Source organism: Argiope bruennichi, chromosome X1 (assembly GCF_947563725.1).
Source record: "Argiope bruennichi chromosome X1, qqArgBrue1.1, whole genome shotgun sequence".
Lineage (NCBI taxonomy): Eukaryota > Metazoa > Arthropoda > Arachnida > Araneae > Araneidae > Argiope > Argiope bruennichi.
The window spans coordinates 116,928,793-117,000,881 of record NC_079162.1 but is presented as its reverse complement, the minus strand read 5'-3'; the positions used below and the strand labels follow the sequence as shown (position 1 = coordinate 117,000,881).

Sequence of the window (72,089 nt, the reverse complement as noted above, 5' to 3'; positions counted from 1 at the left end):
TTGAGTTATCAAGTTCATATGTTTATAGAAGTACAGACCGACAGACAGTAAAGACCGTTTAAATTAATTTTAAAGAGAGATTTCAATTCTTTGAGAATTATCTGGAAAGTATCCGTCCCATAGATATTTTCAAAAATATCTCTTGTTTCTGGTAATGCCTTTTAACTTCCCATCCCCGTCAAAAATGAATTTTTATTGACGATTTTCAACTTTCTATAGGACAGTGAAAAACTTTATAAAATCGTCGGGAATCATTGCACAACATTCTTAAATCTTTTCTGTACTCTGTTAATCTTATAGTATCAAATTTATTGTATCTAGTTAATTATACACACAGATATTTAGGTAACAGACTGCCAGTCTTTTGGTGAATTTGTCACAAATAGTTTATACCTGCAAGCCTACAACTCTTGTAATGAAACCTTATGTTTCATTTCTTTCTTATAGTTTTTGAAATCCTTTAGTCATTCTTTTCACATGCACACAAGAGGACCTTCTGTAAGTAGATTTCATTCAGGACTTCGGTGTAAAATCCTAATATCTTATAAGCCATTCCATATCTGTGCTACTGTGTTCACAGAGCGAGACTGATGGTAGAAATTATTCAATATATATATATATATATATATATATATATATATATATATATATATTTCCCAGCCTGAGATGTGAAAATTTATCAAAGTGCTGTGATTGAATGTTTCCATTTTTACAAAACTTTTTCGTTATATTCTCCTTATATGAGAAATTAACAAATGACTTCATCAAACTGATTTCTAAGATGTAAAGATTTGGATGTCTTCTGCACTAATCATATGACTTTTTAGTCCAATATGTGACGTGTTTTTCCTCTTTCTCTTTTAATTAGTTTAATTTCATTTAATTAAAATGTTCATTGGTTTAAATTTATATTTTAAAACTTTCAATTATTTTATTCTATTTAATATTTATCTTAATTTGAGTAGAGAATGAGAATAATTTCATCACTAGAAATGCATATAAAGAATAATCCTCTAAAACATTTCTTGTATTTAGGTTTTATTGAAGGCACAGAATTAATGAACCTCTTTTCTTTTCTTTAGAAGGATGAGTTTTTAACTCCTGGGAAGGTGTGACTTTTCGAGTGTACCATTGATATGGTCTGGCAAATGTAAATGTGGTACTGGCAATGGTAATGTAGAGGTGGATTGATTCTAAAGGTAATCCATCTCTTCGTTACCATTTCATAGTGTTTCATACACCTACAATCATTGGGAGGAAGTATCTTCATCTACATCTGCCGTCTTTTTAATTAGTTACTAATTTTGAAACTTTCCATTTCCATCATCTTGTCTGCTTAGTTATTATCCTTCAGTAACTTGTATTTCTTCCCTTCATTTTACTTTTCAAAAAATCTATTATTCTAAAAATTCAAGATAATGGATTGTAAATAGTTGAAGTTTATTAATATTTGTCATTTAATCTTCTGCATTAAATAATGATATTGAACTTCTTTTTGCATCTGAAACCCCTTATAATTTAGAGTTAAAAATGTAATTAATTAAAATAATTCAGTTGCTGTTCATTAAGATGTCATTTTGTAACTATTCTAAAATCACTTTTATAAAAAATTTCTATAAGGTTCATTTAGATATCCACTTAACCAATTTGCATAGTAATTTATAAAATTATTTTTGTTTTAATTTTAATTATATGATAATGCTGATTCAATTATATAATCGAATTTATATAAAAACCTAATGCTTTCCTACAGTTTTCAATACTCAATTAAGAACTATTTGAAATACACGCAGTTTCTTTTAGAGAGTTTTACTAAAATATTAAGAATCGTTTTGTTGTGCTTGTTATATCTACGTGGGTCATCCGGAAAATAAGTTTCTCATGGCCCATAAAAAGGAACAAAATACTATAACCTGGAAAGATTTGTTGCTAAAGATAGAGCAATGTATCAGTTATTTCTGAACATAAGAACCAACGAAATTGTAACATTTGCCATACCGTGGGATAGATTTTTGTACTCCAGTGTCATAGAAATCTGCTTCCTGGGAGTGATTCCAAAGTTGTCTGCAAGCCTTCGTTTATGGGAAAGTGATGCCCTTATAAATATTTATCCAGGTGCAAGTCGCTGAGAGCAAAATCATCACTATACAATAGGTGGTCAAACATCTCCAAGCTAAACATTTGAAATAAATATTTCTTGTTCGGGTGTAAGGCATTTTGGCATTCACCTGGCGAACAATTTTCAAAGCAACAGATGTTTCATGTCGATTTCCTGCTTTACAGTTCTTAATACTATGGAAAATGCCTGCTGAGTTCCGTAAACGTAAAACGACAATTCTTCAGAATGCACTGCCGTACCTGCTCCAGCAAGTCATCATGGATGAGACCTGCCTACCTTCTACCTTGCCTACCTTCAGAAATTTCCCGATACGACGAACCATCTGCTTGCTCATCACCTCTGGAACATACACTAAACTGTCGATGGATTTCGATCGGCGCTACTATCTGTGCATTCAAAAACTTTACGACGGGCCTCACCTCGTAGTTGGCGGGAAAAGAAATAAGAGCCCACATAAAGTGCGCACTACAACGATGTTAATGTATGCGATCGTGAAATTACAACTGCCGAATATGTTAGTCACACCCACAATCTATCAGGTTTATGCTTTCGCGTTTTGTTCCTTTTGCATTGCCATCTTTTAGAGCTTTTGGAAACTTTTTTTCCGTATAACCCTCGTATATTTGTAATGAATATGTTATGATTCCTTGCTATCATTATATATGATTTTGTATTAAAAATGAAAAGCTGAACTGCTATGTTTAAAATGTAATTGTATAGGTTGTTATCAAAATAATGGAAGCACATGCGAATAAAAGTGGCATTTTTGAATGCGCTTAGTAAACATTAATATATATTAATAGCTACCAGTTTTTTATATAAATAGCAATGTGTATATTCTGGTAGTATGTGTTAGCAACTGAATTTCTGTAATTCGTGGATTTTTTTTCAAAAGCGTAAAATGTCGGACCCTCATATTTTCAGAGGCCAAATTGTAGAGGCCCATCTAGCTGGAACAAGTGTGACCAAAACATCTAAACGTTTAGGCCTTTCTAGAAGTAAGGTGTCTCAGGTCGTGACAGCATACACACAGCACGGCGAAGCAAAATAATGGCTCGACCGAGAAGCTCAGTGAAAGAGACCGACGGGTATTGTAATGTCTAAAAAGCAAACAACTGCACCAAAAGTGACCGCAGAGCTCAATACCCATCTGGATTCTCCAGTGTCATTGATTACAGTTAGAAGGCACCTTCATAAACCAAACATTTTTGGCAGAGCAGCAATTTCCAATCCACTTGTCACAGATGTTAATTCTAAACGTCGTCTATTGTGGTGTCACACTCACAAAACCTGGTCGATCGATAAGTGGAAGAAAGTAATATGGTCTGACGAATCGTGTTTCACACTTTTGCCTACAACAGGACGGATGCACATTTGGATGACACTTGCACAAGCGTATGATCGTGATTATCTCCTTCTAACTGTCAAGCATGGAGGTGGATCTGTCATGATATAGGCAACCATGTCATGGTTTTCTGCTGGACCAATCGTAACCCTGAAAGGAAGGATAACTGGGGAGAAGTATATAGAAATTTTAGCTGACCAGGTCCATCCTCTGATGCAAACTTAGTTTCCTGCGAGAGATTGTCTTTTTCCAGGATGATAATGCACCTATCTATGCAGATTGACTTGTCCAATCAGGGTTTGATGAACACGAGGATAAAGTTGAACATCTACCTTGGCCCGCATATTCACCTGGCCTCAATATAATTGAACCGTTATGGTCTATTTTAGAGCGTTCAACACTGAATCGATATCCTCCACCGGCATCTCTCCCAGAACTTTCACAATATCTCCACTATTTAACACTTGTATGAAACAATTCCTGGGCGAATCCAAGCTGAATTAAATTACATACCAAAGGTGATCTTGCACCATACTAATAACATATTCTTTATAAATCTAAGATTTTTTCCATTATTTTGATAACCGCCTAGATATAGCCTTATAATTTACACAATCAATGACTGAAATTTTGCATAATTTTCTAAACACACTATTTTTATAATTATTTTTTAATTAAAATTTTTTTTGCTGCTTAGCTTGAAATCAATGTATTTTTCATTCATACTGTTTGAAAATGTTTCAAGCAGAGAATTTAATTGGATGCATTTAAGATGTTTATTATGTGTGATGTATTTAACTGTGTGTTATAATGTTGTAAATATTTTTCTCTCTTTTTGCCAAAACATAAAATTGTCACTGGTATCGCCTTGATGACACTGTGGGTGTAATATGAATTTTTCACTTCTAGTCACTATTACAGAGTTTTACTATAATTTTAAGAATTTCTTTGTTGTATGTACGAGGGTCATCCGGAAGATAAGTTTGCCACAGCCTATAAAAAGGAACAGGATACAATAACTTAGAAAGGTTTAATGCTAAAGACAGAGCAATTTATCAGTTATTTCTTTACATAAAAACCAACGGAATTGTAACAATTGTCATTATGTGGGATAGATTTTTGTAGTCCAGTATCATAGAAATCTGCTGCCTGGGAGTGGATCCAACGTGTCACAGTTGTTTGCAAGTCTTCATGTATGGAAAATTGATGCCCGGTCACATATTTCTTCAGGTGCATTTGGTCAGGACTTAACAGGTGGAAGTCGCTCGAAGCAAGATCAAAACTATAGTATGGGTGGTCAAACATCTCCAAGCGAAACATTTGAAACATATATTTCTTGTTCGGGTATAAGGCATTTTGGCAGTCACCTGGCGTTCAATTTCCAAAAAAAAAAAAAAAAAAAAAAAAAAAAAAATTGTCACGATTTCCTGCTTTACAGTTCGTAATACCTATGGGGAATGGCTACTGAGTTTCGTCAACGTGCACTGCCGTACCTCCTCCAGCAAGTCATCATGGATGAGACCTGCCGGCCGCAGCGCTTTTTGTCATGGACATTTTGCCTACCTTCAGAGATTACTTGACACGACGAACCATCTGCTTGCTCATCACCTCTGGTCCATACACTAAACTGTCGATGGATTTCGATCGGCGCTACTTTCTGTGCATTCAAAAACTTTACGACGGGCCTCACCTCGTAGTTGGCGGGAATAGAAATAAGAGCCGACATAAATTGCGCACTACAACGATGTTAATGTATGCGATCGTGAAATTACAACTGCCGAATATGTTAGTCACACCCACAATCTATCAGGTTTATGCTTTCGCGTTTTGTTCCTTTTGCATTGCCATCTTTTAGAGCTTTTGGAAACTTTTTTTCCGTATAACCCTCGTATATTTGTAATTAATATGTTATGGTTGCTTGATATCTATATATATAATTTGGTACTAAAAATGAAAAGCAGAACTTCTATGTTTAAAATGTAATTGTATATCCTTGTAATTTATATAATCAATGACTGAAGGTGTGCATAATTTTCTGAGCAATTTTATTTTATAATTTTTTTTTATTTAAGAAAGTTTTTGCTGCTTAGCTTCAAGTCAATGTATGAAAAAATGCTGTTTGAAAAATGTTTCAATCAGAGAATTCAATTGGATGAATTTCAAATGTTTATTATGTGTGGAGATGTATTTAACTGCGTGTTATAATGTTGTAAATATTTTTCTCTCTTTAATTATTCTAAATTCATTAATTCAAAATTTACTAGCTTCTACAAATTGTTCTCTCTGTGTTAGCATTTCTTCTACATCACTTATTTATCAAGACTACATGCCAACATGTATATCATTTCTAATGTAATAAATAAATTATCATTGTTTACATTGAAATGTTTTGCTAATCATAATAACTTTCAATTGTTCTCAAAGAGAAATGTCAATGCCGCACGCAAATTTGTGAACTTACATCTTCTATTCACTTGTAAACAACTTGATGGAATAATTTACAAATTGATAATATTTATTCATATCCATACTATTGGTAAAGTGAGATTGCACAAACCAAAAATTGATTGCATAAACCAAGACGGTTTTTGATAAGCTTGTAGAAGAGAGCAAATTTAAAAAATAAAATAAAGATAGACGAATGAAGCCCAAAGAGTTATTATGCTACGATCAGTGGCGGTTTTCCACACATGTGTAGGAAAGTTTTTTTTTTTTTTTAATTTTTAATTATAGGCTTATTCTCACGAATTTTTTCCCTTGTTCTAAAAAGAATAGGAAGGAAGAAAATGAACAATCGGGCGAAACTTAGGGGGAAATAAGCATGAATACAAAAGCAAAATAAAACAACAAAAAATAATCCAGAGTAATAAACCGTTTCAAAAGCAGTGATATTTTGAAAAATTCTAAAATATAAGATATTGGAAGAAACCAATATATCAAAAGCACTTGTTCTAAACAAATTGCAATATGATTAACAATATCATACGATTCGAATATTATCATTAGCCGAGTGATATATAATGTATCTAAACTAATGATCCAAATGCTTTTTTTTTCCCTCTTGGATGAAACAGGCACCTTATTTTGATTTGCAAGGATGTTGTACTTCAACGCATCCCAATTTCAATCCGCTTTCATTCTAATTTCAACGACAGAACAGAATATTTTTCTTAAGATTTATTTATTTCAAATTCGTTTGCAGTGAAGTCCAGTTCTCTAACTGACTCGGAAGTCAATAATTCTCAGTTATGATAAAATAAAGGGGGTGGTGACTTCATTTACTAGAAATGTCAATGTCACCGTTTTCTCCCCCTACGGAGAAAAGGGTGTCATATTGACCCTCCCCCCCCCCCTCTTTTCCTTGTGCCGAGCGGAGTACATTGCTTTGTAGATACTTCTATGTATTTTTGTTTCCTATCTGTCCACAATTCCATCACATCATTATTCTAATAAGATATTGGCACTTCTTTTTTTGCTGAATGTTGGGAAGATAGTCAACTTCTTGGCATCTTTTAAAATGTAAAGACAAATAAATAAGGATTTTAAAAATTAAAACTGAAATTTTTCTCAGCTATCATAAATATTTATAAATTCGTTTTTTAAAATCATTTTTAAAGGAATTCATTCAAAAGTTATTTGTGTGTGTGTGTATTCTTAATATTATTTCCAACATAAAAAGCATTAAAAAATACATTTAGAGTAGAAGTTTTCAAATACATATTAAGAAAAAATCATGAGATTTTTATAATTTTGATATAAAAGTTATGTGGATGGTGTGTATTATTCAATAGAAAAAGAGTTACTATTAACTAAATGGTGGAGTTTTTCTCATTTATAGGAATACTAACATTTATTAAAATCAAATTATGAACACTCAAAAGCTTCTCATTTAATCTTTTTTCTCTTCTGCATTTTATTTTAATGCATTAGTTTCTTTTGCTCTCGCCATCTAAAATATTTTTTTTTTTTCTTTTCTGAAAATAGTATTCAAATTCAGAAAAAAAAGAGAAAAGAGGCATTCAAGCTCAGTGAATTACCTTTAAACAATGAGAATTCTTAATTATAGAAATTCTGAAGTAATAGTCTCTTTAAATATAGATATACGTTATAAACCAAATCATGTTATCATGTAGTAAAAAATACGCGTTTTTTTTTTGTTGTTGTTTTTTGTTTTTTTAAATTTCAAAGAATGCTTCGTAAAATTTGCTTCTTTAAGAAGGATGGTGAAATAATTATAAAAAACTATATGTATTTTTTTATTTTCTGTGTCAAAATTTTACCTTTTTTTAGTATGCATAAAACAAGAAAAAAATATATAGTACTAACTTTCAAGGCTTTCATCTTCCCAAGTAAACTGCGCGCATTTCGCCAATAAAATCTTTGTATCTGTGTCAGAGGTTTGCCGACGGAAGGGGGCAAGCTCACTTTCTCTAATCTGGCTTCAAAATAATTCATAATAACTAATTTTTACATTTAATTAAAGGAAATTATGTATTATGTAGTTTTTTTAAATTCAGATACTGAGCCTTTCTTTCATTGTTAAAATTTACAAAGATATTTCTAAAAAAACTTCTCAGTTTCTTTTACTGACCATCAAAAGATTGTCAATATTTGAGTCTATTTATTTTCTGAGATTCTTGAAATTTAGGTGTACTGAGATCTAATTTTGGAAAAAATATAGTTCGATATTCGTAATATTCGATATTTTAACCAAAGATAAATTTTTTAGCATAATCTCCTACCAAAAATAATTTTTAGAAGAATTGCAACAACTAGCAGGAATTCAAATGTATTTCGAATCTGAGGTGAATAAGTGCGAGTGTACAAAAAAAAATTAGAATAGTTCGAACACGAACAATATAGAATTCGGAAAAGGTACAAAGATGTTGTTTCTTAAGCAGGTTGGAGAAAATATTTTGTAACTAATGTAATTTATTTTGTAATTTAAAAACTTAATATTTTATGTAAAGTATGAAAAATAAACTATTAGGTTTCCCATGTACTTATTTTTCAATACAGAGGATGATTATAATTAAAGTTACGATTTCAAAAATCGATAATTTTAAAATTAGTGGTCAGAATGACTTGATATTTAGCAGAACAATCGTGAGGCAATAGAGTTTTGTTTGGCGGGGGGGGTCCAAAATGTGCCGATAGATGGCGCTGTCAAGGGAAAGACCAAAAAATGAATTCTTTAAATACAGAAATATTGTTAACCAAAAAGAAACAATTTAGTTCAAGGGTTCACTAAAAATTTATTAGCGATAAGAAAAGAATACATGTATATAGCGAAAACAGTGATAATGACAAAAAAAAAAAAAAAAAAAGAGCTTTATGGAACTAACACCTTACTGATGGGTGTTTAAAGCATAAGTTGTTCGTTATGCTCTCCGCCTTGTTCCGCTACTAATTGGAAGCGCAAAACGGCATGCTCCACAACAGATCGGATGGTATCTGTACTGATACAATTGATGTGGTGTGCGATACTTACCTTCCAGTCTGCAAATCATGCATTTGCGGTATTGGCTCTTCTTGAGAAGGATTTTCTCAGTTGCGATATTGACATTATCGCAATTTCTGAATTTTATTTATTTATTTAAAAAAATATGACTGACGTACCTCCGACATATAGAGGAATTTATTTGAGTTGAGAGTCTAGTGCAGCTATCGCGATAAAGAAGACTATAAATTATATCCCCATTTTTTAGAGAAAGCCACGGTAGCGATAATGTTTGAAAGAAATCAGGGAAATGTGTTATTTGTTTCGGTACACTGTCCTCAATCCCAAACATGCATAGATACGATAGAATGTTTCTTAATAAAATTTCGAAATTTTAAAGTACTAACAAATGGAGGCTTTAATGCCAAGAGCCCTACATATGCTCTAAAATTTATGATCCTACCATAGCGAGATCAGATGGCCAAGAAATTGGATGTCTCTTGACATCGAAGAACTCTTAAAAGTTCCAGCCATTAAACCTTCTATTAAGGGCATTTTGTCAAAGCTCTTGTCTTTACTTCTCTTCTAATCTAAAACCTTAACGTAATTTAATGTATTTGATGCATTCTCAATGTTATACAATTTAATATGTAATGTAAAAATGTATTTTTTTTTTTTCTAAACCATTATGCACTTTTTCTAGAAGGTCCTTTGTATACTTCGAAGTATACTTTGTTCTTTGGTATACGAGGTGTACTTTGTTTTTTGTGTACATATGACGGGAATATCAGATATTTTCAATATTCCGAGTATGCAAATGATTTTCAGCTTATTGAATTATCTTTTTAATTTGTTTTCAAGAATTAAATGCAATATTACCAAATATAGCCAATTTGGCGTTAAACGTGCCAACGTCAGAAACTTGAATTAGTTTCTACCTCTGCGAAATGAACTCTTCCTACAGTAACTTGTTTCTATAACGCGCGCCGTAAACATAGACGATTGTCTGGAAGTGTTCTTGTCGTGGACACTCAGTACCAAGAAAGTGAACTAACAAAATGGAAGAATTTGGAGAAGGAATTCCAGCTGATAATAAGATAACACTTAATAAGTTGTTGTTTTTTTTCACTCCTTCTTTCTGTGCATTACAATTAATTGAAATACTGAATAGTTATTCGGAAGCGGCAGTACGAAATGCGTACTGTGCCATACATGTTCGATTCGAAAAACGTCCGAACTTCAATTTTTATTGTTTCGGATGATGAAGAATTTAAATTTTAACTCATGAGGTTTTGCTTAACTCTTTATGTTGTTGTTAAAAAAGAATACGCAGATTGGTCTGTTCAGTGGAAAACAAGAATACAACAGAATGAATTTGATACGTGATAGAGATATATCGAAGATAGCAGAAGCTGCTGTAAAAGCATTTGTTGTGAAGCCTGTTTAGTACGTTATACATTCGATCATCATTCTCTTTAATATGTTGTTTTGGAGCAATCCCTTGAACGACTTATTAGATTGATTTTAATGTACTGTACTGAAATGCATTGCGGTATGTAATTATATTAGTCGATCGCGTTAAAATCTAGTATGATGAGATTTTAACATGAAGCCATTAATTATTGTGATTTCTTTCATGGTGTACTTTTTAATTGACCCTAACTATTTGAAAATAATCATTTTTTGGACCAATCTCGCCAAATTTTAGTTCTTACCAAGGGAAAAAACTGCTAGTTCTGGTATTAAAGATTGTTAATGAAATGAATAAATAATGTTTTCCTAAACTTTTATTCTTCTGGTTTTATTTGTTATTTTATTTTTTCTAAAACTTTTTATACTTTTATTCTTTCGACTAGAATTTTATAACGATTTTTCCGTTTTGTTTCTTTTTATAACTTTTATAGAATTTTCCCCCAATAAAATCTCTCTTTACATATAAAGTTTCACCTCATTGAGAGAACAATGTCATCTATGCAAGAACATAAACCATTGAAGTTATGAACATGAAATTTGGAAAGCTACTTCTTGAATATTAGGAGTCCACAAAGAACGGATATTTCAAAATTTTAAAGTTTAATTAAAAAATAAAAACAAAATTTTAACACTTTGCGCCGTAACATCAAAGCATCATCACACAAAAATTTTTACTCCATTTTTAAAGTTTAAAAAAATAGCTTTCCTATTATATCAATTTTCTTTGAATGAATGTATTTTTTCCCTTTCAGTTTTAGTAATTTTTGAATAATTAGTTTTGGACATAATTTAAAACAATGATTTTTATAATGATGAAATTCAAAACTATACCATTGCTTCTTTGTTTCATCGAGTCACGTTATTTTACCGCTTTGAAATCGTGATAAAAAAAAAAGAATGTTTCCTTTGCTTTTGTTTAAACTTTAATTAAAATTTTCAAGCAGTTCATTGAATAACTTAAATCAATTTTATATTCAAAACTTTTGTTTTCCAATCTATCTACTAATTCTATAATGATTATTGCTTTTTTCCCCCTTCCTTTTTGTAACTCTTATAGAAGTTTTGTTCCTAATGAAATATCTCTGTACATATAAAGGCTTGTCCTGATTTACAGAGCAATGCGCAACATAAACCATTGAAGTTAGTAACATAAAATTTATTGAATTATTTTTTGGGTTTTTAGTGGTTGACTAAAACGGATTTCTCAAAATTTTAATTCTAAGTTTGATTAAAAAATAAAAACAGAATTTTAACGTGTTTTCACCATAATATCAAGGCATATTATCGCACAAAAATTATTTTAATGGCGTTTAAAAGATTTAAATAAATATTGATAAAAATTTTCTTTGAATGAATGCATTTTTTAAGTAATTTTTGAAAAATTAGTTTTGGATACGATTTATAACAATGATTTTTAGTTTGATGAAATTCAAACAATGCCATTGCTTCTTCAAATCGCCACGTCGCATTATTTTACCACTGTTAAAGTCATGGTAAACGAAAAAATAAAAAAAAAATAAAGCTTTATTTAAACTTACAAAAAATTTTTTAAGCCTGTTTCATTCAATAAGATTTATTTGAGTTTTGTTAAATTTTGAAACAATGCGATATATTGTCTCGTGCTGGCTTCAAAAAATATTTTTAAAAAATACTTTAACTAACATTTTTTTATTTTCATTTTGCTTTTAATTATGGAACTGGCTATTTTTTTAATTTCACGAATTTGTTTCCATTATTTATGGAAACCAGAAGTTAAAGCATTTTCATTTCTTTAAAAAATGTATAATCACATTTTTCTGCAATTTTTTAAAGCTAAAGAGTAAAAAGCTATGATGATTTTTTTTTTATATATATATATATAGTCTGTCCATTTCTGAACTCTGCTATTCTTTTCTATTAAAAAAATGATTTAAGGAATTTATTTAGAATATGACGTTGTACTATCGTCAATTTCATGGCAGCTTTGACAGTCCTATGATGGTAGGCATTTCTGAATACTTAGTTCTTAGTTTTATAAAACTACAACTAAAATTTCTGAATTTAGGAAGTTAGTACAGGAGGAAATTTACACTTTCCACCCCAGCTATGTCGAACCTTATTTGTCGTTACATATATAAAAATCAAATACAAACTGCTTGGTCATGCTATGCTTCTACATAAATGCTGACATTTTCAGAAATTATGTATCCATCTAAATAAACTGGTAGTTTGCTAAATTTAAGAAATATTGAAAAAAAAATCAGATTTTTATTGTTAATCATAAAAGTTCTTAATTTTTGGCATTGATAGTTTTTCCATTTTATAATCATTTTTTTTATCAAAAACCAACAATATAACATTTGTTTTACAATAGAACATGTGCAAATACAGAAATAAATTTTCAAATTTAAAATTAATTAAATTAATTAAAATTATTTTTTTAAAAATTCAGTATAAAACTATATGCAGAAAGGTGCCTTTTTTTTTTTTTCTAAAGTGCTTAAAAGTACTTCATTTCTGTAGTAGTTCCTCACTACGCACCCTAGTTTACTGTACTGCTTTTTTACAATCTGATCTCATTTCTATATATTCTCTTCAAAAGTCTGTGAAATTCCCATATGAATCGAAATTAATTACCATGGTGAGAAAATTTAGCCCAATGGCTTGTATTTCTCACAGTTGTACGGATATTTATGTATATTCACCATTAAAAACATGTACCCTTTTTTCTTAGAAACAACAAAATTTGACTTCCTCTGACACCTTCCTATTCTTGTCCACATTCCATTTTAAATCTTTCTGACAAAAATTTTTATAATTGATCTAAATGAGAAAAGCATTTCTGTTTCAAATGATCGCTTAACGTCAACTTATGAATTTTCCGAACATTTTGAATTCACAAAAGGGTAGCTCCGATTTCGAACCACTTTTCATTAAGCTACAATCGAAAATAAGACTTCTGCTACAAATACTAGAATCACGCGATAGCAGATGCTTTCAATTAAAAATTAATTTCCTAATTTTTAGCTTAAGTTAGTCCATTCATTCTAAAATATTCTATTATTTCCGTATCCAATTCCACCTTTTTTTATTTAATTAATTCAACAGAAGCTCTGTAAAAATGCTAAAATCAGCAGTTCACTTTTCCGAGTAAAGGGATAAAAAATTGTCAAAGCAAGCACATTCTTTTAAAAGATTCCTATGATTCCCTTACCTAACTCGACTCGTGTAAAGAAATCCCTATCGAAATCTCAAAGTATATAATCATGGGGATAAATCTTTCATTCGCTTTTCCTCGTTTTCGCTCTTGTGTCGTTCTCTGTTGACGTGCTCGTCGCTTCTGCTAGTACATAAATCAGGCCTCCCGGGATGGAATAAAACGAAGTTAAAAATTCAAAGTCTCTTCTCTGTCTTCGGCCACGATTCTGCTTAAAAAATTATGTTTACATATATTTACTGCGGAACCTCACTTAATGAACATAATTCGTTTTCGAATCTTTCTCGTAAAGCTAAACGCTCGCTAAGCAAAACAATGTTTTTCATAAGAATCCATGTAAAATAAGACAGTGTGCTTTATTCAGAAAAAAAAAAGAAACTAAAACAAATGTATGATAATGTAATTTATAATTTCAAGTGCATGCTTTTTATTGCTGTAAAATTGCCTAAAGATTTTTTTTTTTTTTTTTTTGGCTTATGCTTTAAAATTTGACCAAAATGAGACACACCATTATTATTAAATGAATTTGTAGGGCACATAGCTACTGCCTTAGTAAGGGCTTCTCAACGCAAGATGCAATAATTTCCCATGTTTTTACCCTTTCACTGGAAAGTTGTAGCTGTCTTGAATCTATTATTTCTTTCTCTCCTAACCAAATCTCCTCCGCAGCTTTTTGTGGGGACACAAAATGCAGCTCCGTAAGCTCTTAGTTAACCCTTTGACTGCCAATTTTTTAAAATCTTTTTTCTCTGTAATCGCGTAGAAAATGAAGATAATAGCTTCTGTATTAGACAAATCTATTCAATTTTTTTTCCAAATGTTTGCAAACCCCCGTGGCTAGGACATGATATCCAAAAACACCTACCCTACCACCGAAAAAAAAATTCTTTTATTTAAAACTATTTAAGCTGATTTTAAAGGTTAGTGAGATGTATATGTCCCGTTGGTGTTCAAAGGGTTAACACTGGCTATGTTTTTCCACTAGCTCATTGATATTGTTGTTATCTATCTCCAGTCCCATAATCTTGGTCAGAGACACAATCTCATCGATTAAGGCTCCACAGGCGCTATTCAAGTCCTTCGGAATCGCGTTCGACAACGTTATCCGGTTAAAGCTTCTTCCATGCAGAAATAAGGATTCTCTTTAAACAACCGTACAACACAGACTGATGGAGTCCAATCTAAGAAATGACGTCACGTCGTTTGTTCGCCCTTCGCATAGCAAATCCTCCCTCGTAAAGCGTATCAAAAGTTGATTGTATTTACATGTATTATTGCATTTTTCATATTCTGTAGTGTCTCATTATTGTTAACTACAGAATGGATATATTTGTTGCATTGAATATTGCATATCACACCGGTACCTTCTTCACCGGAGGGATACTTTGTGGCGTAAGTTATAGTACAGAGTACCCCTTGTAATTTTGAACCTTATTGGCTGCAAGAACATTTTGCTTGAGCAGCAGCAAAGTAGCAGGAATGCCTTCTGGCATTTTTTTCTCCATTTTAGAATTTACATAAAAGAATGGTCATCATAAAAAAGCCTGAGAAAACTGCTACTACTAACTATAAAAAGGCGGTACATTCGATTGGAAAAAAAAGCTTACATCCCTTGAAAGTATCGCACCTGTCGGCAGTTCCTCCTATATTTGGAAATGACGTTAAATTCCAATTTCAGATTTTTATTTACATAAATATTTATCTGTCAATTCAAGTGCTAAAGTTTCCTTTTAGAGACTCAAATCATGGTTAAGTGAATGGTGAACTAGACGGAGTTGGTCACTGTACAAGTTAGCAGTAATAGTCTGGCTAGATGGTGAAAATTGATAATGAATAATTAAATTTGCAATTCCAATACGCACAATAAAAACTTCTGTTGATGGATATTAGGTTTGATGGTCTGTGGCACAGCATCAGTGGATGATAACGTATGATGTGATCTTTTAGGATTACTATAAAACAGCCACTTCTCATCACAACTTAATAAACGGTCAAGAAATGGTTCCATTTGGTGACGATAAAGCATTTCCAAACAAATGCTCAGGCGCTCTAGCTTACTGGCAAGTATCAATTGATGAGATGTCCATTTGCTGAGGGTAAACTTTCCAAAGAACTATGTAAATGAAAAAGGTCAGTTTCATCACTTACGGAGAACTTTTCTGCTAACAACTGACAAGTTTAAGCAGAATCTCCTTCAGTTGCAGCTTGTAATTTATCATCATTAATGGCATATGGCCTCGCTTCTCGTGGCGTTTCTTTGTATGGCTCATCGCCGAAAGAAAATTTTCTAAACCACCTTTGGGTGGTACGAGTGCTGACAGAACCTTCTCCGAAAGCATGGCATATTTTTTGAGTCGCCACATTTGTTCCAAGTTTAAACGCATACAAGCACGAATTACAGAGTTTGGAGTACACATATGCAGGTCAATTTTTATAATGGTAAGAGATAAGCTTTCCGCTTCTCTTTATACAAGATGAGTCTGCTTTAAATCTTGATTAACATATTATTGGAATTTTAGTGTGTGTAACATTCTTTAAACTTTGTACATAGTTTCACAAAAACGACAGAACTTTTTTGATCACCTGATATTTAAGCAAAATCGATAGAAGGTGCTTGAGACATCTTGAAACTGTAGTCAGTTCATGTATTTAAAATGTTTTTAATTAATTAATTATTCTTGTTGCGAATGTCAGAGCTACCACATGACAATGAGCATATCACTATTAATATTGTTTTCGTATTTTTTTTTTTTTTTTGCATAATTTAGATATTACCATAGCAAGGTTTAATTTATATGTATATATATAACAGCATTATTAAGTATTAGTGTTTATGCATATTTTTTTTTTGTCATTTATTCCAAGGCAAATTATAGTGAAAAATTATTTAATTTGATAACTGGTTAACAACACCGCATGCTTATAACTTTGTTCTTAACCTCAGATAAGTTCGATCCACCTTAGTCTAAAATATTATTTTATTTTTCCCAATCCTTTTTTTTTTCTAAACTACACAGAATGTAATAAAATACTGGAAATTAAAGGTGGATTCAAATATACAAAAATCGGATTAGAATACTTAATATATTTTTTCATTCAGACAAGTTTTCTGAAAGTTCTAATTAAACTAATATTTTTAATTTTAAAGAATCCTCTAATGACATGACATACGTCTGCATTAGTCTCCAAAAAATTATATGATGAAATAATCATAAAAGTTTAAGACATATCTTATTTGAAATAAATTCAAAATTAAATACAAAATTATGGAGGACAATACGAATGTTTATGAATTAGTTTTTTCTCCTTTAAAATTTTTTTATTTTAAATTCATATTTTTTTATTTTATTGGCAAACATCCCCCCCCACCAGAATTTTGTAATTGAAATATTACATTTCCAGATATAAATACCATTTATTTGTGAATAATAAAATATTACAATGAAAATTGAAGTACATCATTGTTTGTTTATCTTTCTTCTTATTACATATTTTCGCCTTGTTCATAGTCTATCCCTATTTATTTCAATGCTTTATATATATAATTATAAACAAAACGTTACAGCATCGCATTATTTGATCGTGCGTCGTCTGCTATAAACTTCTAAGGCATCATACTATTTCTTTTTCATCTCAAATATAAACTTTTTTTTTTCTCGTAAGATTTGGTCAAAGGATATTCTTTTATATCCGATGATTCGATGTATTCTTACTCTTATATAATGAATTGATGAATGGAAAGAGAAAAGTCATGATATGAAACAGATTTCAATATATTCAAAAGGAACAATGAGAATAATCTTCCCCTATGTCTTCATGAGAATTACGCATTATAAACATTGTAAAAATTCTTTGTGCCATCAGAATTGATTTTTAAAGATGGATAACTTGTCTTTATGAAAATCTAAATTAGAACAATTAGTAACTGTTGCCACTCAAATCTGGAAAAAAAAAATCCCTGTGTTTTCCCTGTACATATATTCAAGGTAAGAGGAAATGCAAAAATAGCACTTATATGCTAGTTATAATGCAATGATTTTAAGGAGTTGAAAAGGCAAGGAAAGGAAGCAACAATTTAATATTATTTGTAATGATACCATATTAAAAGAAATTTGATATTTATAAACAAAAAAAAAATATTTCTCTTTATTTATTAACCAAGACTTTAACAAGACATAATTTACATATTAAGGGGGGGGGGATATATTATCTCTCATTCTGTTTAATTGTAAGTCACACAAAATTAAGGGCTAGGGTGAAATAAAACATTTTTCATAAAAAAATTACAAAGCAAAATTACTTATTTTATTTATTCATTTTTGCCAATTCATGTATTTGGGCAACAATTTCAGCAGATTTTTCAGCTATCAGTTTCACAGAGCTAATCCTTAACAAATAAGGTAAGACATTTTTGTACAGCTTAACGTAAATCTTTTAGCTATTTCACATTCAGTAAACATATGGGAAGTATATCCGATATATCATTGGATGAATTAAAGTACGAATGTGACATAAGTTTTAATGCCCATAAAAATTCAGCTTTGAAATGCTTTATTTAAAGCTTCTTGAACTAAATAGTTCGAAATCGGTTTATTTTCGGTCATTCAATTTGATGTTTTCGGATTTGCATCTCATTCTTTCCTGCACTCCTTTTACCCAAAATCAATGATGGCTCTTTTGAACTGGTAGGCAGTCTTTTTCTTTTCTTTCTTTTTTTGACATGATTAGTAAGTGCCTGTTTCCCCATATATCTTCTGACAAAGCGAGCAGTACGCAACCAATGGATTTTGTGGAACTTCTCGAATTCATTCAGCAAAATCAGAATTGATTCTTTTCATCGGTCCAATTTGTATTAAATACGGATTCTGAACAGCTCATTGTTTTAAAAAAATTCTCTAATCCACTTTAAATAAGCTCGCATTTTCTAAAACTATAAATAAATCATTCAATAAACTCAAGTATGGTAGACTAAACACCACCGCGATGCCTTCACAGATTGAATGTTCCGGCCAGAGAAATATATTCTACTCTTTCGCGCAGTTATAGAAGCTTCGCGCCTGCTCATTAGTTGCAATTCGAGAATCTCATGGCAAAAGAACAACTGCCAAGCCAATCGAAACTGGACTGCTCTATATAGGGGGGGGGGGGAGCGAGTAGAAAGGTGGTCAGTTTCAGCGATTACACAATCGCGAATGGTACTATTTCGTTTTTGGAAGCTATGACTACGATCTTTCATTCTTGCAATCTTTAGAGATCGACATTTTTATCTTCTAAATAAATAACTAAGAAACTTAAAATTCCCTGTTTTTTTACACGATTTTTAAATTGTCCGTGTGCTTTAATTAATTTTTTATTGCCTGTATGCGTTTTAATTGCCTGATGGTGTGGAAACCTTGATACATGATCCGGGGATTTTGATGTATTAGTTGAATCTTCAAATCTCTCTAATGACGGGGAAAGAAAGCATATTTTTGATATTATGTTTGTGTGTGTGAATTTGCGAACACAAAGATACATTGAAGTAGAGTGATGATACTTTGTATGTGATCTTAATACCGCATTTTTAGATTTTCATCAAATTTTGGACGTAATATTTTGAAAAGAACACTGGCTGTCTGCCCGTGTGAATATGAATACAATAATTCAAAAGTGTGAAATAGATCAAATTTAGTGCACCGTTTTATCACCAAAAAAGTAGATATATTGCAAAATTTGGGCCAAATCCTCTAAAAGTATGAGTTTGTCTGTCTGTGCATATGAACATCATTATTAATAATAAAACTTAAATGACAAATAAATCACATTTCGAATAATGCAGTCTTGTGACAAAACTTGAAGATGCATATAAAAATGTGGGCTTAATTCATAGAAAGGAAGATTTCCAAAATTCACATTCGATTTTTCTTCTCTATACTTCGAAACACAAAACACGGTGTATTAGATAGCTAAACGTGGAAGGGGAGAGCAAATCCAGTCATGTTCGGGGGTTTGTCGTCGGCTTCCCTAGCTGCGACTTATTCTATGAGAGAGTAAAAGCAAGAACATTTCTGCTAATTATACGACGCCATAGCATATTATTTACCCCACACTTCCACATAATGCTTCAACCTGATTTTTTTATAGAGAATCATAGCTTTCCAGAAGTTAAATTCAACTATCCCCCCCCCCTCCCCTATCTTGACTTAATATTTACTTCAAAGTGTCAAGGCAAAACTGTGCTTTTTCCTGTAACGGTTTTCCAGGTTACAAAAATAATTTCAAATGATTGAAGAATAACAAAACAGCAACAATAGCTACTAAGTAGGGGATACACACCCCTGAATTAGTTTATTAAAATATCAGTAACAGAATAATTATAAAAGGTTAAGAAAGATATTATTTTAAATTTTTTTTAATTAAATACAAACTTATATAGGAGGAACTTATAAAGCAGTTGAAACGAACTGCTTTACTTTTTTGCTTTTAAAATATATTTAAATATCATTGTTTTTTATTTGATATTGATACTAAACGCCTGCGGTGACCACCTGTTCATCCACCATTTATATTTTTAATATAATTGGTAAAAAAACCTAGAATCAATCCCCTAGCATCAAACACTATACCGACTTAGCAATTTTTTAAAATTCTATATGAATGCTTATGACCACTAGATATGTCATAATGATACACTCATACTGTTCATAATGATATACTTGTATAATAATAATAATATAGTGATTTATCAGTCCCTTTCAACGCAATTTTTATGAGATATTGAAACGAAGCAAACTCTCTATAAAATTTATATAGTATAAAATATATGAATAAATAAAATGTTATTGAATAGAACACAAAATCAACTCTTTTTGCGTGGATAATGCAGTGTCATTAAGAGTTCCATAAAATATATTTAAAAAATCAGTATATATGTGTGTGTGTGTGTGTGTAGTGTGTGTGCTTTAGTAATTATTTTTGTTGGGATCATGCGAGCGGACTATTTTTCTCGCGTAGGAATATCTGTGTGACTACGCTTCTGGCGCTTCGTTCCGGCACCATTCCTCCCGCGAACAAGATGCTGTGTGCGTAATTGTCAATACCTGTGTTCTTTTCTTTTCGTTTTCTATGTCCAATAAATGTGCTGTCTTCAAAAACCATGCTGAGATTATTGAAAAGTAACAACAAATTGGTAGCAGTCCGTGGCTTTGGTTCGTGGTAAATGTTTCGTTAAAATTTCTAAGCGAACTGTGTGACTGAAACGAAACTGTCAAAAACGAAATTGCCAGCATGGATAAATTAAATGTCCCTGAGCTGAATGGAACTAATTATTTTATTTGGGCATTGAAAATACAGGCAGCGCTGAGTTTGAAAAGATTGGACTCTGTTATATCCGCGGTGAAAGCAGATAATCTAAGTGAAAAAGATGCAGCAGAATGGAACTAGGAAAATTCTGACGTCGTTGCTTACATTAAGTTATCATTGTCAGACGAACAGGCACTACAGTTCGCAGCAGAGGAAAATGCAAAAATTCTTTGGGATAAAATAAAGTCAACATTTACGGGTCAAGCAGAAGACCGCAAAATAGATGCGGGCAATGAATTAAAAAATCTTCAAATGAAAAATAATGAATCGGCAAATGATTATGTTGCCAGAGCAAGAGGAATTGCTACGAAGTGTCATTCTTTAGGACTGGATGTCACACCTAGGGAACTCGTTTACTATACTATACAGTGCGCGGACTGAAAGGAAAATTCTCTAAAGTGCGGGAAATTCTCAAAACCCAACGTGACAAGTCAATGGACGAAATATTAGAAATTTTACGTGAAGAAGAAATTACCTGTTATTCGCCGACGAGTACTCGCGCTGAAGGAATCAATGCGGAAGTATTTTATTCTAGAAAAAACAAAAGTTCTGATGTTTCTGTTACATCTGTAGACGCCCAAATCATATCGCCAAGGACTGTTTTTACAGGAATAAAAATACTAGTAGAAGTGCTTCATGCAATGAAAATAATCAAAGGCGAAATACACAACATCGTGCCAACCAATCAACGAAGTGTTAGTGATGTGTTTACTACTTCTCATCAAGAAGAAAGCCTAAGTGATAATGTCGTGTACTCGCTTATGGTACACGGGTTCTTTTACTGTGATTGAAAAAAAAAACTACTCTCCTTGAAAAAATAAACTATAACATTTATTTCTACGACAAGACAAGCTATTCTATATACATATTAAGTTTAAATGACTGCATTTCCGAAAGAAAATAGTTCAGTATCTTTTCAGCTGCTGATCACAACGTTGTTCCGTTTTTCAAGTTTGATTCCAAGTTGTTGTTATTTTTCAATAGGGAGTTGAGTTGTTACTCGCTTCGTCGAAAATTGCGGATTCACGCTACACTCCCACCTTTTGGGTTTTTCTTTTCAAGAAAACTCAAAATGTTCTTTAGTCCAAACAGTTCACAGGTCCACTCGTTTGGGAACTTGAATCTTTCGGCCGAAACGGGTTTTCATGGTATTTAGATTTGGCAGAGACGTTTCGTCCGATTCTGGTAGCTTCTCAGGATGTTCAACATATTGCTGTTGTACTGCCTCTTCTTTCTCATCTTCAATTTCAGATGCTCTCTTCTCTAGTAGATTTTCTACTGAAGGCGTTTGAACTTCAAGTGCGTAGAGATGCTGTACAGGTCTCAGAAATTCGCCGTTCTTCGTTTTTACTTTCACAAGACGAACTGAACCGTCCTTACCAGGGAATATTTCTGTTATTTTCCCCAGAGGCCAATTCAGACGTTTTTGATTGGTTACTTCGACAATAACCGCTTCTCCCACCTTGAAATCGTGGGGTTTTATCATTTTCTTGGTTTGTTGCCTCAGCTGCCCCAAGTATTCCAGTCGGAATCGATTTCTGATATCTTCTTGCAGTTTACACCTATACAGCCGCCGCTTGCGAAAATACTCAGGAGATAGTTCCAAGTGGTCAAGATCTGGAATTCCATTTTCTCTACGTTTTCTGAGGAATGAAGATGATGTTATAGGTTCCAAATCATCGTGTTCAGAAATGTAGGTAATTGGTCTTGAATTTACGATGTCTTCGCAATTGCATAGAATCGTATTCACTTGCCTTTCGAATCGTTGATTTCAAATCACAATCCTGTCGCGGACGCCATGTCGTGTACTCGCCTACACAGTTACTCGCTTCGTCGAAGATTGCGGATTCAGGCTACAGATAAAATATGGTTGCTGGACAGTAGAGCTTCTTGTCATATGGCCAAAGACAGTATGTGGTTTGAAAAAATAATCCCTGAAACAAGGGATATTTATTTAGCAGGTAAAGACTCTAAAATTTTGTGTGAGGGAATCGGAACAGTTAAAACAAAAACTGTAAGTAATAATCCTAGAAATTTAACAATTACTAATGTTAGCTATATGTTCCTGAACTAAGATATAATTTATTGTCAGTAACTTGTTTGATGGATAAGGGTTGTAAAATTAAATCGAATAATAATGGTATGTTGATTTTTGATAAAGATAATAATTTAGTTACTAAAGCATTGAAAAATAACAATAGATTTGAATTATATTTGGATCCATTGTATAATTCAGAGTGTTATTTTTCTAAGCAATCCACTAGTAATTATGAGATTTGGCATTACAGATTATGTCATTTAAATCCTAAATATATGCTTAAAATGAAAGATTATATTGATATTAATGATTTTAGATGTGAAACTTGTGATATAAGTAAGATAACCAGAAAAACTCAGCCTAATATTGCCGTAAATCAAAGTTCTGAAATTCTTGAGTTGATTCATGCTGATCTGTGTGGTCCTATTCAACCTGAATAATTTGGTGGCGCAAAATATTTCATGATATTGGTGGATGATTTTTCTGGCATTTATTTTACTTATTTCTTAAAAAATAAAAATAAAGTGTTTAATATATTTTCGCAATTTAAAGCAAAATATGAACATTTAACCGATAAAAGAATTAAAAAATTAAGAACTGACAATGGCTTAGAATTTGTAAATGAAGAACTTGATACTTATCTTGCTAATTCAGGAATATTTCATGAAAAACTATTCCATACAATAGTGAAAGTAACGGTAAAGCTGAAAGGGCGAACCGCATTCTGTTAGAAAGGGCTAGATCTTTGTTATATGAAAGTGAGTTTCCATTAAATTTTTGGGCCGAAGCCATTAATTGTAGCACCCAAGTGTCTAGTGTAACCCCACGTAAAGGAAAAGAAAAAATACCCCTTGAAATTTGGACAGATGGAAAACCGAAATTGAATTATCTTTAAAAAAATTCGGCTGTGTGGCTTATTTTCACGTTCCGAAAGTAATGAGAAATAAATTTGAAGTTCCAGGAAAACGTGGTATAATGTTAGGATACGCTAGAGAAAGAAAAGGTTATCGAATTTATGACATCAAAAGCCGAAAAATAATAGAAGAGAGATCAGTTAAATTCTATGAATCTTTAAAAGGTAGTACTTATTTGGGGAAAACGAAAGCAAAAACTTGGGATATTAATCCACTGCTTGAAACTTCTCCAGCGGCATGCGAGATAAATCAAAAAACGAAAAATGAAATATCTAATTTCGAAATTCCCGACGAATCGGCAGAGGATGAGAATAATGATTCATCAATTCTATGCCATAGTAGAACTTCGCGTCAGACAGACGCCGCTATAGGGGATGAAAACGAAACACCAGATGTTGAATCAAGTAGTAATAATATCGTAAATCAGATTCCAGCCAGATGTTCGGAAAGTCTCAAATCTAAATAAATGTCAGCTAATGTAGTTTATAACATTCCGAATACATACTTAGAGGCAAAAAATAGTGCTGATTGGAAGAACTGGGAAAGAGCAATGGGAAATTAATTGGATTCGTTAAATAAACACGAAGTTTGGGAAATAGTAAATAAGCCTGCAAAAACAAAATTAATAAAAAGTAAATGGGTATATTCTTTAAAACAAGATAACTTTGGTGAAACAAAATATAAAGCGAGACTTGTAGCAGCAGGTTTTAATCAAATAAAAAATAAAGATTTTTCCGAGTCTTATTCACCTGTTGTGAATATTGAATCTTTCAAAATGTTAATGGAATATTGAATCTTTCAGAATGTTAATGGCACTTGCATCTAAATTAAATTTATTTTTTAAATTCTTTGATGTTAAAACTGCATATTTATACAGTGATATTGAAGAAACTGTTTATATGTCACCTCCACCTGGTTATGAAAAATTAATTGGAGATGAAAAAGTTTGTAAGTTGCAAAAGAGTATCTATGGCTTACCACAATCTGGTAGAAACTGGTATATGACTATAAAAGGTGAATGAGAAAAATTAGGATTAATGCAACTGGCCTCTGACAATTGTGTATTCATTAAAACTGTTGGTACAAATATTTTTATATTATGTATGTATGTAGATGATTTAGCAATTTTTTTAATAATGATGAAATGTATCAAGAGATTGTAAATAGCATCAAAAGTATATTTGAATTACAAGAGAACAAAACCGGTAAATTTTTAGGCATAGAAATTGTTAAACATGAAAATGGTATTAGACTGTGTCAATCTGAATATATTGAATCATTATTGGTTAAACATAATCTAGAAAAATGTAAAAGTGTTAAAACTCCAATTGTAAAAGGAGAAGATAAGAGTTTCCCTTCCACAAATGAACTGGTTGACATCACGATGTATCAAGAGATAATTGGTGAACTTTCATATTTAGCAAATAGAACGCGGCCTGATTTATCATTTGTAATAACATATTTGTCGCAATTTAATCATAAACCAGAAAAAAGACACTATAATTTGGCTAAAAGAGTACCAAGATATTTAATGGGTTCAAAAGATAAATTGTTTTATGACAGTAAGTTTGGTTTTCTTAATGCAAGTTGGGGGAATGCAGAAAATGGCAAATCATTTTCTGGTGGTGTAATTAAATTAGGTAATTCATTAATTTCATGGAAATGTCATAAACAAAAAAGTGTCAGTCTGTCAACATGTGAAGCTGAGTTATTTGCTATTTCTGAAATATGTAAAGACATTATTTGGACTGTAAACTTATTAACTGAGTTAAACTGTAAACAATTTATAAATATTGCTGTAACCTTAAACTCAGATAGTCAAGCAGCAATTCAGTGGATTAAGTGCACCAGGTCTTCAAATAAATCAAGACATATGAATTTACGTTTTCATTTTGTGAAAGATTTGTTGGAAGATAATGTAATTAAATTAGAATATGTTCAATCAGAATGTTTAATTGCAGATTTTCTTACAAAAGCTGTAAGTGAAGTAAAGCTAAAATATTCTGTGAAAAATATATCGTTAATTTCTTAATTTTTGTATGTACATATAATTTTTTATATTGTTGTGTGTATTTAATTTTTATGTGTATTATAAATGCTCGAAAAATGTCACTCGCAGGAGGGGCGTGTCACCGGGAGTTGTGGGTGTGTTGGGATGAAGCGAGCGGACTATTTTTCTCGCGTAGGAATATCTGTGTGACTACGCTTCTGGCGCTTCGTTCCGGCACCATTCCTCCCGCGAACAAGATGCTGTGTGCGTAATTGTCAATACCTGTGTTCTTTTCTTTTCGTTTTCTATGTCCAATAAATGTGCTGTCTTCACAAACCATGACGAGATTATTGAAAAGTAACAGCATTTTTTTAAATTTATTACACTTTTTAATAAACAGAGAATAAGCATAAAAAATCTTAAAAATGACTTATAGTTGGAGGAAACTTGAATATGCAAGTCAAAGCATAAGATTATTTATATTTCAATTATAAAATAATGTTTCCGAAAATAAGCATCCGACTTTTATTTTTGAGCTGTAAAGAACTTTTAATTTCAGCTTGTTTCATCAATATTAATGGCTAAACTTATTCAAAATTTTTGGTTATTGTAAACAATATGTCTCGAAAATATTATTTAATCTATTATTCATTTGCAATCAAATAAAAGCTCCTGTTTTGAATTATTAATTACTCTTGTTTCATTTCCAATAATGGCAAAAAAAAAAAAAAAAAAAAAAAGCCTTGAGCAAAGTTACTGCATTAACGGCTGAAATGAAAATATGCGCCCACTGAACTCATTGCTATATATGCATATACTGAAACAACCCCTACATCTTTCTTCTCGCATACCTCCGGTTATTTTGAACCGATTTGTGTACAAATTTATACTTTGGGATTTCTCCCAATGCAGTTAAAAAGACGAAAAATTAGTGGGTGTAATCTCAAAATTTGAAGATTATGCCAATATAAATATTCGTAAATTTAACTTTTATAGATTACGGCCGGCAACAAATATCCAGATATTTTTCTGATGAACTGTACTGAACTTTATTATTAGTACAATTTCAAAAGAAGGAAGCAGATGCAAGATAATTTTTATTACGATTCGAACTTACTTCTAACAAGAGTTGGATGTGAATTAGATGGGACAAATGCCTAAAACTATTTCAAAAAAAAAAAAAAAAAAAAAAAAAATTACATAATTTCAGGAGAATCGAAATGAATAAAATTGACTTTTTAATTGAAATATTTTTAAAGAGATTTGAGAAATCTCATACCTTTTTAGTAATTTACATCACCTTTTAATTGCAGTTTTGTATCATATATATTTGATAGAATAACTTTTTAATGAATTAAAAATCCAACTTTTGCCTTTACCTGCCATCCACTGCTTTCCTGTCCCTGTGAATATCATTCGGATAAACGGACATATAATAAAAAATATAAACGCGAATGAAGCGGTTCTTTTAAGCGAAGTCGAAATATAAAGGGTTAAATGCTAAATGTAATTTATCTTATATGAAATTTGAAATATTATGAATAAATGTTAGAACTGGATAAAGAAAGAGCAGATTATGAGTTTCCAGTAATTTATTTTAATCAAACATCATCTTACAGGAAAAATTCCAATATTCTACACATAATATCAGCTTAAAAATTTCTCAAATAGATCCTCTGCAGATGAACAGTGGGTTGACAAAGTTCTTGAAATCAAGGATTCGTCACCTCTGGACATTACTATGGCTGTAGCAAAAGAGGTTTAATAATAGACCTCTACCAACCATGAGAAACGAATGAAGAATAAAATTATCTGCTCATTATTAATGCTGTAACTGAATAAGATCATTAAGTTTATTTCCAGATGAGAAATAACTTCTTACTGTGAAATAGGGCTACAAAGACGCTATTCAGTATTTCATAGCAAATCTTTTTTCAGCAAAAATGCACAACCAGAAATGACACAGATAAGAAATATTTATCACAAGTATAAATATCTCATTTCCAGATATCATTTAGCATAATCAGCTACTTTGGTGGAAGAAAGGATAATACAAGATATACAATTTTTTTTTTTTTCCTTTTCTTTTCTTCCTGATGTCTCATTAGTAAATCTGTTGGCTGTTCTGTTCTTATTTCCCTCCAAAGTGCCAATTTATTTTAAATCATTCACTAGATTAAATAATTCTGATTAAAGGAATTCGGGGAAAAAGGTTAATTATTAATCAGCAAAAGTCAGCAGATACTTAGCCTCTTTCCTACTTCAAATATTTTATCATGGATACTACAAGAAAGGACATTTAAGTACATTTTTTTTATAGTTGACAACTGCAAAAAAGTTACCTCTCTCTGCTGTAGCATCCAGAGTAGTCTGAATGACAATTGTCACAACAGCATTCTGGTGAGAATTATGATTGAATTCTATGGGTCATTACAAGCCATGGTACAATTCCTCCTGAGGGAGGTGTATTTTGTTATCGGTGTGAAGGTAACTCGATCTCGCGCAATTACTTTACCTTTCAGGAAAGCAAGAAGCAATTACCATACAACCAATCTTCTCACTTCTAAATCTAAGGTGTTCTGGTGGTGGGGTTATGCTAGGTAACAACAAATAGCTACTTCAACCCGCCCGAAAAAAATCTGAATGACTAGACGCCACCACAGCTTTAACGGGAACTAAGGTTCAGTCCTAAGGGCCATTCACAGGCCACGGTGCACCTTTCTCCCGTAGGAAGCCCGTCCCGTCATCGGTAGGAGGATAACCGACCCCTAACCGATGGTAGGTGAGAAGGACAATACACAAAGTAGAAAATTCAGTTCTAAGAAAAATTTAGTTCATTACATAAATCAAACATATAATTTCAAAGTATCTCATTTGTAAAAATGGCTGTACTCACATAATTCTTTTATAATCATTGAATGAATAAAAGAGGACCAGTCATGATTGTAGATGTTTGATCTCAATGAAACACAGATGCAACACAGACACAGACGCAAATACAAGATGCTCAAATATGTGGAACAATCATTTAGTTCCTTAACTATTGCAATTACAAAATTTCTTTAAACAAGATAGAAAACTCCATGAAAACACTTTAGTTTCTATAGAGGTTTATAATAAAAAGTCACGAAAATTAAATTTTTATACAGCCCACACATTTCTTAAGTGTCAATAAAATATTACTCTAACATTCATCTATACAGACACAGATTCCCGCTTCTATATACAAAATGTATAGATATATGCTTATTTTAAAATTTAGAGAGGCTGATCACAAATTTAGACGAAAACATTATATTCAGATTCCAATATAAAGACTCGTTATATACGAAACTTCATAAAATGAACATTTAAAATATCTCGGAAAAGAGATGGAATACAGAAAAGAAAAATTCTTTATTTGCAATTGTATGTGTGATGCTAAGTTTTGCAAAAGAAGAATATGTTTCAGTAAAGAGAACGTTTTCAAATGTTGATGATTTATATTATATGTAATCGCAATGCTGACTTAATTGTAGAAGAATACCAACACCGTTTTCATAGATTCCAGCATCTTAAAAAAATGTATTTACAGAATAATTTAGCCAGTGTAAATTGCAAGATTCTTACTTCCCTGGGGAGGATGAGAATACAGGTGATACAGACATTGACAATTTGGCTACTTTATTTTTGAAGTTACATTCATGCTAGTGTACTAACATTTAGTTCAAATATTATTAGTTTATTCTTTCCATAGAAATGTAATTTGGACAGACAGACGTCACTCGTTCGACTTTTGTCTTGGTTTTTGCATTGCTTTTAATCATTTTATCGCAATGGCTTGTTTATTGCCTGAAATGCATCTTTCAGGAGGTATGTGTCAAAATAACAGTCTGCCTTTTCCTTCGTCCTTTTCTTATTTCTTGTCTTGTGCCAGCCTTTGATAATGGCCATAGTTCTACCAATGGTGAAACAGTGTTGATATCAAAACTTCAGGACCTGGAGATAACACACCTGCAGCAGTTGAATGGCATTTCTTTCATATTCTGCTGCGGAAGTTTCGTTGGAATCAATAGGCATCAGATTAGAGCAAATGCAATCCAAACTCGAAGAATCACTGTTATATTAGATGTCGCTTAGAGATGGTCCATTACGAAACTTGGAAGAAATTCTGAATCGGGAAATATGTCTGGATTCAGTAGACTTATTTCAGTAATTACAAAGTCGGCTGTTATATTGCTCTCGGTGGTAGCCAGTGGGAGAGCATTAGCTATGGAATATACCTGATCCATATTCCATATGTCGCAAGTCAGAAACTATATTTGTTGCAAATTGATTTGAAAAAATTGAAGCAACGTTTATTTCATTAAATGAGGTAGCCCGACTATGATTCGTTGCTTCCGATTTTCTAATGGATAAGGAAGAGTTTCTTTTTAAAATTAAACTGAACCAGTCCTCTTTTACTTATTAATTTTCCTTTCATTAATCAGACACTTTCCATTTTAATGAAAGAGTTAACTGATAAACAAATTTGAGTACTTCTTTCGGTCTGAGACCAAAATAAACATCTGACGCTCGTTTTACATATTCTGCGATATCTGTTTCCTCCTGACAGCTGAAAAATTTTCGTGCTGACAGATAATTGATAGTCACTCCTGGCTTTTGAAGCGTTTGGGCAGTAACGTTTTAGGGAGCGCAAGGTATCCGGAACTTTTAGCAGCCTTTGAATACTACATTTCTTAATGAATTATCGCTTTTATTGCTTCAAAAATGACGTTCAGAGAGTAGATTCATCGTCTTCTTTCTGTTTCTAACCATGACTCTGAAAAAAATATTAGTCGTCGACATCACTCAAAACACGAGGTCAACTTCATACGCTGGTGCCAACTTGCCCGCCCAGTTTGGTGCCAACATGCTCGCTCCGTCATGCCATTTCTATTTTTATTCCATTTTTTCAGAAATATTAAATTAATTACAAGATGTATTCTCATGAATACGCTTATGAATGTCAAAATAATAAATATAACATGCAATACATCCCATTGTAAAATATTGTACACTCTAGAAGAATATCGGGAGGTAAATAATTACTTTTCAAGCAAAATATAACAATTTAACCTCTAGCGTCTGCTGGTCTCTATATGAAACTGACTAAAAATTTCTGAGCGTATGAAGTCATACTTCCTATTCATTCTGTTCCCGCTTCTATTGCCATTTAGTGGCTTTTAACTGCTATATTAGCCGACTTACTCTTGGTGACAAATAGCCTTGGTTTCCACTACCTCTGCAGATGTAATCGAATCTAGATGGTGCTCCTCTTCACCATATGGCAGACGTAAAATGATGGTCGGATGCTGAATTCCTTGGTAGATGGATTGGCTTGGAAGGATCTGTTGAATCGCCTCCTATATCACTTAATCTGACGCCTGTTCACTGTTATTTATGGAGTTGCTTATGTACTTCTGTGTTCAACACATTTCGAGAAGACGTAGCAGATATTTGCAGATGAATTCAAGAAGCATATTTTGATGTTACAAATGATGTAAGAATCAGTAGACAAATGCAACTTCGCGAAAGTGCCGGAGATTTTTATTTTAAACAATTTTTTTAGGTATTTCAAGTAATGTTCGCATAATTTGATCATTTTTCAAAATTTAATGAAAGGTAATAAATGCATCATTATTCAAATGAATATTACCTTTTGTGATATGTATATTATCCAAGAAAAAGAAAACAAATGATAGCCCACATACCAGTTTGAGGCATGGGAAAACGGTCCTTTTAATATCGCAGCAAAATTTTTAAATAAAAAAATTAATCTGTGTATTTATAAATGAGAAAGAAAACATTTTACTTCTTGAAATTTTTTTTTTTTTTTTTTTTTGCTAAAAATTTAATTTTAACAACTTTTCATTATTAACCTCTACAGAAGCTACTGTAATTTCATTCATTTGGGTTCCATATTTGCTGAAACTGCAATTGGAAGTACATATCTAATTGCAATAGTAAAGGAAAGAAATGCATGTTCCACTTTTTGTGGACATTCTAAATATGATTGTGATATAATGAAAATTGTATGTTTTCTGATCTAAACTTCAGGGATACCTGTGATACTCAGTGTCATTAATGCTAGTTCCACATGTCCTTTTGATGTCTTCAAAATTGGCACTTATAAAAAAAACACATTCTTCCCTTCCATATTAATTTACAATTCTGTATGCCTTGGTTTAGACATTCGTGGTCCTTTCTTGATATTTACCTTTTTCGGCTTTGGTTGAAAATTATTAGCATTTGGTTTAGGTACCTAAAAATAAGTATGGTGAAAATTAGATGGACTTTGCTTTAGGATGTAATTATAAGTATGTAAATGATAGTAAATTAAGAATTTATATGCAATAATAATCTCAGTTGAAAAATAAAAGTCAAGGACTTTTTAAAAAGTTTTTTAATTTCTAATAAATAATAACAAAGTTGTGCATATTTCCGTAACATGAGATTAACTACAAAAAAAATATTAAATTTGGTTGAATATCAAAAAAAAAAAAGGCTTTTTTTTCGGTCTGGCATTTTAGCACATACAAGTAATAAATGATTAAACACAGACATTATAAAACAAAAGGAAGAATAGATATTCACATGAAATAGTTTTTTGACTTCTGGAAGCTTTTCTGACCTCATTGTTAGTCTAAGAGGAATAGCTACTAAGTTTAATAACTTTAATGCAATTAATCTCCTTACCAGACAGTAAGGGAGGAAATCTGAATATCTTTTGACATGACACAAATTTTAGACTTAAAATATAATTTCAAAGGAGGTAAGGACTTTTTTCAATATCTATTTTTTTATAATATGATTTACAAGATAATCATTTAATGCTTTTCTTGCAAAAAAATTTCAAAAAAACCCACAATTATGCACTTAAAAGCTATGCTTAAGAAAATAACATAGTCAATGATTTATAGAAAGTCAATTTGCCAATTTATATGACAGTAGTGAAGAAAACTGCAATCAGTACTGTAACAAGGATGGGAAGTAAAAAGAGCTTCTTAAAATTCAACTTTTGAAATTTTAATGGGACACTCTTCCATTTTGTCCTACAATCTCATAAATACGTCCATAAAAATTTCAGATTTCAAAAATATGTTGAGTGATCACTTCTAAGTTTTGAAGTTTGAGAACAGAAATTTTTTTTCCAAAAATTTATCTTTAAATCAAACTAATAAATTAATAATAATCAATAATAAAAGCTGAATACAGGAGAACATATCCCCCCCCCTTGTTTTGATTTCTCTCCTCTGTCCACTATGAGTTCCAATCACAGGCAGTTTCATGTTGAAACAGGAAAGTGAATATCCAGAAGCAAATGTAAATGCATGTATCTATTATATTAGAGTCTGAATCAGATTCAAGCAAATCAATTTGATTTAATTATTGTACTAAGAAGTTTTGCTGCCTGTGTTTTGAATCTTAATTTATTTCAAGTCCAATTAAATTAAAGAAAATAGGAGAATGATTCTACAAGATCTGTTTGATATTTCTCACGCTAATGCCTTTAATACGATCAAAATACAAGAAGATAAAAGATTTTTTTTTACTCTTTCAGAAGTCGAAAAAGGACGACCTGGAAAATTGGAAATAGATTTTTTTTTAATTTCAAGAAGGACTTTTTATTTTTAGTTATTTAACTATATAATTTGGTTAATTATATATTTTATAATTAAATAATACACAATTATTGAAATTTAAATAATCACCTAATGACCTTAATGATTTTCAGAAAAGCATTCTGTTTAATACTTTTATGCGGGTTATGCTAAAGGGTTAAATTAAAGGGTCTAAACCATTAACATCATTAGTTGCAAAACATTAAGCAAAATGGTAAATATATTCATTTTGCTTACACATTAAAATTTAGAACAGATAGTTGTACATTTTTTCCTGCGTTGTTTTTGATTTTGTGGTCTATTTTTCTTACTGGTATTCTATGGGCATCAGTTTGTCACAACTAATGTCGCAGCACACCAGAAGTCAGATGAGTTTGAGAACTAAGTAAGTTGGTACTACGAAATTAAGACAATTAATATGACATGCGAAACAGTGGATGTAAAACAGCTACTTATAAGCTCCAAAATGTTTTACATATTACTATTTAAGTTTGACTGCAATTTCAATATTAGCTCTACCATGCATTACATTTCTGGAGGAAGATATGCAGATTGCAGTTTTAAAAAAATGGCATTATTTTGGCATTTGCTCCAAGTGTCATTATATGCAAGTACACCACAGAATGCAATACAGAAATTTCATAGCAATAACTCTGTGTATGTAATGTTTCTTTTTGTATGAATATATATAAAAAGGGCATATATATAAAGGAATATAAAAAGAGCCAAGTATAAAATTCTTGATTTGCTTTTGCAATTATTTAATAGGCATCATCTAAAAGAAATTGTTGTTCAAAATTCTGAAAGAAAAAAATAATTTAGCTTCAAGAAATACTGCTTTTTCCTCCACACCTATATTTAATTTCTTAAAATTTTATTTGCAGAAATGAGTTCTTCCCAACTTCTACAGAACATTTAAAAAATTAATGAAGAAATTGAAATCATGGAATTTGTAAGCCACATTTTTAACAAAGTAAAATCACGTTATATAGAATGTTTCCTACAGTACATATTAATTTCTGGAATAGACAGGCAAACATAAAATAAGTCTGATTCAAGCAGATATGCACAGAAGGAAACTTCATATACAGTGGCTCAAAAAATTGAGAGTACACCTTACTTTTACTTGATAAATCCGACTTTCAATATAAATAACACTGTCGGGAACCAGGCCTTAACTGTAACCAGTTTTAACTGAAAAGAATTTTCCCTTCTCACCACCAGGGGTTTGTTGACTTCCTCTCGATTTGGCGGCAACCAACGAACGCGTTTTATACTCTTCTAACTTGTAAATATATTCCTAATCATGTAACATATAATCAAGTAACTATTAAAATAATATTCTTAAAGATGAGTTCCCCGTGTTAATGAGTCATACTCACTAAACCTGCCACTAATTAGAAATTTGAGATTTTCAGCTGCAGATGGAGACAACACCACCAGTATGTAAACAAAAAGAGATTCCAACCAACAAAACAAAGGTAAGTGCTTTTACTTGCCTTTAATTTAGAGATTGTTCGTGTTGGAATATTATTTGGCATCCCTGCCGGGATAATTGGTGTGGTTTATTCCAATTTAGAGCTGAAAAATATAAATTAGAATTTTGAACTGATTTATTATTATTATTGAATTTATATATTATTGAATCTTACTGAATATAAATTTCGAACTGTTCAATTCTAAAAATGGATGATAAAAGTGGCAGGTTAAGAAAGAAACGGGGAGTATTGAGAACATCTGTTACCAAAATTTGTAAAACTATTGAAACAGAACTAACGAAAACAGATGTAAATGTCGATATGTTAGAAGAAATGTTAGAGCAGCTTGCGGTTGAGTCAAGTGAATTAAAGAATCTAGATTCACAAATTGAAGAATTCGTTTCCGAGGACAAATTAGAAAAAGAAGTATCGGAATACACCCAAAAAATTATAACTTGGAAATTTAGAGCGACCAAAAAAATACGCGAACGAACAAAAAATGTTGATTCTTTGATAGTTCCAAGTTCCTGTTATAAAGAATCATCGAACATTAAATTGCCAAAACTTGCGATATCTAAATTCTACGGGCAATCAAGGTTATGGCTTTCATTTTGGAACTCCTTTGAATCAGCCATACATGAAAATGATTCATCAAGTGAAGTCAGTAAATTTAATTACTTAAAAGCACACCTAGGTGGTTCTGCCCTTAGTACCATAGAAGGATTTGCGTTAACACCAGAAAATTACGAAATTGCCATAAAATTACTTAAAGAACGCTTCGGAAGATCAGATGTTCTCATTAATACCCATTTGAATAATTTACTGCGTATCTGCCCATTAAAGAACTCAGATGATATTGTATCATTCAGAAAAATGTTTGATAATATACAGACAGAAATCCGATCTCTTGAATCTCTTAATGTTTTGAAAGAAACCTACGAAAACCTACTTTGCCCAATCCTGTTAAAATGCCTTCCCCCCGATCTCGTTTTAGAATATAATAAAAACATGAAATCGGATAAATATGAAATAGATGAATTGCTCGACTTCCTGTCTCTTCAGCTGAAAGCAAAAGAACGATCGTTAATGTATGCTTCTCCCATGAGTTCGAAAAAAGAAAAATATTCATTTCACCCGTTGCGTTATGACTCATCGAGTGGAAAAATAAATAATCCTAGATGTTCCACTGCAAAGAGATTTAGCAGTTCAGAATTGATTAGTTCTGAAGTAAAAATAAAAACACCGGAATGCTTATTCTGCAATAAAGTTCATGATGCTGTTGATTGTGAATACGTACGTACTTTAAGTTTGGAAGAACGGAAACGTATACTGTCTAAAAAAGCTGCGTGTTTTATTTGTGCAAAGCAATTTCATGTTGCTAAATTTTGTAGGTCAAAAATAGTTTGTACTCTCTGTGGTAAAAAACATTTATCCATATTATGCAATCAAGATAATTCTGTTCCGAAAAATAATACTCATTTGAATGAAAGTAAAGATGAGAATAATCTTTTAAATGAAAATTTCGCGTTGGCGAATAATTTATGTTCCAGGGAGGTTTATCTGCAGACTTTAATTGTTAGCGTCGAAAATAATGATTTAAAACACTATGTTAGATCGATCATTGACCTCGGGAGCCAGAGGTCGTATGTCAGCAAATACGTAGCGGATGTAATGAAATTGAAGTGTCTTGGGGAACAAACGGTGACTCATGGACTTTTCGGAGGACTTAAAAGGCGGGAAAACCACAAGATGTATTCCATTAAATTGCGTAATACAGAAAATAATTTATGTTGTAATGTAGAAGTAATGGATCAGAATAAAATTTGCACTTCTCTTCCCAAATTAGATTCTAAAAACATCGAAGAAGTAAAACAATTGGGTATATTTGTTAGTGATATTTGCTTAGATGAAAATCTTTGTTTGTATGAAAACGATCCCAAGGAGATTCACATATTATTAGGGGCAGATACAGCAGCCAGATTATTCACAGGAGAAATTAAAAAACTTTAGCCTGATCTAATTGCGATGAACACCAAGTTAGGGTGGACAGTTATTGGAAGATCAGGAATTAATAAAAATGATAGTTCCAGCACGCTAATGTCGCTACTTGTCAACGACGTAAATATATCCGATCTTTGGAGGCTTGATACATTGAATATCAATGACCCTGCGGAAACTCAAAGTAGAAAAGAACTAGAAGAAGCGGCTAAGGAACATTTTGAACGCAGTGTAACACGAGATAACGAGGGGCGCTACATTGTCAGTCTACTGTGGATACATGATCATCCACCTCTTCCTGATGGCAGAAAGATAGCTGAACGAAGACTTAACAATCGTATTAAAGCCTTAGAACGTGCCGAAAAGTTGGCCGATTATGATGATGTTTTTCAGGATTGGCAGAGTGAGGGTATTATTGAAGAAGTTGATCCTATGCAAGAAATCAAAGAAGGACAGCATTTCTTACCTCACCATCCTGTCTTCAAGGAGAATTCGACGACCAAAGTTCGGCCCGTTTTTGATGGTTCAGCTAAAGAAAAGAATACACCTTCTATTAATGACTGCCTCGAAAAGGGACCAAATCTTGTAGAACTCATTCCATCTCTCATAAATCGCTTTCGTGTTGAAAAATATGGAGTGATATCTGACATCAAGAAGGCCTTTCTGCAAATTGGATTACAAGAACGAGATAGACCATATCTCAGATTTTTATGGAAGGATAGAAGAAAAAATGGAAATATCAAGATCCTGCAGCACAAAAGAGTTGTGTTCGGAATTTCCTCCAGTCCTTTCCTTCTAGGAGCTACATTAGAACTTCATTTAAAAAACGCTCCAGATCATCTCAAGGAAACAGCCCAACAACTTATGAGGTCCTTCTACGTTGATAATTGTGTTTTCAGCGTCAACAGAAAAGAAGAACTCGCTAGATTTATTTCGGAATCGCAAGCACTATTATCTACTGCCAAGTTTGAACTTCGAGGGTGGGAGCATTCTCCTACTGAAGACAAAACTGAATAAAGGCAAGAAGACCGAAAGGTTCCAGTTCTTGGGCTTCTGTGGAATTTACCAAAGGACACTATATCTCTAGATTTGAAAGGTTTGATGAAAGAAGATAAAGGACCTATTACAAAAAGAAAAATCTTGTCAACCGTTCATCGAATCTTTGATCCGATAGGATTTTCTTGTCCAGTGACTCTAGAGCCCAAATCTTTGTTGCAGGAATGCTGGAAATTGGGGCTGTCCTGGGATGCTGAACTCCCTCTGCTGATAACTGAAAGATTCGAACGCTGGAAGATGAAGTTACCGAAATTGAATGATCTTGAAATACCAAGATGTGTACGTGAGGACTTTGCAGAAGATTCCAAATTTTCCATCCATGTTTTTTGTGACGCAAGTCAGAGAGCCTACGCTACATGTATCTTCTTGAGAGCTGAATCTGCTGATAGCACGTCGTGCCAGTTAATACAAGCTAGAAATAGAGTTGCTCCTTTGAAAAAGATCTCTATTCCACGCCTAGAACTTTTGTCCTCCACTACTGGAGCTAGATTGGCAAAAGCAACCATATCCGAACTTGGACTTGAGAACATACCAATCTTCTACTGGTCTGACTCTATGAATGCTTTGTATTGGATCAAAAGAAATGAGAATTGGGCCACGTTCGTTTACAACAGGGTACTGGAAATCCGTAAACTCACCAATCCTGAAGACTGGAGGCACATAAGTGGAACATTAAACCCAGCTGACCTTCCATCACGAGGTTCCAATGCAGAGGAACTTGTGAAATCTCTTTGGTGGAAGGGTCCAAATTGGCTGAAAATGTCTATAGAAGATTGGCCTGTTTCGGAAACTATGCCAGATTTCGACGTTGTAAACTCCGAAAAAAGAAAATCTATTGTGTCTGTCACTAACACCACGACAGAGCAATTAGAGTACTTTTCTAAGGTATCTTCTTTCCGAAAAATGACCAGAATCACGGCTTGGATTTTTCGTTTTTATAAAAATGCTAAAACCCAGAAAAAAGAAAGAAAATTCGGTACCCTAGATTTTGAAGAAGTAGAGGTTGCAGAAAAGTACATTTTAAAACAAGTTCAAAGTCAATGTTTTTTGGGGAACGAAAAACTGAACTTACAGACATTCCTGGATTCAGATGGTTTATTAAGAGTAAAGACCAAAATTTCTCAAAGAAGTGATCTACCGACATTTAGATTTCCAATTTTGCTGCCTTCAAAGCATGATGTTATTGGAAAACTTATTTTTGAAAAGCATGTTGAACTTAGTCATGCTGGGATACAGATTTTGATGTCGAGTTTAAGAGAGAATTATTGGATCTTAAAAAGCAGAAAGACAATACGTCAAGTAATAAGGACTTGTGTAATATGCCAACGTTTTTCATCTCGGCCATTAGAAGTAGCAAGTGCTCCACTACCCGAAGATCGCGTCAGAGATGCTTATGTTTTTGAAGTAGTAGGAGTTGACTTGTGCGGACCACTATATTTGAAAAACAAAAGCAAATGTTGGGCTGTACTTTTTACATGCGCAGTTTATCGCGCAGTCCACATCGAGCTGGTAACTAGTTTATCAACAGATAGTTTTATTCTAGCTTTACGAAGGTTTATTTCTAGAAGAGGAAGACCAGCTACAATTTATTCAGATAATGGAACCAACTTAGTGGGTACTTCTAATGAGCTGAAATCTGTTGATTGGGTGAAAATACAAGAATATGCCTCAGTAAAGAAAATCCTATGGAAATTCAACCCCCCATCAGCCCCATGGTGGGGCGGATTTTGAGAAAGGCTTATAGGTATGTTGAAATCTATCTTAAGAAAAATTCTTGGAAAGGCCTCCTTACAATTTGAAGAATTGTACACTGTACTATGTGATGCTGAGGGCATTATAAATTCAAGACCTTTGACATACTTAAGTGAAGACAATGAGGACCTTATAGCATTAACACCTGCTATGTTTTTGCAAGATGTAAAAGAAATAGGAGTTCCAGATATAGATCAAATAGATGCTAAGAGAATGAATAAAAGATTCTTCTACAGGCAAAAATTATGTCAAGATCTCAGAAAGCGTTTCAGAATCGAATATCTTGGACATCTTAGAGAATTTTCAAAGATTCGTAATGAATCTAAAATTAAAGAAGGAGACATTTTTCTCATCGGTGATAGTAACGTCAAGCGAATAAATTGGCCTTTGGGAAGAGTCATCAAATTATATCTTGGAAAAGACAAGAAAGTTCGTCTCGTGGAAGTCCAGACCAAATCTGGGTCTTTCCTACGTCCAATCCAGAGACTTTTTCCTCTTGAGATCAGCCAAAGTGAAAAATCTGCTATCCCATCTCTCCCAAAGAGTGATTCTCCGTCCACAACGATGATTCCTGATGGTACACCTACCTCTAGTGACTCTCATGCTGTTCCAGATGTGAGACAACCAAGAAGATCCCGTTATGGCCGGCTTTTAAAGCCCAATGTTCTCCTGGACTCATTTGTTTGAGTTTCTAAAGTCCTTTACGAAACTCAAAGGTGGGAGAGTGTCGGGAACCTGGCCTTAACTGTAACCAGTTTTAACTGAAAAGAATTTTCCCTTCTCACCACCAGGGGTTTGTTGACTTCCTCTCGATTTGGCGGCAACCAACGAACGCGTTTTATACTCTTCCAACTTGTAAACATATTCTTAATCATGTAACATATAATCAAGTAACTATTAAAATAATATTCTTAAAGATGAGTTCCCCGTGTTAATGAGTCATACTCACTAAACCTGCCACTAATTAGAAATTTGAGATTTTCAGCTGCAGATGGAGACAACACCACCAGTATGTAAACAAAAAGAGATTCCAACCAACAAAACAAAGGTAAGCGCTTTTACTTGCCTTTAATTTAGAGATTGTTCGTGTTGGAATAAACACATTACCGGGAAGTGCACACATGTTTTTATTTTTACACATAACAAATGGTTTAATTTAGAGCAAAAATAAAGAAAAATCAATGAAAAACTTCTAAATTGAAAAGTTTCAGAAGCGTTTTAAATAAACATACGCAGAATTTTGCCTCAAAAAAATTGAGAATACACCAATGAAATTTTTGCAATATCACGCATAGAAACAAAGTGTCACTATTACGTTGCAAGTCTTTTGGCTCTTATAATGGCTTCTAAACGCCATGGTACCGATTCGACCAATTTTTGGTGGTATCCGAAGATACTTTACTCCATTCTTCTTGCATCACTTGTTATAAATGGGTTTTGTTTCTAATTTTGTGTTTTTGAACCACTTTTTCGAGTACGGTCCACAAAAATTCAATGGCATTGATGTCAGGGTACTGTAGTGGTGAGTGTAACTGCTGTTTACAATGAAAAAGACACCATATTCTGATGTTACGTGCATTCTGCTTAGTGTCGTAGTCCTGCTGAAAAATGGAATTTCCATCTAAACCCAAATTTTTAACACTTTCCTTTAGATTGCTGCTACCATATGGTTCATCCAAATTGTTGCAAAAACTTTTCAAATCATAGGCAGAAGTGTAATTGCTGAAACTGTGCGAAATGACATTAGAGAAGCTGGATATAAAAGTCGCATTGTTAGAGAGAAACCGTTCATCAGCTTGCAAATTCAAAAAAAGCATTTGAAGTTTGCAGAAACTCATCAATTGAAGACCAATAACCTTTGGAAGAAAGCTATATTTAGTAATGAAAGAAAACTCAACAATTTTGGCAGTGACAGCCATAGTACTGTATGGAGAAAGCCTAATACTACTTTGGGTCCAAAAAATTTACGTCCTACAGTTAAACATGATGGTGACTCCTTCATGATTTGAGGTTGCAGGGCTTCATCCGGGGTAGGAAATTTAATTTTTATAGATGGCATAATAAACGATATGGTTTACTTGGATACACTTCGCAGCAATCTAAAGGACAGTTCAAATTTCCATCTAAACCCAATTTTTTAGATTGTCCAGTAGGTCAATGACCCCAAACAGAATGCACGTAACGTCAAAATATGGTGTCTTTTTCACTGTAAACAGCAGTTACACACAACACCACAGAACCCCGACATCAATACCATTGAATATCTGTAGGCCACACTCGAAGCAGTGGTCCAAAAACACAAAATTAGAAACAAAGCCCGTTTAAATTAAGTGGTACAAGAAGAATGGGGTAAAATATCTTCAGATACCACTAAAAATTGGTCGAATCATTACCGCAACGTTTAAAGACCATTATAAAAGCCAAAAGACATACAACTAAATACTAACACGTTCTTTCTTTGCGAGACATTACAAGGATTTCTTTGGTGTATTCTCAATTTTTTTGAGGCAAAATTCTGCGTATGTTAATTTAAATGGTTCTGAAACTTTTCAATTTGGAAGTTTTTCGTTAATAGTTCTTTGTTTCTATTCTAAATTAAACCACTTGTTATGTGTAAAAATAAAACATGTTTGCACTTCTCGGTAATGTGTTATTTATATTGAAAGTCGGATTTATCAAGTAAATATAAGGTGTACTCTCAATTTTTTTGAGAAATACGTACATACGAAATAAGGAACCACAATGCTACATTATCTTCTACTACAACTTCCAAGTAAAATTGTGGTCAAATATTGTTGGTAATTTTTTAAAGGTCGGTAAAGGTAAAGAATGGCGCATTTTCATATTTCATTCTTGAATTGAGAGAATTATCTATTATTTCTATAACTTTTGTTAAATCTGAAAAATACCAAAAGTTACTGGGGCAGAAAATGCAATTCAAGCACACCATAACTCTCAATAATTTCGGTTATATTAAAATGCACCATTTTCGAACAATGAGTCTTAATAGTGAGCCATCCACGATCGCCCGGCTTATCTTGGTGGAAAGCGTGAAATTAATCCCACACACATTTTCGTAAATATTAGAATCGTTCAAGGTATATCAGTTATTGTCATAACAACCAATCTATAGATGAATGATGTCGGTTATATATTGCAACAATTCACTGTGCATTTCACAACTGTACTATTGTTATTGATAAAATAAACGGTGTTCTTTTACATCACATTGTCTGCAAAATGTCAGTGACAAAGATATGATCCTCAGTTGGTGCATGAATCAAGTTCATTTTGGAGCACACCCGTTCCCCGAACTTTGCTCTAGCAATACTGAAATACTGTAACATTCGCAAAGTCTGTTAAAATTACATAACTTTTAGTTCATAGTCTTCATAGCATTCAGTTCATTGTGATGTAACTTAACATAAATATTGTAAAAAATACAAATCTCTAGGCAGGTCATTTTGAAATAAAAAAAAGTACCGCTATTATAATTTTAAAAAATAACATATTTCAAAAATATGTATTTAAAAAAAATCTGAAATATTACACACACAAAAAAAAACCCTTCTAAGAAAAAAGCTGAGCCATTATCAAAACAAAAACATTTTGTTAAAATAAATATAACGATGACGTTTTAAAATTAATTTTGATTGTTCATTGCAACTATGCACTTTCCAACGATTAAATTATACACAGAAAATGTTTCCTATGATCAACTAGTTATAAATTTAAAACACTAAATTCGCCTACTACAACGTAATTTTCTTCATCCAATTAACTTTAATATTTTAAAGAATGAAGCTAACTTATAAAATGTTTTACTTAGAACTAAACTTTATCGCCTAGCAACTTTTTTCTTTATTGTTCTACTTTTCAGAAATCTTGTACTGCCATAAGAATCGATAAATTAATGCAGTCAACCATTAAAAAACATCTTCCTGCTGCTTTCATATCTGCCAATTGCTATAAGCTAATTCTGGTGTATAATAGCACTACGTTTCTGATAATTACGAGTTTTATGCATAAGAAAGGAAATAAATACTGGATTGTATTAAAAATTTTAATTAAACTATACACTGATCATTTTAGTCATTCATTAAGTTAGTTTATTGAATGAAATTTTCTATTATTAGATATGCTAGTCAGTAATGAACCTGCTTTAGATATTTAGAAAAAAAATAAAAATTTCATGTCTTATTTTTACAGTGAAAAATATTTATAATTGGAAATACTGCTTAATTAAATTTGAAAAAAATTATAGAACATTTCCAAATATTACTCAATGACGTGTTTTAAAGTCAATTCAGATTTATCATAAGCCTAGCTAATAATTACCATCTCATGCCATATTTTGATAAAAATTGTTCATTCATAATACCACACAATCCAGCATGAGCTAAAGACGTGAATGTTACATAACAAGACTAATGCTACTCTGTATAGTAATTTATATTTGTATCCTTACTATTTTTTATACTTTTTGAATTAATGTTAAATAATTTCATAATTATTAAAAATTACTAACCTCCTACATGTTTGACCACAAGTGCAAAATTATTCCCACTGACTTTTTAAATTTAAATAATAAATGTTATTAAATAATTTTAATTAAAAAAATTTAGCTTCAAGCTTATAAATTTCATTTCCTGTATTCTTTACACTTATTTATATAGAGCACAGCTTTCTGTTGAGAAATTTAAAAAATATTCAGAGAAAGGTTAATTTGCTTGGATTTTTTTAAGTTAAAATTTTTTTTGCCTAGGATCAATAGACAAATGCATAACTTTGAAGTATATATATATATATATATTTGGAATATGTCGTTACATATGGAAGCAAAGAAATTTTTAAACATATGCAGTAATTTTTAAATGCAACATTTTTAATTTTCAAATGCAGTTATCAAGAATATTTTTAAAATAAAAATAATAGACATAAAATTAAATGTCCGGAACAGTGATTATGACAAAGAAATAACCATTCTTTTATTCAGTAGAAATAGCATAACATTAATTTTAAAACACTAAAATGTTTAAAAACAGAACACAGACGGTTTCAGACAATGAAACAGAATACAAACAAAAGTTTCAAACAAATTTTGTATATTTAGATATCATGAAAATTAATTATAAATGAGAAAAGATAATAAAAACAACTCACTTGTTGCTCATATTTACGATATGGGTTAAAGAAATTCTCTCTTCTTTCAATAAGATTCATTTCTTGGCACAACTGAAAAATAGTTACACTTAGCAAAGAAATATGGCATCAAAAGGAACAATCATGAAATTTTTGAACTTTCCATAAGTTATGCAAAAAATCGCAGATATAATTGATTCATGAATAATTTCAAAAGGAATCAAGAAATTTATTCCCCCCAATTGCAAACATATATATATATATATATATATATATATATATATATATATATATATATATATATATATATATATATATATATATATATATATATATATATATATATATATATATCGAAAACAAGGTTTAAAAAACAATATTGAAGTAAAATACATTATACTACAAAATAACAAGAGTATTGGCAGAAATGTATAAGTTGATATTCAAAACCAAACCGAAAGAGAAAGACAGATAAATGCATACATTCATATTGAGTACAAATGTAAAATCAGATTTCAACACTTTATCTCAATATTTTAAATAATTTATGCAAGAGGCAGCAGATTAATGATTTTTTTACAAGTTTTCACCCCATTAATCACACAAAAGTAAAATTAAACTACATCTGATATATTGAGCTAAATATATTGTACAATTACAGAATTACAATTTATATACAGAATTACTACAATATATAAGATGTATAAAAAAATAGAAAATCCAAATAAACCAAATACTCATAAGCATTCGTAAGGTCAAAATTTCGACTGATGCAGCTTTCAACAATCTACAGTAAGGTCTTCAGAAAATTCTTCCAAGTTACAGAAGGTAATTTTAATAGTAGTCATTTCTTTCTTTATCGAATTCTGCAACTCAGCGTGGTTTTCAAGACAGTTTCTCCGTTCTTTAAGAAAATTACAATTCATGATTTCCTTTATTCGAAATATTAAACCAGATCTGCCATATTTTTACAATTTAATTTACAACTGAAAAAAAAAACACACACACACACAAACACATTTTAATCTCACAATTAGTTGCACATGATCAACAAACGGACTTGGATGGAGCCGAGACATCAAACAAAACTTTTAAGATTTCAACTTAAGAAAAAAAAAAAAAAGAAAAAAAAAAGCAATAACTAAACATACAATTAAAAAAACTGGTTTGAAATATTTAAGATAATATATTTAAATTACATATCATTAAAAAATGCCTATAGCTTGTCAGAAATTTTTTTTAATGCAAACTGAAAATGATAAATTTAATGAACATTTAAAAATTTGAACAAACCAAATCGATCATCTCGGTGGTTTTCGGATCGAAAATTCCAGTTGAATTGGAAAATCCAATAGCCCATTTGATGAGTACTAGCCACTCAGGGTGATTTTTCATTATCCGGTCAGTTATATCAGGCAGCTTTAATTGAAAATCTCCAAACATTGCCGTGTTATCTACTATCTGTCCAAGAGCTGTTAAAAAATTATATTGTAAACATACTAAATGAAAATATACAAGAATAAAGCATAAAGGAACATTTGTGAATACTAGTTAGAGTTATTAGTATAAGACTCAAAATTGACTATAATGCACCACTGACTTGGAAAACAATAAGGAAATATTTCACACTGAATAGCTGCAACATTTAATGAAAAAATATGGCAATCTCGAAAAAGTTACGAATTACTTAAATAATTGATAATACGTAAGTAAATAAGTAGAAAAACGCCAACACACTAGACAATACTGTTTGTTTCAAATCTCGTACCTATCCCTTTTAGGTGATTTCACTCTGCAGAGAGGTTAATACATGAGTAAGAAAAGTGTTCTTTCCGAAGTTCTACGTTAGGCGCCTTTTTCTAATGGCTATTTATTCTAATTCTTTAGATTTTGATATTCATTTTCTTTTTGAATTATACCATTTTATTTCCTTTTGAAACTTGTGTCATGCATTTATAAAATGCTCATTATAAAATAACATCTTTTAAAGTCGATTGACTCAAGTGCAAAAATGCAGAGGGTTTCTATATATGAAAACACACATTATATCTCAGCATTGATATTTTAGCACCTAAATTAATGATATAAAAATGCCATTAAGAAGTAACACAAGAAAAAAACCTTTTATTTTTAAATCAAGGTCAGACGATGAGAACAAAACATGAGCAAACAACTCCTTCCTAACTTCTGAACCACCCTAGCGGGTTTTAACGCCAAATATCTGTAGTAATTATTAAATCATCACGACATAATTATGTGCATCTACAAACAAAGATCGATAGTTTCTGCAGTACAAATGACATTTACTGTTTGCTGTATTTCAGTAAATAACAATTTCAGCAAATAATACTTAATCAGTTTTAATTCCTGGATATCATACAAGAGAAATTTTGTGCACTTTTATTTTATTTCAAAAGAAGCAGACTTTATAATTTTGTTCCAAAAGCCTTCAAACTTCATTTCTTTGCTTATATTTCACAGTAAATCGAGATGTCTACAAAGTTTCAAAAGGATGGCCACATTTGTTACTTTATTCTTTAACCACTTTAACTTTCACTGAATACATTCAAACTTTTTTCATTGATTGAAGTTTGCCCAGATTTTATATATATTTTTTTAATATTTAAAACAATCATAAAGTTAACACATATACATTTACTAAGAAAACAAGAACATGAGGAATATAATATTCCATGCAGTTTTGTGGAAAATATATATGCCTATACATTTCTTTGGGTAATAAAAACAATAATACTAATTTAAAATTGATGAATATTCCGACATAAATATCTGTTTTGTTCAAGACTTCATAACACAACAGTATAATGGATTTTCTAAAAGGCTGGGTCAAAAATTCAACACTCCAAATTGTTTGTCAAAATTAAGAGGTTATACAAAAAAGTTTCAGAACTGATTGAAGTTTTAATTTGTATCTTACTAAATTATTTATGCTAACTATCTACAAACTATTCTGGGCATGGATAAACGTATGAAATATGCATTTAGGTGATTGAAAATATTGCTGCTAACTGAAGTGTAGAACAAAATACAGTGTTTTGTAAAATTAACATGGCTTCTGATTCTGAAGATGACTGAGATCATCATGATTTCAGTTATAAAACAATTGAATACTATCCAGTTAATTAATATTTCATGTTTTCTTTCCAAACATTTTATATTTTGGAATAGCATCTGTAAAAAATGAAGCATATTCAATATATTAGTAATTTCTTTCCCTCTGCCCACTGAGGATATTGTTTGGCATTTTGAAATTATTATTATGCAAACATACAGCTTTAAACATGCATATGATAGCTAAAACCATAACTAATATTGTTTTAATTAATATACAAAAGGTTACTTCAATCATAAATGTGAATTCAGGCAGACAATCTTTGAGGGACTTTCATTTGACTCTCCTGTTAAAGAATATTTAACAATACTACACTATGAAAAAAGAACCTCAATTTCGCAAGCGAGACAAATATCTCATATTGTTTCTAATCTAAATGGCAAGAATGGGGATGGAATATTCTATATCATAAATTACCAAATTTAGACCTGTTGTTAAGCTCATTCAAGTTGCATTACCTGCAGCTACTGTTTCATTTGTAGGTAAAACAGAGCCCGGTATATAGTCTGAGTTTTCCACAGTAACTTTACCAGCTTGAACAACCTAGTCAAATAAGAAAATATCATTTTAGTAAATAAGAATAATCTATCGTCAAAAAAAAAAAAAAAATACATGATTTCTAAATTTGATATTTTAAATACATAAGATAATAAAGAATCTAAAAATCTCATATTCTAAATACATGTAAAATGATAAGTGACAAAGGTGCATTCAATTATACACTGAACGCAAATAAGATAAGAATAATGATTTCAACAATCATTGTGAAAAACTCTTAGACAAGTTTCTCCAAACACTGAAATTATTTTTTCTGCAAATAAAAAATATCTCAGACCATAAATACTTAAAGAAATTAAGAGCCTGACTACTTAATGAAAAAATGAAGCAACATAATTCAAAGAGATGTCTGCTCGACACAAATTGGAAACTTGACATATTGTTATTCAGTTCCAGCTTCCATAATTTTTTAAATAAAAATTTGGTTATGAAATTTTTAAAAATGTATGAAGAATAAGTAAACAAACATTTAAATCAGCAGAAACTAAGCTTTCACATATTTAAATTATCAGTAATACTAATGTATTTTAAAAATTACTTTATATTCATACTAATAAGAATAAAACTGAAAACTGACAGATAAGCATATGAAAACAATAAACTCTCTCGGATACAATTTTCAATAATATGCAATTCTTTAATACATTTTCTAATTCAAGGATTAATCAAGTTCATAGGTGTAATCATATAGTGAGGTATATTTTATTTATTGCCCAAAATAAGATCTTAATGAACTCAAAAGTGAAAATTATCAACAGAATATAGATTTCGTCATGAAAGCTATATTTGTGACTGTGTTGCATGTAATGTTAATTGCAACTCTTCATATCTGATATTTTTGTAACACTGACATGAATATGCCTCCTTACATTAATTATGCTAATAAACTGAACTATAATACAGGGTGTCCCTGAATTATAGTTAAACTTTAAGGATATGTAAAATACATATAAAGAAGCATTTTTGTATAGCAATCTGGGGTCAAAAATTAAAAGTTGCAGCAGAAAAACAAGATATGTAGAGGAAATGAAGAGAAAGCTCTTTACTTATATAAATTTCAGTAAGTGCACAAATGCGCCACCACCAACATTGATACTGAACTAGTAGCTTCTAGCAAGTAATTAGCTATTATTTTTTTGAAGATGTCAGGTGTTCCATGAACAATTGCAGCAACAACTGAAAGTTTTGCAATGAAGTTTTTATTAGAGTCATTGGAAGTCCGACAGATACTACATTTTTCCACCTAGCTCGCACTTACTTGTTCCACCTATACTTTTCATTTCCTATACAAAAAATGCTTCTTTATAAGCATTTTACTTACTCTTAAAGTTTGGCCCATGAATTCAGGTTGTATATAGAAATCCTCATGAATCCTGGTTTATAATGCTCTGAAGAACCCTTTGAAATCACAAACATTTGACATGGTGTTTAGAAGTGTTTACAGGAGGCGAGCTATTGTACACAATAGAAAGCCATAGCTATCTCCAGAAGTAGAATTGGACAATGAAAAATACTCATCCCTTTGGAAAAATTTGCCATCATTGTTTTGACAATACTGTCTAAACTGTTTACATTAGAAAAATAGAGGGACAGTAGCAAAGAGAAACTATTGCATACAATAGCCGGTCTTGTGTCAATGCTCCTTCAGGACATAACATTGATGTATTTGGATTACTATTGAATCTCAGGCACCTTGAATAGGTTCAAGCCATCTGCACTTTTGAAATTCTTCAATAAAAAATTAAAAAAAAAATAATAATTGAAGAAATTTAGACAAGAATTGTATAATTAATTGTCTGTAAATTTCTTTGTACAGATAGATAGATAAGAAGAGAGAGAGAGATAATTGAATACTAATAACTCAAAAACTAACATCAACTTGTAAATTTACTGATCAAGAAAATGGATTGATATGTACCAGAAATTATTGATTGTTTCTTGACAAATTGTAATCATTCAAGTGACTGAAACAAGAAGAGAACAGCTTTGCAGTATGAAAGAAGAAAATGCAATGACAGTAAATACTGTTAAGAAATATTGAAGGCAGCATCAACCAAAATAGTCGTCCCAGGAATATGATTGCCAGAAGTTCATAAGAAGATACAAGTCTGTCCAGTGTTTGGAAACACTTATGTCACATGTAACCTGAAGGATCACTTTGAGAGATAAGAGAAATTTAAGAAAATGGCCAGAGCATAATTGTATTGACCAGCAATGAATTTGGATATGGAGTAGTATCACAATGTGAAATTTGGGAGAAATTTAAAAGAACAAATAATAAAAAGCCATAAAATCTCACCCAATTCCATGCAACCCTTTTAAAAATGTGGAAGCTGATATAACTGACTTTGATAATGCAAATGATCTAATTGTAATGACTATTACTCAAAACACACAGAAAGTGAATTTGCAAATAAATGTGCAGATGATGTAATAGTGAAACAAATAATTTTGTTCTAGATTTGATATTCCTAACACAGTTACAACATTCTCTTTAATAGCTACATTTATAAAAAAAATTGCTAATGACTGGGATTTTAATTAAGCATTTATAAATCCTCATTTTTCCAATAGTATTAAAATGGTTAATAGAGCAGCAGGAATTGCAGAAGATATAATGAGAAAGGCAAAGGAAGATGAGAAAGATAATTTTCTAGGTTCAATAGAATACAGAGTTACCCTAATATCAGATCTTAATCGTTTCCAGCTAAAAACGATGTTTAATTGTAGGTTTAAAAAAATACATTTTCTTAAAAGTTCTTACATACTGAATTGAGAGAAAAGTTAATTAACAGGCAAAATATTCAAAAACTGTATAATCGACAAAGATGCTCATCCATTATCTGAACTTAAAGTATTAGAATGTATTACATTTAAAAAACAAAATATAGGAATCTGCAGAAATAGTATCAAAGGATAACTAACATGTTAGATTGTTTTGATAAAAATCAGGCAGGAAAAATTCTAAAATATAACATAAAACATTTCAATTTAACATTTGAGGATAGAAAGATATCTCAATGATATAGTAAGTACTTCCAAAACTGATTCATAAACATCTTAAAATATTCAAAATTCATTGAATACCGGAGAAGAAATAAATATATTAGTACATAATTATGTTGTATAATTTAATAAATTAAAAGAAGGGATCCCATATGAAATATATTTGTAGCTGCGCTGTATGAAATGGTAACTAATGGTGATAGTAAATATTCATTCCTATTCATGTCATCATTCTTCATCATGATGACATGAATAGGACTTCTAATACAAATCATGGCAATAAACTGAACTATATATAATAATGCTTATAAAATTGTATTTATAATGTTCTGAAGAACACTTTTAACTTGCAACTATTGACAGCTTTAAAAGCAATTACTTCCTATAGAATTACTATATATTTAAAACACATTAGAGCTGAACTGAAGTACAATAATATACACCCATTTACAGTTTTCCCTGCACTGTTAATGAGTTTCTTTCTCAACACATGCATAAAAATTTATTCATTACAAAAAAATATAATGAAACTAACTGATAATGAAAACTTCAGATTAAAATAAGTTATAGTAAAGAAAAACTAACAAGAAAGAAACTAAGTCAAATTTTGCAATCTAATAAATAATATGACTGAATATTTCACATCAAAGTATCATAGCATTTTCATATTTTCTCTCATTACATACCTCAAATATTTTCTCCAGAGCTTTACTAGTTATTTTGTACTGCTTTTCATAATTCTGAAACTTGAGAACACTTTTGATTGCATCTCTCTGATGAAGTCTTGTTTCTAAAAATGCAGCTTTGACTAATATATATGAATTAAGGAATTTAAAAGAATATATATAACATTATAACTATGAATTCATTAATCAATAATAAACATCTAAAAAATCATACAAAATACAATAGAAATTTTAAGAGAGTTACCCCCACATATAATAGCATATTATAAAAGATGAAATTCTTCATAAATTTTTTTACATTTCAAAACAACTGCAGTTTTATTTTGGAATCAAAATGATGAGTGAAATATTTTTTATGAGTTAAAATCTTAAGTGACTGATAATGTCACACAAAATAAATAAATGAATAAAGCATTAAAATCCAAAGTTGGCAAAAATAAAAGCTATAAATGCATATACGGGTCAACTTTAATACATTAATTTGTATTAAAATATATTTGCAAAACATGTTTGATTTAAATTCGCTTAAGCTAAGATTAGTAGAGTAGCTACAAAAAACACTGCCCTTTCGAAATAAATACTTTCTTTGCCTTTTACCAAATACACTATTATATAATTTATTGATAATATGTTTAACAAAAAGTTTAGAAATCAAATACAACACACTCACAAATGACTGAACAGATTTAATTATTTTTATTTGGCATCAAAGAAAACTTTGATAGAACATTATAACATATTGAAATTTGGCAACACAATTTATCAAATGATAATTTTCTGAGGGGGGGGGGGATTTGGGGAGAATCAGCACATACCAAGAAAAATCAACAAAAATTAGGAACTTATCACACATGCTTTTCAAATATATTATACAATGCACTGAAAAATTACTTAACAATGAAAAAAATCATGCAAGATGAAAAAATACATGAAGGAATACCTACAATATTGAATATGTTAAGTTACACTTCAAGCATACAGAAAAACATTTCTATGCGAACTATTTAGGTACCAGTTTTAAAGTGATATCCATCTTCTCATTTTGAAATGAAAAATTACAATCACTTACAAAATTTAAAAAAAAAAAAAAAAATTAAAAAGAATTCTTGTTATTAGTTTCATTACAGATAAATAAAAATCACAAGGTAATATTTAAAAGCTTATAAATATCATTATGCTAGAAACACACATTCAGATTTACAAGTGTTAATAAGAATAGAGCTAAAAGTAGAAAAACTGTAATAGAAAAAAAATTATTAAGCTGCAGACTTTAATTATTAACAAAATTTTATAAAATATGCAAAGATAAAAATATTCAATAGAAAATTCCTTCTTCTAATTATCAAATCTTAAATTTACTTTTAGAAATGAATATATTTACAATTTCTTATTACTAGCAGAAATGCATGACGATATGGTGAGCAAGTTAGGATCACATAATGATCTGAAATGAATCGCAACATGATTTGGTTGGTGAATGAAGTGGGAGGGGGTGTACTTCCCTAGTCATTTTTAAATAATAGGTTTACTAGGAAAGTTCAATTTCAGATCCTACATCTATTTAACATCAAATATAAAACAGTATCTTTACTAGAAGGGTAGACTTACAAATTTATTGTATTGCATTGCTACTTGCTTAACTATCTGAAATAACCATTTATAAATCACCCATGAAAAACTTTTCTAATAATATATTAAAATATGTTATAAATCTTAATAAAAATAGAAGATTTTTGTTGAACAATTTATAAGAAGAAAAGAATCCATTTTCTAGGGATTTTTTTTTTCATGTTACAATAAACAGCCTATTATAAATTCATAAAATAAACAACCTATTAATCATAATGATAACAAACAAATTAGATTGTTATTTATATTCATATATCTAAAAACAATAAAGAGAACAAAAACACAATTGTATTATGATTTTTAAAAAAATTATTTCATTTCAGAATTCATGTTATGCATGCTGTACAAGTCAACTTTCTGTCAGGCTAAAAGAAGTATTTCTCAAAGAGCAATTTTCTTTATGAAACAATGCTATTATCATTAAAAATTCTTCTATTCAATAAAAGATGTTAAATTTTTATATTTTTAATATCATCAAATAAAAAGCATTTGATGTCTGTTAAAAGAAAATTGGGTACTTATGTATTAACGCCACCGCAGCTACAGATTTGGCGTTTTTTTAGTGCCGCCATTCAAAATTCAACGCCACTGCAGCAACAGATTAAGCTCTTTATTGGCACATTAGAGCAAAACCGGCCAAATCTGTAGCTGCGGTGGCGTTAATACGCAAGTACCGAAAATTGCACCCAAGTAAGTGTATAAACAAGATTATTTTACAGGCATAATAAATCATTTAGTTCGTTAAGAGCTGATGTAAAGAATAACTAAAAAGTTCATTTTCCCTCATTCTTTATCTGAATAAATAATTGATAACAAAAACTCAAAATGTTTTCTTTGGGTGAATATTAAAACAGTCATTAATAAATAATAAAGCAAAATTACATTTCAGCCAAACAAAATTGGTAATCTTTGTCATAGTTGATCTTTCTTAGTTAGAATTTTAATTCCTAGAGAGAGAAACTATTTTTTCATTATTCAAGTAAGATTTTATTATGTTCCCAACACAATTTTAAGAAAAGATAAAATCAATTCACTGTTGATTTCTCAAGCTTTTACTTTTCACTTGAGAATATATTTCATGGAGAAAATATAGGTTTCAACACCTTAATTGCAGTAACAAAACATGCCTTAACAAGCAGATTCAGTTGTATTTACAAAATATCATGAACTTCATTAATGAAAAGACAAAAAATAATAATGTTTTGAAATATATGCAGAGTGCTGCAATTTAGTAATCTAAAATGACAAGTTACCATTGATGATAAACCTTAAAGTGAAGAACACTATTTTTTTTAGTCAAAAATAAAAGCTGGAATACAAGGATACATAAATTCTCTCTAGTCATCTTCATTTTATTTTGCTTCATTTCAGAATTTGAATTCGCATTTAGCACTTCAGCATTGCAGGAAGCTTTAAATATGTTATTTAAAAAGAACAAAACAAAAAAATTAATAACGATCTGAAAAAACATGATTTTAGAATTGCAACTCTCTAACAAAGAATTAATTTAATACGCTGTATAAAAACAAACAAATTTATTTGTTTTTCAAACAAATAAAAGTAACATAAAGTAAAATTTAAAAAACTTAACAAACTAAAATTCAAAATGAAAAAAACATAGGACTATAGAAAATAAAAGAAAAAACAATACTGCCGGCATTCGCAAGAGGAAAATTAAATACAAGCGTGAAAGAGTGTACGTAACTTCACAACATATTATGATTTGGTTTGCTTTATTTATTAGCTGTTTGATATATATTCTCGCAACAATTGTTTTATCTCAAATTGTCGTAAAAATATTAATACGAGTTTTTAAATGTACTTCAATGGGCACATACAATGCAACGCTTCAACAAACTAATTGAAAACACACAAGCAACTTCATTTCACTTCGCGAAGTACCGATATTTGCATCATCGCTAAAAAGTGATAAATGGCATGATTGAAAGTGTGGGACCAACAAATAACAATGTGCAATATCAAATAAATAATAGAAACACTAGTTGCAAGATTCACAAAGTGTGAATGCATGCAGAAATCAGCTTATAAATTATACTGTTTTCTTGAAAAGTAAAAATTTTCTTAGGACTGTTTTAACCAGACAGTTTTTTTTTTTTTTTTTTTTTGTTATAATTATCACATATAAAACAATCATGGATTCAATCATATCACTTGGATGACTGAAATATCATTTGCGTATTTACTGTCAATTTTTTTTTAGTGAAACGTTTCGACAGATTTCATTATAAGAACTTATTTCTCTGCTATAGAGATGCATAATCCATGATTTTTTGAATAAGAAATAATTTTGCTAATGTTATTTTTAAATAATCGTTCCAAATATCTGTTATTTCAATCATATTATTAATTAAAAATTATCAATTATTATTAAATATAAAATTTATTATTTGTAATTAATACTTAATTTACTATTTTTAGCAACGTGTGATTGAATTTATCCATTTCAGCTTACGTTTTAATTTTAATTTTTTTCAAAGCTATTAATTTAATTTATTTATTGGAGTAAACCATTTTCTAAAAATCTGAATTAAAAAAAAAAGTCATTTCTTTAAAATGTTCACTTTAGTTCTATATTCTACCAATAGATGGCGCCTGCAGAGTGAAAGGAATGTATGTCATTAGAGAGTCATGTCACAGGTAATTAGAAATGATCTTTATGGGATAACGCATTGTCAAATGTGAATATCGGAAAGTCAAGCGGAGTGGTTATCATAGCAGAGCAGTGACTTCACAATTATGAGCACTTCCCTGGGATAGCTACACTTTCAGTGATATGCGATCCAATGATACGATAATTCTAAGAATAACCGGTCCGTTCACTTTTCAACCCATTCACAGATTGCATGACTGAATTCTTGTTTGAGAGCTTCCATTGGATAGATCGTATCGATTGTTGCTTTCTATCGTGATCCAATACCCTTAATCGAAATATCACCAGTAAGATCATGTCAAGGATTTGAATCACACCCCTTTTTGAAAAGTATTGATCACTGGTATTTGTGACTTTTTGATATTGGTTACGTTTAATCACCGCTCTTAAAATATTCGTCATCCCTACTCTGCTATCTTCGATTTAGAACTATTTCTTCAGCTCTTTATTCCTACACTGGTTTTTTTGTAACTATGTATGCATGTGAGTTGTAGTTCGCTGTGCTCGATGCATTAAATGTTATTATCTATGAAGCTCCCCCCCCCACACACACTTAATATATCCTGAATTATTTGAGCATTATATTGGGCATTAATTGAATATCTATTTTGAAATATTTTGAAAAACTACATGGGTACTATTTGTTATTGTATCAAAATAAACTGGTGATGTGGCATATCATACATTCTCATTGTTGTCAATTCTTGCATTACATGATTTTTGCTTGACATTGAATTTAGTAGATTAGCTCTTTGAGATTCTGTAATCCATATATTTTAACCATGAACAGTTAACAAAATGCAGTATCAAATAATTAATAGAAACTGCTTAAACTAAATCAATTTGGTTGTTATAAACTTCTATTTGCTCTTTTGCCTAAATGGTGTCATTTATTAGGAACAACCAATTATCAGTATCAATTTGATGTTACAGAATAAATTTGTATTTATATAATATCTATATTAAATTTGAAAAAAATTGTGCAATTAATTTGCTTAGGATTTAATATTCTATTCGTGTACAGACACATAAATATAAAATTTCAGAAAATGCTAAGATATACCACATGCCTAATTAAGCTGATGATTTATTTAGCAAGTTTTTAAATTAATAACAGGAAATATTGACAAAATTAGAAATAGAAAAAAGTCTTATTTACAACATTACTGCTTAAATGAACATAAATTTCCACTTTATAAGTAATTTTATTTCATACTCGACTTTCACTAAACCTATAAGCTCTCATGTTTTATTTGGAACGCATTTTGAGAAAGACACCGAATTTACAAAATTATTTCATTTTTCATTTCATCAATTCTGCTTTTTAAACATGAAGATGCTTCATTGTCTTCATTAAAATAATTCAATATATATCCAATATATATTCATATATATTCCGTCACATGATTATGATGACACATGAATAAGGCTCAGTCAACAGACCTTGTTCATGCATCATCATAAAATCATATACAAACATAAAACAGTGCAACAAATATAAAAATAATGTGTTTTTTCCCTTACAAATAAATATAAGTAGCAATCACACAACTTTTAAGAAAAATTTTTTAAGTAACTTAAATTAAAATGTTATCCTAATTCATGAAATTCAAACCCACTTGAATAAAAAGGTTATTAATATACCCCTTCACAAGTAGAAATTTGTTCACACTATTGTTTGGAATCTGAAACAAAGAGTAAGCCAGTGCAAAAAAGCCTCCCCCCCCCCAAAAAAAAATAGACATTGAAAAATTATTTTTGATTTTGCAAGTGACAAAATTTATACCATATCATTAAAAAAGTGAATTAATTAGTTCACATCAAATCCCAAAATTCAAAAGTAAACAAATCGATATATATTATAAACAATTTCTTTAAGTATCTAAATCAAGTGTAACAATAGAGAGAAAACATAACAATGCGAAAAAGAAATATATTCATTACTGAAGACATGAATTTTTAAAGAAAACCATATTAAATTATTGGAATGTAAAGCCAAAATCATGTAATGTGAGTTATGACAACATATAAGTTTATATCATTATCTAAAACCATAATTGTACTTCTAAAGCGATAAAGATTATAATAAAATGTCTAAATTAAGACTCAGAGAGAAATTAATTCTGAATATGATTTCCTGGCCATATAATTCTGAAAAAATTTGATGGAAAAGATTTTTTAAAAGATTTTTATCGTTAAACAAACGATAACACTCATACAAAATAGAATATGCTGTCAATATTAAAATTATTCCCTACACTCCTCATCCCAAAATTTGCTTTTAGAATAGACAATCATAAATAACAAAACAATACTTTCTGGAACAATTAATTTTAAGGAAAGTCTTACTTTTCAAGAAAACAGCATGGATATTTGCATACTAATGAATAAATACTCGCTTTATTGGCCTTCCAAAAGTTGTGTTTTAAATTCTCGATCCCAAACTATGCATAAGGTGCACTGACAAATACTTCTGTACTTGTTACTTGATATGATAGCAACTCGCTATCTTACAAAGTGCTGTGATCTTACGTTTTTTTTTTTTTTTTCTCTTGCAAGATGTTTAATGGATTCCAACTTTAAATTTACTTGACACTTTCGGCAAGTGAGCAAGAAATGACTATATCTTTTAAGAAAATTTCACTTTTAAGACAATGTGATCTCAGAGCAGAAAGAATATTGGAGTAAAATACGAATTAGATTATTTACATTGAATACAAGATGGACATTGGTGTAGCGACAGGGGGAGAGGGTGGAAATAGAGAAGCAAAAAGTTGGTCTTAGAAGGCGCCATGGATACAAAAGTTGGGGAGCTTATGCTTTAAAAAAAAAAAAAATTCAAATATTAAAGGGCGAAAAAGTGGTACTATTCCTCTGGCACTATTTACCTGTTTTAAACCACTGATGACGACAGGGAACGAAAAGTTCATATCATGCTACGGGTGCCATTTACCCTCGCTACACCATTAATCAGGGTTTAGAAAAATGTGGCTATTTATTTTCTCTCATAAATGAAGCTATTCTCTGAATTCGGTGGTTAATTTTTGTTATAGCTTCACGCCGATAGATGGCGTATCTGACGAGTACAAAGTTTTTGTTAATTCTTTTTTGTATCAGAACGGAGTGTGTGTAAGAACGATTCTAGTACCTAGACGTGGCACCCGATTGTGAGAGGTGTCCTAATCTGTAATAGTCTACATGTAGTGGCACAAAAAACGTGTCCAAAAATAAAATGGTGTTCACCAGAAAGAAACGAGTAATTATTTGAATAGAATTACATTAAGTGGTCCGTCGACTACGCAGTATTGAACCATCAGAGTTTTGTGAAAGAGTCGACAAGTGTTTCTGTTTTGCAGCGTGTGTTTACTTCATATTGTTCTCAGTGATTTCTGAATCGTTTAGAGTGATATCCAATGGATATAAAGTGTAAATTCCTATGATTGGACTATCCGATAATTGGATTATTGTGTCCGTTTTGGTTTCAGGGTAACTGTGAGTACACTTTTGTTTTCCAAATTTCTGTATTAGTTTCGTTTTTATGAGTTGCATATATTCAGAGTTCTCTTTTCAAAATGCTTTCAAAACTTAAAAAGAGTGAATTAATTGAAGTTGCCGAGGAACTAGAAATTAATATTCCTGCAGGTGCCAAAGTAATTACTATTAGAGATTTAATTGAAAAGAGCGAGATCTATAAAGATAATTATGAATTCGTAAAAACTGTAGTTGAGTCAATAATTGATAGGAAAAAAGATTACGAGAAAAATGAAGCACAGAAACTAGAATTGGAAAAACTTAAACTCTACGAGAAAAATGAAGCACAGAAACTAGAATTGGAAAAACTTAAACTCTACGAGAAAAATGAAGCACAGAAAGTAGAATTGAAAAAATTTAAACTCGCGCAATTAGAAAAACAACTTGAGCTTGCGAATTTACAAAAAGATGTAACACAAAAGGTTAATGTAACAAATAGCGATTCTGATTATAATTTTAGCTTAGAAAGTTTGATAAAAAGTGTCAAAACTTTAACTATTCCAGTTCCTACACGAGCAGAGTCGTATAATTTATTTTTCCAATCGCTTGAAAGAGCTTTCAAAACCAAAAAGGTCCCAGAACAATTCAAATCAGAGATCCTATTAAATATTTTAGGCGAAAAAGTTACCAATTTAATGATATATTTAAATGAAAATGAATTGCGTATGTATGACAAATTAAAGGAATTAGTATTAAAAGAATTTCAATCCACCTCACAAAAAGTTTTAAATAATTTCCGTAAAGCGAAAAAACGCCCAAACGAAAGCTATATCCAGTTTGCATCGCGACTTAGTGCAGCCTTTGATTATTATTGTCAATTAAGAAAGGTAAATGATTTTAAGGGAGTTTGTGAACTCATGGTTTCCGAAAAAATATTTGATTCATTAGATCGTGAACTACAAATTCATATTGGCATGAAACAAGGAGAATCTTGGTATGTGCCACCAGATTTGGCCAGGCATTGCGATATTTATGTATCGTCAAAATTCAAAAACGATAGTAATGTGTTTTCACGACCGCAAATTGTAAACCATTCTCAAAAATATCGTAAAGAATACAGTCCACAAAAAGCATTCGTAGCGGAAGTTAAAACTCCAAAATGTGTAATTTGTAAATCTAATGAAAATCATTCCCTAAATGTATGTCCTGTGTTCAAAAATATGCTTGTTAATGAAAGAATTGAGGTCGTTAAAAATAAGCAATTATGTTTTAATTGTTTAAATCACCATAAAATTGCAAACTGTTATTCAAAATCCAGTTGCTCCATTTGCAAAAAACGACATAACACTCTTTTGCACTTGGGAAATACTCAAAGCGAAACTGAAACTCGTTCGCAAAATGCTAACGCGGGATTAAATCCAAGGTCAAATGTATTCGTTCCGCGAATTGAAAATCCCAGTCATAATTCTTTGCAACTGATGAATGAGTCACCTGCGAACAGTACGCATTCATTCACTGCTACCAACTTAAATGTAAACAAATTGGTTTTATTAAGTACTGCACATGTGATGATTCAAAATAATGTAGGAATGTTTATGAGTGCACGTGCGTTGCTGGATGTTGGTAGTATGAGTCATTTTATTTCAAAACGGTTAGCCGATAAACTGAATTTGAAAAAAGAAAGACGAAACATTTTGGTTTCTGGACTAAATCAATCATCATCTGTTATTAACTCGATCGTAAAAACGAAAATTTCGAACGTAAGCAGAAGCTTTGAAAAGGGAATTGAGCTACTGGTAGTGCCGCATGTAACAGATAGTATCCCCTCCAAACAATTTGACATTGATACGCTAGAATTAGATAGTTTCAATTTAGCGGATGTGAGTTTCAATGAACCTGGAGATGTGGATATTTTATTAGGTGCCCAAATATTCTATGAACTTTTAAGATCGGGTCAAATTAGGTTTCCGGGAACAGACATTGTTTTTCAAAATACTGTGTTTGGGCTTGTTGCTACCGGAAGTGTTCCAATAGAAAACGAAACTACTGTCCATTGTGGGTTGGTAATAGAAGATTTGGATGCAAATTTAAGGAAATTTTGGGAAATTGAAGATGTTGAGGGGCATAAATTACAAAATGATGAGAATTTAATATGTGAAGATCATTTCATGAAAACACATTTCAGAAATGACGATGGAAGCTATGCTGTTAAAATGCCGTTTAAAATAGACCCCCCATGTTTAGGCGAATCAAAACACATTGCTACTAAAAGATTTAATTCACTTTGGCAACGTTTGAAGAGAGAACCAGAGTATAGGCAACTATACAGCGAATTTTTAACTGAGTATGAGAATTTGGGGCATATGCAGGCAACTTGCGAAACTCCAAGGTACATTATGCCTCATCATGGCGTTTTTAGGCCAGAAAGTAGTACTACAAAATTACGCGTTGTTTTTAACGCATCAGAGGCAACGTCATCTGGACAATCGCTTAATGATAATTTGTATTCAGGATCTGTTGTCCAAGATGATTTGTTCGCTATTTTGTTGAGGTTTCGAAAACATTCTATAGTTTTCACCGCTGATATAAAAAAGAAGTATTGTCAAATTTGGATACATCCAGATCAGTGTGATTTACAATGCATTTTATGGAAGGATTTAGAGGAAGAGAAATTACGTGTATTTAAGTTGCTCACTGTTACCTACGGAACCAAATGCGCTCCTTACTTGGCGACCAGAGTACTAAAACAAATATGCTGTGATGAGCAGGACAATTATCCTTTAGCCGCTGCTGCTGGCAAAGACTTTTACGTCGATGATATACTCAGTGGTACCGAGGATTTATCTTCTGCCATTGAACTACAAAACCAGTTAATACAATTGTTAAAATCAGCTGGTATGGAGCTTCACAAATGGAGCTCAAATAATCCTGTTTTGTTACAGAATGTACCAACGTCGGACCGAGAATACAATTTCGATAACCCCAACTCAGCAACTTTAAAAACTTTGGGATTACAATTCAATCCTGAAAAGGATACATTTAGTTTTAGTGTTCAAAAAATTGTGAGTCCTGCAACAAAAAGAACAATGCTATCGGACATATCCAGATTGTTTGATCCTTTAGGCCTCTTAGGACCTTTGATAATCACAGCGAAGATGTTCTTGCAGAAGTTGTGGATTTTGAGAATTGATTGGGACGATGAAGTTCCCTTACACTTAAATAGAGAGTGGGAAAAATTTAGTTCTGAGCTGAGTCAATTGAAAAATGTAAACATAGATCGTCATGTGTTATGTTCTAAAGTTCTGAAAGTAGACCTGATAGGCTTCGGAGATGCTTCGAAAAATGCATACGGTTGTGCTGTTTACACCAGGTCTTTGTCAAGGTCTGGTGAGATAAAGGTGTCACTCTTATGCAGCAAATCTCGAGTGGCTCCCATCAAGGAAATTAGTATCCCACGTTTGGAGCTGTGTGCAGCGGATCTGCTTTCCAAGCTTACTGTTAAGGTTCTATCATCCTTGCAACTAGAGATTCATGGAGTACATTTGTACTCTGACTCCACTGTGGTGCTTGCTTGGATCAAAACTCCACCTACATCGTTGAAAACTTTTGTTGCTAATCGAGTCACTAGGATTCAAGAGTATACTAAGAACTTCCAATGGCATTATGTAAATAGTGCTGAGAATCCTGCGGACTTGATATCACCAGGAGTATTTCCTTCAAAGATCCAACAGTTGGACATTTGGTGGAATGGACCGTCTTTTCTTTCATCTAGTAGCTGGCCAAACTTCAATGACGATCCTGGTGACTCAGATGATGAATATCTTCTTGAGGTGAAAAGAACTGCGAATAACTCTGAACTGAATAATGATCCTATGATTAATCTTTCCATTTGTAATAATCCTAGTTTTTTACAGTGTATATTAGATATAAGTAATAATTATAGTAAAATTGTTCGTGTTTTGAGTTATGTTTTCAGGTTTGTCAAGAACCTAAAAGGAGCAGTGAAGAAGGCAACAGGTCCACTGAATGCTGAGGAATTGAACTATGCAGAGACATTTTTAATTAAAAATGTCCAAATACAAGAGTTTTCTAAAGACATCAGTAGTCTCCAAAAACACCACTGTGTGCCACCTGGTAGTAAATTAAAAACTTTGAATCCTTTCTTGGATTCTAAAGGATTGTTAAGAGTCGGGGGACGGTTGGGCAATAGTAACTTTAGTTTTAATAAAAAGCATCAAATAATTTTGCCAAAAAGCCATAGATTAACTCTAATTATAATAGAACATTTTCATAATAAATATTTACATGTTGGTGCTTCTTCTTTGCTCTATCTTGTAAGAGAAAAATTTTGGCCTCTAAATGGACGTAATAGCTGCAGAAAAATCGTTCATCAATGTATCATTTGTTTCAAAGCCCAACCAATTGCACCTACTCAAATCATGGGCAATTTGCCCAAGGAAAGAGTGTCTCCAGATTTTGCTTTTAATTGTGCTGGTGCCGATTTCTGTGGGCCGTTTTATATTAAGAATAAGGCTCAGCGTAAAGGTGCTTTACAGAAAATTTATATTTATAATTTTGTATGTTTTTGTTTTAAAGCTGTTTATATAGTAACGGTTTCTGATTTGACAAATTTAAAAAAAAGTCATCTCAAGAAATGGCAAAAGGTAACTAGACTTGTACAATATATGTGGAAATTTTGGCATCGTAATTATTTAAGTCAATTACAACAGAGACCTAAATGGATGTTTGACAAAAATAATGTAAAATTAGGAGATTTAGTGTTATTAATCGAAGATAATTTGCCTTGTTATAAATGGGCTATGGGTAGGATAGTTAAAATTTATTTTGGTGATGATAAGAAAATTCGTGTTGTTAAGATTAAAACACAGTCTAGTACTTGTAAAAGAGCCATTTCTAAAACTTGTGTATTGCCTATGGAACATAATTAATTTGTAATATTTGATGTTGAAATTTGTAAGTTTTGATTCTTATTTCTTTAAGATGTTGATTATTATGTATATTGTGTGTTTTTACAAGATTTGTGTAAAAGGTTTAATATTGTGTATGTTATTGAGCATTGTAATCTCTTGAAACCCTGGGGTTTCAAGGTGGGGAGTATGTTACAGCTTCACGCCGATAGATGGCGTATCTGTCGAGTACAAAGTTTTTGTTAATTCTTTTTTGTATCAGTACGGAGTGTGTGTAAGAACGATTCTAGTACCTAGACGTGGCACCCGATTGTGAGAGGTGTCCTAATCTGTAATAGTCTACATGTAGTGGCACAAAAAACGTGTCCGAAAATAAAATGGTGTTCACCAGAAAGAAACGAGTAATTATTTGAAGAGAATTACAATTTTAATGATTCAACATTGAATCATTTCAAATATCACAAGTTAATTAGCTGCCAGACATAATGCAAATAAATAGTGAAGTATATCATTGATAGACATATTCTATAAAGTTAAATAAAGCATGAATTAAAGCCTTAAAAGAGTTATACGCGTAGATGCAGCTGCTTTTGTTTCAGAACAATTTCGATTTCTTGATTCAAAAATAGAAAGCTGGAGCCTCAGTCCCATGAAACAATGTGCACGTGGGACGAATGTACGATTCATTAGGATGGACTTTTCTCTGCCGAAATTGTGCTAAACGCAAACAGTAGATTTCTTGATTCAAAAATAGAAAGCTGGAGCCTCAGTCCCATGAAACAATGTGCACGTGGGACGAATGTACGATTCATTAGGATGGATCGTACATTGGAAATTGTGCTAAACGCAACAGTAGATTTCTTGATTCAAAAATAGAAAGCTGGGGCCTCAGTCCCATGAAACAATGTGCACGTGGGACGAATGTACGATTCAATAGGATGGATCGTACATTGGAAATTGTGCTAAACGCAACAGTAGATTTCTTGATTCAAAAATAGAAAGCTGGAGCCTCAGTCCCATGAAACAATGTGCACGTGGGACGAATGTACGATTCATTAGGATGGATCGTACATTGGAAATTGTGCTAAACGCAACAGTAGATTTCTTGATTCAAAAATAGAAAGCTGGGGCCTCAGTCCCATGAAACAATGTGCACGTGGGACGAATGTACGATTCATTAGGATGGATCGTACATTGGAAATTGTGCTAAACGCAACAGTAGATTTCTTGATTCAAAAATAGAAAGCTGGAGCCTCAGTCCCATGAAACAATGTGCACGTGGGACGAATGTACGATTCATTAGGATGGACTTTTCTCTGCCGAAATTGTGCTAAACGCAAACAGTAGATTATAAAGTCAAATATTACATTTTTACTACTAATTATTAATAAGAGAATTTGCTTTTCATCCTTCTAATGCCTAAATAAATTCTAAAGATTGGCAAAATAACCGAAAAGGAAATTATAGTCTGTTCTCCTAGACGTATTTTGCTACTATCCAAATAATGCTAAATTTTAATTTTTCTGATTTCTTATTACGCAGGAAGAGAGAAAAAAAAATCAAACCTAAAGCAAGAAAAAAAACCCATCAAACCTAAAGCAAGAAAAAAAAAATCAAACCTAAAGCAAGAAAAAAAAACCATCAAAAATTTATTTAATAGCTTAAGGTTTGAAAACAGAATCGTTTGGAACGGGTTTAATACTAACTAAACTCGTTCCAGACATTCCATTTGTAATCAATTGGCATCCTGTGTTGGATCTTTTCTCCTGTTCTTGAAGAGCTAGAATTTGAAATTTCTTATGAAATTAAAAGAAAATTTTATGATAGATAGCAGGAGTTGGACAAGGAGTAAATTTGTATTGATTAGTTCCTTGCAAAGAATATTTAAATGTTTCTGTGCGAGTGTAGTTGCCTTGAGGAATTTCTCTAATCTTTTCGCAAACAAAGAGATTTGGACACAATTTAAAAGGTCTCGAATTATTGCAGGTTTTTTACAACAGACATAACATAAAAACTTTCAATTAAAAAAAACATTTCTATTTTTTTCCAAATTGTGTGTGTAAAAATTATTCTCAAGTAAGAACATACAGTCCAAAGCATTATAATTTGGTATTTTACTTTCAAATTTATTTTCTTGCCATCGCTTTTTCATCGGAAGAAAATTTCGTCTTCCCGTTTTGAGACTGAACTCTAAATTTTATAATTATGACGCTAGTTTGCATTTTCAATACATATATATATCACAAATTTCAATTTAATCATGTTGTTAAAATTAATTAAGTTCTAATCACTTGAATTCAAATTTTACATTAAATTTTGTATGGCGCACTTTTCGTTTTCTATTTTCAAAGTGTACGTAAGCTGACACTAGAATTTTTGATCAACAAAAAATTTGGGTAATCCCTTTTTGAAGTAATATAAACTGAAACTTTGACTACTTACGTGCTTTATGGAGCATGCTAATAAAATTAAATGCACTTGCAATTGGGAGAATTCAGAAGTGGCTCACGAATTTAAACAATATTAAAGTAATTATCGATTCCAAACCTATTTTTCGTTTTATTGTGCATCAAGATTTTCACGCACTCATGCACCTTCCTTTAGCGGGGTGGAGGGGGGGGGGTGAGAATTGGAACTGAAGCAAATTTGAGACACAAAGACGACTTTTGAATAAATACGAAAGTAAAATGAATTTCACTTTGAAAATTTTTATTTTTTTACAAGTTTGTTTTGTCTAGTGTAAGTCGCACTGCAATTTAATTTTTTTCCAAGGTTTTAGAGAAAACAGGCAAAAATATTATGCATTACTGATTTCAAAAACTAAGAGGTTTGTTTGCTAAATTATAATAATTTAGGCGAGTATTGGAAGCGGGCATATTTCATTAGGAAAATAAATTTTATTTTTAGAAAATTTTTCTTTCATTCACATTTATTTTTATATCTGTCTTAGATTTTATAAGCTGGAAAAAGCATTTCGAGATCCATACTGTCAAAACTTATTTAATCTTAAAGTTAAGCTTTGAGATCAAGTCTTGATGAATATGATCAAAAGTAACAATGAATATCGTAGGAAAAAATACCTAATCCATTTTAAATTTTCTTTTATATTTATAATTCTTTGCTGAAATATTGCGCATAACATGAATTATGCCTACTCAGGGGTGATGCAAAATTCCTTTCATAATGTTTAAAGGATTTTTTGAAAAAAAAAAAAAAAACTCAAGGCATGCTACATGTAGTTATTCTAGAATGATTTTAAAATGCGAGATTATTTATTATTTTTCAGATATTTCAAATTTTATAGAATTGTATTTCCTTCAAAAACAACCGTTTCATCATAAACCTCAAAATAAGGAATTAGAGTAAATCTTGTATATTATTGTGCTTTTTTTTTTTTTTTTTTTTTTTTTTTTTTTTACAAAATATTCAACATCAGTCTTATCGTTGCTGGCGTAAATCGTTAGAAGAATTCTGTAAGCATGTAAAAAAAAAATATCACCCACATTCTTTGCTAATTGTTAACAAGTATATAATATATAGTATTGTCCTAGGGATAAAAAAAAACATAATAGATAGTATTGATATTGCCAGCTTTCAACAAGTAAAAGAAAATAGAATTCATTTTTATTATAAAAACAATAATTTTTTGTGGTAGAAATGGAATTCCTTTAAAAGGTCACCGTGACTGCGACCAAATTAACAGAATAGATGAAAACAAGGAATATAACCATCACAATGAGAATCTTCATCAACTGCTTAGATTCCGAATTGATGCAGGAGATGAAGCGCTAAAAAAGCACTTTAAATTTTTTAAATCAGTTGATAATACTGCTTAAAATATAAAACGAAATTATACTTGCTTGTAAAGAAATAATTTTAAAAGATAAATTGAAGCAAATGTTTTTAATATTATTATTATAGAGGATGAAACCACAGACATTTATTTCATGAAGCAAATCCCTTTATATGTACGATTTGTAGAAAGTGAGAACAATAAATCCTTATCAGTTGAAAATTTTTTACAGTCTGTGCTAGTAATTTCAATACTGGAAAAGATCTAACACAATTTTGAAAACTTTAGAATCATAAAGTTTGGATTGAATTATGCAGGGTGTCTCCAAAAAGGGAAACAAGTGTTTATTTCCTTAACTTTCCCAATTAGACATGTAGTTTCATTTGAAATTTCATCAAATAAGGTACTAAGATGTATGAAAATATTTTGACTTCAGCATAGCGTAAAAATGAAAAGTTACAAAACTTAAATTTTTATGCGTCCCCATAATGAAAAGGTGTCAATGAATGAAATGTTTTTTTAACACTAATCTAAATGGTCATCAAATTTCATGCCTCTATCTAAAATTTTGAAAGATATTAAAAGGCAAATTTAATGACTTAAGCCATTTACCATACCTCTGACTGGTGTTGGAGACAATATACATATTTTAAAACATTATAAAAAGGGGGAAAAAACAAGACAAAAGAGAAAACCGAATCTTCAAATAATAAGGCATTCATCGACATCTATATAAAATTGCATTATTTTGCATTTTTTAATATATGCATTTCAGTTCATCTCTTGTGACAACAAGATAGTCTTCTTGAATTTGTCAGCAAAGATCCACATAGGATGTACTGAAAAAAGCAATTCGTTATTTATTTCAGAGATAATGCCTATTAAAACCGACTGAATATATCCGTCAGCTTTCAGTATAAAATTGTACAAAACGTAACTAACCAATGAACTTCCAGGGTTTTAGGTTCGAGATCCGATTCCCCCGAAGAATCGTAGTGTAAGAGGGTCCGGTGGACGTTGAATCCGTCGGGGCCAAATGTCCATGTGGTGTGGAAGCTTGGAGAGGGGTGCCAGCTCAGGTGTCGTCCTCATCAACTGAGAGTAGTTCAAAATTACGAGGTCCATCCCAAAATAGCCCTAGTGTTGCTATAAAACGGGGCGTTAAAATAACTAAACTAAAAAAAGCCACACCACAATGTATGGAAAATTGTCACAAATTTTTGTGTAATATCCTGTACGAATTTTTAACGTTCCAAAAATGATCGTGTGAAATATTATTATTCTTTTCTCGATTAAAATGACATTTGGCTGCCTAAATTACATTTCTCAGAAGGGAACGGCGTGATTTTGCCTGAAGTAGGACCCAAATACAAAATTCTGGGCATTGATATATAGTTATCCATATAACTTTTGTAGCAATACATGAATTATACGAATACTATACGGATAGTTTCGTTGATAGAAAGAGTATTTGGCTGTATGTCTGAGTCGTTTTTGAAATGTTGAGCTCTGAATTGATTTAATTCTGGACTCATACTCCAGTATGAGGGTAACTTGAAAAATAAATCAAAATGTTAATTTCTGTATTATTTGTATAAAGCCTCATTTTATCCGTTTCCATCCTGGTAAGGATCCTGTAGTTTATTATCGCTAAATTGTGCATTAAACACATTGCCTAGTCGAGAATTCAGAAAACGACGTTTGGGTTCTTCTACAAGGCTGACATTACGATTTCATACTTCATGAATCGTCGGCATTTCCAAGCTCTACTTGTTATGAAATATATCATTCTTTTAGAAAGCGTAAGAGCAAAAAATTGTATTCTCTTATTCAGCATACCTGTACTTCTCTAGGATATCTTCAATGTTCAGTTTGTTTCCTCCCTTCCTTATGAAGTCGAATTTTCAACCGTCGACGCATCGAAGCGAACATCATTATATGTGACTAGCAAATTTCTTTCAAGTCATGATGATTGGATGATGTACTATTAGATAAATATTTGCATATGAGAGTTTTTCTGTATTGAATAAATTTTCCTTTTTGAAATAAGTGTGGACTTCTAAATTTGTGATTAGTCTCTAAATTAAAAAATAAGCAAATCTGTGCAAACTTTGTAGATAGAAACATGAAACATTGTATGTACATAGATGAATGTAAGAGAAACACTAACTGACACTTTTACAGTATGGGGAACGTATAAAGTTTTACACCCCATAGTATTTTTTAACTTTTCACTCTCAACCTCCGCAGAAGCGAAAATGTTTTTATACAATTTTCCATATTTAATGTAGCTTTATAAATGAATTTATTTGCTTTGGTGCAATAATTAGGGAAATATAAGTTTGTTCCACTACTTTGGGACAATTATTGATACAGGCAACCTGTATGTACCTGTACCTGTGTTTTGGGACAAATCCTGTATACGCAGGATAACCTGTAACAAGATAATATGCATATAGAACAACCTGTATAAACTGCCAAGGATATGATGCTGCTGCTGCCATGTCTGGGACATTCAACAGTGTACAAGCCATTATAAAAGAAAAGTTTTCATTAGCACTATATACACATTGCTCTTCTCATTCTCTAAAGATATTTCAAGGGCATGCCGAATTTAAGATAATCTTAATAACATTGAAGTCGTCGAAAAATGTTATTCGTTCATCAACAATCCTAAAATAAATAATGTTTTGCAGGATAGTGTATTAAAACTGTGTCCTTCATCCAGAAAAGATGCATTGGAAAAATTACCTCCTATGTACTGGATATTGCGATATGAGTCTATTATGGTGATAGTGGAAATGCTCCATCATTTGATTCATGTTCTTGATTTAATTGACAGATAAGATAATTGATAAGAATTCGTCTGCTGAGGCCTACATTCTTTTAAATTTACGGAGAATTTACAATTTTGTCATTATTTTATTTATGATAAAAAAATATTTTCTTTTACTTTGCCCTTATATAGGGATTTCCCTCATCACTGCATTTCAGCTGCGTGGCTATATTGATAAAGAATTTGAAATATTTAATTAATTAGGTATGACGTTCAGTTTTATTTTCTTTAAATCGGAATCTATTTTGAAATAAGTAATGGAAGACAAATATAAAATTGTTCTTCCACGATTAGTGAAAATTTATCATTCAAATATTCCATCAGAATCTCGTCTTTACGATAACAATTTTTAATCAATTTCCAGATACTGTAATTTTATATCTTAAAGAAAGATCCACAAAACACGGAAAAATTCTGAGTTCATTAAACGTTTTAATCATCTCATCTCATCAT

General features: G+C 31.3%; 1 protein-coding gene across 2 annotated transcripts; it reads right to left on the bottom strand.

Moving 5' to 3' along the window:
- Positions 1 to 27,430: 27,430 nt before the first annotated feature.
- LOC129958345 (coiled-coil domain-containing protein 134-like) lies at positions 27,431 to 55,805 on the bottom strand. 2 transcript variants are annotated; one of them, XM_056070766.1, is made up of 7 exons: positions 55,589 to 55,805; positions 55,264 to 55,347; positions 52,309 to 52,430; positions 48,517 to 48,601; positions 46,219 to 46,397; positions 44,947 to 45,018; positions 27,431 to 32,139 (listed from the first exon to the last, which is right to left on the bottom strand). In XM_056070766.1, the coding sequence occupies exons 2-7, from the start codon at positions 55,301 to 55,303 to the stop codon at positions 32,041 to 32,043; spliced, it is 597 nt and encodes a 198-aa protein (XP_055926741.1). In that variant the 5' UTR covers positions 55,304 to 55,347; positions 55,589 to 55,805; the 3' UTR covers positions 27,431 to 32,040. The 2 variants fall into 2 exon arrangements, with proteins under 2 accessions (XP_055926741.1, XP_055926740.1); XM_056070765.1 differs by having other exon boundaries at positions 55,264 to 55,805.
- Between the last annotated feature and the right edge of the window lie 16,284 nt (positions 55,806 to 72,089).

Bases quoted from the DNA above. Each gene is read 5' to 3' on its own strand.
- LOC129958345 (XM_056070765.1), bottom strand. From the start codon at position 55,408: ATGTTTTTTCAGATCGTTATTAATTTTTTTGTTTTGTTCTTTTTAAAT. The intron at 48,602-52,308 runs GTATGTAATGAG...TTATTTGACTAG, and splicing joins CTCTGGAGAAAATATTTGAG to GTTGTTCAAGCTGGTAAAGT. The intron at 45,019-46,218 runs GTTTGTTCAAAT...ACTATTTTTCAG, and splicing joins CCACCGAGATGATCGATTTG to TTGTGCCAAGAAATGAATCT.